Below are 72,089 nucleotides of genomic sequence, written 5' to 3'. Positions count from 1 at the left end.
GATGGCTTGTTTTTTGCGGGACAAGTTGACATTTTTATTGGTACCATTTTCAGGCATGTGACATTTTTTGATCACTTTCTTCTGATTTTTGGGAGGCAGAATAAACAAAAACCAACAATTCAGGAATTGTTTTTTTTTATGCCGTTCCGCGTGTGGTAAAATTGATAACGCAGTGTTATTCTTCGGGTCAGTACGTTTACAGCAGTACCGCATTTATATAGTTTTTTTTATGTTTTCTGGTTTTACACAATAAAAACGATTTTCTAGAAAAAATTTTTTTTTGTATAGCTTTATTCTGAGAGCTATAACTTTTTTATTTTTTGGATGATGAAGCTGGGTGGCGGCTTGTTTATTGTGGGACAAGATGACGTTTTCAGCGGTACCATTTTATTTACATTTGTCTTTTTGATCGCGTGTTATTCCATTTTTTGTTTGGCGGTATGATGATAAAGCATTGTTTTTTGCTTAGTTCTTTTTTGTTTTTTTTTACCGTGCTCCCTAGTGGGACAGTTTTATAGGTCAGGTCGTTCCGGATGCGACGATACCAAATATGCGTACTTTTATTGGTTTATTTTTTTTTTTCATAATAACTAAATATTATGGGTTCAATATATTTTTATTTTTTGGGGATTGTTTTTATCATTTTTTTTTTTTATATTTTTACAATTTTTTTTTTTTTTCACTTTTCTACTTTTTTTTTTTTACTTTTACACATTGTCCCACTATGGGACTTTCACTTTTTGCAGCCTGATCGGCTGCATGGCATAGAGAGCAGCAGCGCACAGGGGAGACATTACTCTGGTCGCGCACTGCGCATGACCAAAGTAACGTCCTGCCTCCTGGTGACCCGGATGTTGCCATGATGACATCGGGTCATCATGGCAACATCCGGAAGCCGCCGCAGACATCGTTGGACGCCGGCAGGAGAGGTGAGTATAGCGATCACCTCCCCCCTTGCCACCACAATGCTGCGATCGACTTCGATCGCAGCATTGCGGTGGTTAATGTAACGGGACCGCTCCCTGCACATAGCACCGGGTGTCAGCTGTGACAATCAGCTGACACCCGGCGGCGATCGCCCCACACCGCTTTTGTGCGGGCGCGATCGCATTATGCGTAATAATACATAGCTGGTCCATAAGTCCCAGGGCACAGCTACGTACTATTACTGACAAGGTCGGTAAGGGGTTAAACATCTTTTCAGGTCTCCCATCTAGAGTTGCCAGCAGAATACTGTAGCATTTTTCTGTTTCTGTCAGTCCCATAAATATTGAGTTGAAAATAGCAATATGCATGTTTTACCACCACTCTATTAAATCCGCTCATCGCTGTTCAACTGCAGGTGTCCTGTTTTAGTAATCATGAGGGTGTCAGAATAAGATAGGTGATAAGAAAAAGTTGGGAGAATTTATTCCAGTGAAGTTGAATTTTACAAAAATCAGTATTCTTTTCCATATTTTTTGTAGTTTGCGCCGAAGAAATTTAGCAAAATGGTCGCCACCATCTTTTTGAACTGCACAGGTCTGACAAAAGGTTAAAAACGAATGTCTCTGCTGCTCGTTCTCTCCCATACGGTCCTCAACAGATCTACTTACCATCACCGTACACTGAAACCTCAGGCATCTTCACGCTTGGCTGGCAGTAGACCCTGGATGTCTGGAAGCCCGGGTCTAGAGTGCTCATTGTAAGGTTGTCGTGCACATCGTAACATCATGACTTGCTTCTTGACTCTAGACCAGGACTTCCAGCTGCGATTAGGCTCGGGATATTCCTGTGCATATGCAGGGACATCCCAGGCCTAGTCACAGCCGTAAGTCCTGGCCTAGTGTGAAGATGACCAGATTCCATCAGCGCACGCTGGCAGTAAGGAGCAGGGCCTAAGACCTTGTGGGTGACAGAAAGCAGAAAAGGTGAGAAGTGAGGTGAGTATAACTTTTTTGGGTCTTTTTTTTTCTACATCTTACCTTTACTATGCTTTGGGAGTCTTTCCATACCGCAGAGCTTAATAAAGAACATTGAATTTGCTGAGAATAAATTCACAGTAAACCAAATGTCCAGGTAAAATCCATGTGATTTGTCTCTAGTGAAAAGTGTCATTATGGAAAAACCCTCTAAATATTCATATTGTTGAACCTCATGACAGCCAAGTGTATAATGGAAATATCTTCATTTTATGAATTCTCCTTTTTAACAGACAACATGTCAGATTGATCACATGAATACTAAGTTTCTTATTAATAAAATCCATTAACACAAATTATAAAATGAAGTACAGGCTTTACTTAGAACAGAAGATTTCCACAGTCTCAATAATGTCCTGTAAATGTTAGATTTATTGTGATATTTTACATTTTTCTGCCCTGATAGGATGCAGTGGTGTTCGGCCATCCAGCTCCAGCACAATCTCTCATTCCATCAAGGAGAGATTATTATTCCACCATGTGCTCGGCTTTGGAAGCTTTGGAAAGGTCCTGATGGCGGAAGATACTTTAACCCGCCAAGAATTTGCTGTTAAGATCATCAGCAAAATAACCCTGCTAGCTGGAGGTGATAGGCTGGATGTGATGGTGGAGAAGCGCGTTCTTCAGCTGGCATCTGGAAGCCCCTTCCTTGTCTACACAGAGTTTGCATTCCAGACCAAGGTAGAATTGTGACTACTTAGTGCTAAAAGGTTTTGCCTCTTTGATGTTGATGACCTATTCGTCTGAATAGGAGCTGTCCTGCAGTACCAGGAGCGACCACTAAACCTTGTTTTCTCCGTACATTGTTTACATCCGGCGGATTTGGCGGAGATGGTAACAGCTGATTGGACCCCACTAATATGATATTAATGACCTCTTCTAAGGATAGGTACTAGTGATGAGCGAGCACTAAAATGCTTGGGTAGTCGTTGTTCGAGTCTAGCAAATTGGAATGCTCGAGTGCTCGGACCGAGTAACGAGCCCAATGTAAGTCTACGGGAAACTCAAGCATTTTTCCGGCGGTCTGCAGAGGGCCTAAAAATTGCCAAAATAGATGGGAACAGTGCTCAAATGACATGGGAACAGCATGGGGGAGACCCCTGGAAGCATTTCTGACTCCCATCTCACTGCTGTCAACAACGTTGTCAGATGTATTACGCCACTTTTACGGACTCACAATAAAACATACAAAAACGAAACCAAAATGGATTTTCCCGGGAAATATGTTAAGGAACATCCTTTCCAGGGTAATGACTTCTATATAAGGCAAAATAAATAACCAAAAACAAAAATGCTTCTCCACACCCTGGGCTATGTTCACATGTAGCGTTTTTGATGCATTTTTGCACTTTTGCATTGCTTTCAACGATGAAAAACATTTACCAGGAAATGTCATTTTAACATTTTACTACCTTATCTGGTCATGTGGTGTGTGACATATCATCAGACACATCCTGTTTTATTTATGATGGAGGGAATCTGAAAGTCACAAAGCCATCAGGTGGCCCTTACTATTCTTAAAGGGCCAGCTGTCGGCTATGCTTTGTTGTTCTCATTATTAACGAGTAGGTCTCCTATACTGTTTTTGCGCATGCAGTGACTGCAATGGCTGCCAAAAATATGGAGGTACTCCAATGCCCCTTACAAGAGATATAGAGGTCGGAGGGCCTCCTGCAAAAAATGCTCCCATTATTAGGAAGTGTGTCTCCCATACTGTTTGCTTATGCAGTGAAGCAACGGCTGCCCAAAATTTTGAGGAATTCCAATGCCCCTTGCAAGAGACGTAGATATGTTGATATGGTACATATGGTGGTGATATGGTGGTTGAGAATGCGGAGAAGGAGGAGGACAAGAGCAAATAGACAAAATCAGGAAGCACATACCCGTGTCTGGGTGTGAAGACAGAGGTGCATAGGAATAGTTAGATCTCCCAAAAAAAGACACTGTATTTGAGTTTATGTTACGCTGCTATCATTTGGTGGTGTTGAGAAGTCTGGCCCAATCCAGCCCTTGTTCATTTTTATAAGAGTCAGCCTGTCAGCATTTTCAGTTGATAGGCAGATGCGCCTATTGGTTATAATTCCACCGGCGGCACTAAAAACCCGCTCTGACAAAACGCTAGCAGCAGGGCAAGCCAGGCCACGACCTCCAAGGCGTAGAGAGCCAGTTCATGCCACGTGTCCAGCTTGGATATCCAATAATTATAAGACACAGAGGACATTGGTACGGTCGACAAGGTACTCCGTCACCATCTTTAGAAACTTTTCATTCCTTGAGAGAGTACCCCACGCATCAGGGCTTGTGCGATGGGAGGGTCTGAGACAACTGTCCCAGAACAGTGTTCCTCTGCCTCTGCTCGATTGCATCTGTGTCTCTCTCGCCTGTACTCCTTGGTTGTCCAACGAACTGTGACCTCTACCGCCAGCGTTTTCAGATGGGAATTTTTTAAATAATTCTGCAACAAGGGCCTTCTTGTACTGCACCATTTTATTAGGCCTGTCCTGCGCGGGAATAAGAGACAGAAGGTTCTCCTTGTAGCTTGGGTCTAGAAGTGTCACCAACCAATAATGACAGTCACCCAAAATTTGGACAACGCGAGGGTCAAGGGAAAGGCAGCGTAACATAAACTCATCCATGTGTGCCTCACTGAAAAGAGGCAAGACTTCCGTGTCCTCACCAAGAGGACAAATGACCATGCTCTCTTCCTCCTCCTCTTCCTCCTCTTCCTCCCTGTCCTCAGGCCATCCACGCTGAACAGACGGTATGACAGTTGTGCAGGTAGTACCATCTATAGTGAGGAAAGTAGCTCCTGTTCTTCCTCCTCCTCCTCATCCTCATTGTCACGCAATCCACGTTGTGTGGAATCACCCAGTATGGCTCCTTGCTCCATCTCATCGTGCTCCGCCTGCAATGCATCCTCTTTAATTGTGAGCAGAGAGCATTTCAGAAGACAGAGAAGCAGGATGGTGACACTAGTTATGGTGTCATCGCCGCTCACCATCTTGGTGGAGTCCTCAAAATTTTGGAGGATGGTACATATGTCTGACATCCATGTCCACTCCTGAGGTCTTATGTGTGGAGTCTGACCTCAATACCGATGGCCTTGTTGATGCTGGTAGTCAACAACTGCCCTCTTCTGCTCACAAATCCTTCCCAACATCTGCAATGTAGAGTTCCAATGCGTGGGGACATCGCAGATCAGTCGGTAAGCTGGAAGCTGCAAATGCTGCTGAAGCACGGCAAGGGCGGCGGAAGCTGTAGCTGACTTTCTAAAATGGGCTCACAGGCGTCGTACTTTGACAAGCAGATCGGACAGATCCGGGTACGTTTTGAGAAACCGCTCAACCACAAGGTTAAGCACATGGGCCAGACATAGTATTTGTGTGTGAGCTCGCCTCGCCTCAGAGCTGCCACCAGGTTCCGGCCATTGTCACACACAACCGTGCCTGGCTGTAGGTTCAGCTGTGTCAGCCATAGATCTGCCTGCTGTTTCAGAGCTGTCCACAACTCTTCAGCATTGTGCGGTTTGTCACCTAAGCAAATTAGCTTCAGCACAGCCTGTTGCCGCTTGGCCGAGGCAGTGCTGTAGTGCTTCCAGCCTGCGACTGATGTGGTCATTTCGGAGATGGAGGCTGAAGAAGATGAGGAGGAGGTGCAGGAGCTGTAGAATGTGGGGGCAACCCTGATTGACCCAGGGCCCGCAATCCTTTGCGTCAGGAGGACGTGTTCCGTCCCAAGGTCCTACTGGGTCCCGCCTTCCACTATATTAACCCAGTGTGCTGTCAGTGAGATGTACCGTCCCTGCCCAAAAGCACTTGTCCATGTGTCCGTGGTTAGGTGGACTTTCCCAGCAACTGCGTTGTTGAGGGCACGTCTAATGTTGTGGGACACGTGCTCATGTAATGCGGGGATGGCACCCCGGGAAAAATAGTGGCGGCTGGGGACCGAGTACCGAGGGATGGCCGCCTCCATCAGGTTGCGGAAAGCTTCCGTCTCCACAAGCTTAAAAGGCAACATTTCTAGCGCAAGCATTCGCAAAATGTGTGAATTTAGTAGTGTGGCCTGTGGGGCGTTGGCTGTGTATTTGCACTTGCATTCCAAGGACTAGGGTAGGGACAACTGAACGCTGTGCTGGGACAAGGACGTGGCCGTGCTTGTTTATGGGGTTAGTTGAGAGTGTGCAATGACAGGTGCTGGGCGGAAGGCATCTTGGCATGCAACATGGACAGGGGATTGGCGTGCATGCACAACATCGGAACTAGCAGTGGTGTCACCCACAGACACTGTTGCTGGACAATGGGGTTCGGCCCACTTAGTCGGGTGCTTTGTTACCATGTGCCTAATCATGCTGGTGGTGGTCAGGCTGCTAGTTTTGCTACCCCTGCTGATGCTGGCCTGGCAGATGGTGCAAATGGCCTTTTTGGGGTTATCTGCAGAGTCTTTAAAAAATAACCAGACTCGGGAAGACCTAACAGTTGTTCTGGCAACTTCCATTGTGTTGGCGTTACGAGGAACGCTTTCTCGCCTTGTGTCTGCGGCCACCATGCTGCTTCTTCCCGCCTAATGTGGTGCTACGCCTCCCTCCCCCTGTGTGCTGCTGTCCTCACTCTGTATGTCCCCCTGCCAGGTTGGGTCAGTTACTATATCATCCACCACCTCGTCTTCCACTTCCGCACCCTGGTCCTCCTCCTGACTTTCTGGAAATTGTGTCTCATCATCATCATCATCACCCACCTCTTGCGACAGTAATTGCACTTTCCCACCATTGCCTTCATGTGACCGTGGCTGCTCCAATATTTGGGCATCGCTACACGCGTTCTCCTCTTGACTCGCTTGAAGCTGGCCGGGCAAGAGGCCCGAATCTACAAATGGAAAATTGAACAGCTCTTCTGAGTGTCCAAGTGTGGGATCAGTTGTCTCTGGGCACTCGGCATGGTGGGAGGAAGGAGGATCAGGGTGAGGAATATGTGGTCCATACTCACAGCTACTGAGACTTGACCGTGTGGAAGACAGGGTGGTGGTGGTGGTGGCTAAGTTACTGGAAGCATTATCTGCTATCCAACCAATAACCTTTTGACACTGCTTCTGTGTTCAATAGTGGTGCTCTGCGGTCCCCTATTAATTGGAACAGGAAGGTCGAGCGACAAGATGTGGGTGTTTGTTGTGGCACAATTTCAGCTTGCCCATGGCCACGTCCTCGGCCTCTGCATGCACCATCACCATCACGTCCACTTCACCGTCCCTTGCCACGCACCTTGCCCATTTTTAATGGAGGACAATATTCTCCACGTTCTCGAGAAATGGCTGATTTTGGAACGTAGTTATATGTGATATGTCTGACAGAGAACCACAATTTTAAATAGCAGGCTTTTAATTTGCTAATATTATTCTACACAGAGACTTATTGCGGATAGCTTGACCGCCACACTGCAACGGTATGAAAATGGAAGAAATGTATGATTTTTGAACAGTCTTATAGGTGATACGTCTGACAGAGAACTACAATTTTAAATAGCAGGCCTTTAATTTGCTAATATTATTCTACACATAGACCTAGCGTGAATAGCTTCACTGACACACTGCAACAGAATGGAAAACGAGGTCAATATTTTCCACATTCAGTTCAAATTTCTGGATTTTTATCGCTGAAATATGGAACAGATCTGGCTTCATTCTGCAGTGAGAACAATCAAATGGAGCAGAAAAATTGTGTACTCTGGATTTCTTTTTAAACAAATAACCAAGATTAAGATCCCAAAAAAATTTGCCTTTCTATGTCTAGAAATATCTGTAATTATTACAGCAGCAGCAGACAGGACGTTCAATGGACCCTCTTGTGTTGTATCATACACTGCAGTCTGCCACATACACTGCCTGCCTAGCACTGATTATATGCAGCTGGATTAGTCCTCAGAAGGACTGTTAGTTCAGATGGATATATATATATGTTGTGGAATGCCTATACTAACTACAAACAACCAAATCTCTCCCTGACACAGCAGCAACCCTCCCTTCTCTGCCTGATTCTGGGGTAGACTGTGACGAGCATGGCGGCTCCCTGTCTTATACAGACCTAATGATTCTGTGCGGCCAGCCAATCACTGTAATGCCCACAACCATCATGGCTACGGCATTACAGTGCTATCCCTGCATGTACATTAGCTCTCCAAAGAGTGCGAAATATACAGGGAGGGGACCTGAGTTCCCGCCCGACCATCCCGGAAATACACAGTGATGCTCGGGCGAGTACCGAACAGTGGCGAGCACGTTCCCTCATTACTAATAGGTACATAATAAGAGTGGAAAACCCCTTTAACAAATCACTGCATGCACTTCAAGCTTCACTGCTCAATGGAAAATACCTCTGCCAGGGACAAGATGGCTCTGTTGTCTTGAATTTGGCTGAGCTGAAATACCAGGCACAGCTCATGGGCAGCAACAATTTTTTCCTAACCTGAATGACCCCTTTAACCTAATAAAGAAGCAGCAGAGGCTGTCAGAGAACAGCAATTTTAATTTTGTTTTTTCATCTCCGCAGTCTAAAAGCTGTGACTTTTCTATTCTTCTGTCACTATAGCTGTTTGAAGGTCTAGATTCAATTTTGTATAAAGAGCTGTATTTTTTTAATTGCACCATTTTAGAATGCACATATTGTAATGTTTATTACCCCTTAAGACCCGGAGCATTTTTCGTTTTTGCATTTTCGTTTTTGCTCCCCTTGTTCCCAGAGCCATAGCGTTTTTATTTTTTGGTCAATATGGCCATGTGAGGGCTTATTTTTTGTGGAATGAGTTGTACTTTTCAACGCCATTACTAGTTTTATTATATCCTGTACGGGAAAACGGGAAAAAAATTCCAAGTGCGGTAAAATTGCAAAAAAAGTGCAATACCACAGTGGTTTTTTATTTTTATTTTTTACCATGTTCACTGAATGCTAAAACTGACCTGCCCTTCTTATTCTACAGGTCATTACGAGTTCATAGACACCAAACATGTATAGGTTCTTTTATATTTAAGTGGTGAAAAAAAATTCCAAAATTTGGTAAAAAAAAAAAAAAAAAAATAGCGCCATTTTCTAAGACCCGTAGCGTCTCCATTTTTTGTGATCTGGGGCTGGTTGATGGCTTATTTTTTGCGCACCGGGCTGACATTTTTATTGATAACATTTAGGGTAGATCCGATGTTTTGATCGCCCGTTATTGCATTTTATTGCAATTTTGCGGTAACCAAAAAACGTAATTCTGGCGTTTAGAATTTTTTTCTCGCTACGCCGTTTACCGATTGGAATAATTCTTTTTTTATATTGATAGATCGGGCGATTCTGAACGTGGCGATACCAAATATGTGTATGTGGTTTTTTTTTTTATATATTTTATTTTGAATGGGGCGAAAGGGGGGTGATTTAAACTTTTATATTTTTTTATTTTTTTTTATATTTTTAAAAACTTTTTTTTTTTACTTTTTGCATGCTTCTATATTCTCCATAGGAGACTAGAAGCAGCAACTATCCGATCGCCTCTGCTACATACAGGGGACGAGCAGGTCCCCTGCATGCAGCAGAAATGGTCCTGTGCTATGAGCGCCGACCACTAGGTGGCGCTCATAGCGACAAGATCATGACAACCACAGGCGTCTGCTGCAGACCCTGGGTTGTCATGCACGCCCATCGGCGACCCGCGATCACGTGACGGGGTCGCCGGTGGGCGGGGCTTATGACGCGCTACCCGGAAGCGCGCGTTAAATGCTGCTGTCGGAGATTGACAGCAGCATTTAACTGGTTAACAGCCGCGGGTGGATCGCGATTCCACCCGCGGCTGTTGCGGGCACATGTCAGCTGTAAGAATCAGCTGACATGTGCTCCGTTCAGTGAGGGCTCAGCGCAGCAGCCCTCACTGAACGGGGGGTACGCAAATATGCGTACTAATACGTCCCCGGTAAGTAAGGGGTTAATTTTTTGGGTTGGATTGAAAAAAAATAGCAAATTTGCTGTTGTTTAGGAGGATTTATGGCACTTACATAATAAGTTAACTTTATTCTAGAGGTCTTTATGATTATGGCAAAACCAGATTTATATGACTTTTATGTTTTGCTACTTTAGCATTTTTGTATTGATGGTTTCAAGACTCATTACTTTTTTCTTGTTATCATTAACATAGCTGTTTTTTCTGCATAGCCTGCACTTTTCATTGGTATTATTTGGGAGAACACAAGACTTACAAGAACTATCTCTTATTCCACTTTTTGGGAAGTGGGATGCACAGAAAACAGCTACTCTATAGCAGCCCTATAAAAACAGAAAAATAACATCATCATCATTTTTTTGTTTGCACCCAATTCATTATTCTATTTGCATCTTTTTTTAAGTCTCTTATATATGAGCTCATCTGCTTTTTTTCACTTTTTGGGCAGAGTTTAGTGATTCCAGATGTTTTCATGTGATTCATCAATTGTGATTCTTTTAAAAGTTGCAAATATGACGCAATCTTGATTCCAGTCCCCTTTTGTGTACATTGTCTGAAACAAGAATTTCTAAATTTATTAATATATGATATATCATTGTTTAGAATTTTAGGGGTCACAGAAGTTAAACCACCTTTTTTATTGAGTGATTACATATCTTATCAATATGCTTTAACTTTCTTGGATGGAAAATCCCTTCAAGTACTGAAATGTGTATTTGTCTTTACTGTAAAACAAATGCAAATGTTCCATGTTACAGATGAATGTTTTTCTTGGCATGGAATACATGAGCTGCGGGGACTTTTACCAACTTCTACGTAGGAAGGGGCCGCTTGACATCACCAGTGCCATGTAATGTTGTCCGGTATCAGAAGACAAGTCAGCAGTCATTCTACATGACAATGCACAAACGGTCATGATTTCCCTGTATTCCCCATTCAGGTGGGCGATTCTGTGATCACGTATACAATTTGTATACTTGTGGTCACGTGCCGACTAGTCTCATCCGGCTTCTCTCAATAGGAGAGAATTGAGTGACGTGCAGGAGAATAGTCGGCAAATAATCATGAGTATGTACTTTTCATACATGTATTCTCGAGGGTACAATATTGACAGTGTGCGCTTTTTACATCATGACGATTTGGCAGTCACATAGAGTGACTGCAGACTTTTCTTCTAAGACTGGATAACCCCTTTAAAAAAACCCTCTAAGCTACATTGTATATAAAAGGGCAGTTAGATACTGAAGGTCACAGTGTTAGTTCTACTCCTGTCATGTCAGGACCTGAGATTCTCTCTATTTCTGAAGGTGGAAATACTTTATAACAGTCTCTTCAGGAGCTCAGATTCATTCTGATTGTTGTGTAAATTAACTGAAATGAAAATGCTTAGAGTAATTGGGCCCGCTTCTTTTTAACATATTTATTAATGACCTTGTAGGGGGCATACAGAGTACTGTTTCAAAATTTGCAGATGACACTAAACTTGGCAGGGTAATCAATACAGAGGAGGACAATTTTATATTACAGGAGGATCTATGCAAACTAGAAGCTTGGGCTGATAAATGGCAAATGAGCTTTAATGGGGATAAATGTAAGATAATGCACTTGGGCAGAGGAAATAAAATGTATAATTATATGCTTAATTGTAAAACACTGGGCAAAACTGTAACTGAAAAAGACCTGGGTGTATTGGTGGACGACAAGCTCACGTTTGGTGGCCAGTGTCAGGCAGCTGCTGCAAATGCAAATAAAATAATGGAATGCATTATAAGAGGCATAGATGCTCATGAGGAGAACATAATTTTACCTCTATACTAGTCACTAGTGCGACCACACTTAGAATTCTGTGTACAGTACTGGTCTCCGGTGTATCAGAAAGACATAGTTGAACTGTGCAGAGAAGAGCGACCAAGGTTATTAGAGGACTGGGGATCTGAAAAAACCAAGACAGGTTATTACACTTGGGGTTATTTCGTTTGGAAAAACGAAGGCTTAGGGGTGATCTTATTACTATGTACCAGTATATGAGGGGACAGTACAAAGACCTTTCTACTGATCTTTTTACTCTGAGGCCTGAGACTGGGACAAGGGGGCATCTTCTACGACTGGAGGAAAGAAGGTTTAATCATAATCACAGTCGGGGATTCTTTACTGTAAGAGCAGTGAGACTATGGAACTCTCTGCCGCATGATGTTGTAATGAGTGATTCACTACTAAAATTTAAGAAGGGCATGGATGCCTTTCTTGAAAAGTATAACATTACAGGTTATATATACTAGATGCGTTGATCCAGGGGAATAGTGTTGCCACATGTTTTTTTTTGCCTCCTCTGGATCAACATGTTAGGCTATGGGTTGAACTAAATGGACTTAGTCTTCCTTCAACCTTAAAAACTATGTTACTATGTAATGATAGAAAATGGTCCTATGACAGAATAATATGGAATAATGCTTGTATTGACTAATATGAATTCCCAGGTTTGCTATCTATGGCATCTGATTCTTATTCATTTTCTCTTTGTCAGATTCTATGCCGCCGAACTAGTGTGTGGGATCCAGTTCCTCCATTCTAAGGGCATCATCCACAGGTAATGTAGTCAGTGTGAGGCTGGGTCACACCAGCGTATATTCTCTCACCTAATAGAATCCTGACAACTATGCATATCACACTTTGATTAAACTATGAACAGAATTTGATTAGAGTGTTATCATAGTGTGATCACATTTTTTCGGGTGAGGAGAAGATGGATAAAAGAATTTCTCCATCAGTCCTCTCTTGTATCACTGTCAGGAAGCTGCAGCTGAGCGGCTGTCACATGTAATACAGTGATCCCTACAGTGGGTCAGTTAGGGCATCTAGTAAAGGAGTTATCTCAAATGAGGAAAGTACCGCTGTAAGAGAAAATATGTTTATTCACATATGTTGTCATTTCACCACAGATATAGGAAGAACACTTACTTTATACTCAGGTTACTTTTCTTTTTCTTACAGAGACCTGAAGCCCCAGAACATCCTGGTGACTGATAAGGGCCACATTAAGATCACAGAGTAAGGTCTTGCACTTGAAAACATGCATGGAGACCGAACAGCCACCAGTTTCACTGGGACCATGGGTTACATGGCTCTTGAGGTGAGAATAGAATGTTTTTATTTTTTTATTTAAAAGTTTTTTTGGGTACTTTCACATTAGTGATCTTTATTTATACTATTTCATCAATATGAAATCATTGAGGGTCCGATCACACAGATTAGCTGTTCTTACCTCTGGCTGCAACCTGATGTAATCAGAGCAGAACATCGCACCTCTGTACTGTTCAGTGGTCAGTGCCGAGATCTGCAGATCAGCCTGTGTTCATTTCAATAGGGGCTAATCTGTAGTACCAGCAGCCGCCACTAACCAGTGAGTGGAGCTGTGACATCTGTTTATTGGTTATATCCAACCACCGGCAGAGAAGATAACAGCTAATCAGTGGGACTGCCGGGTGATGGCCCCCACCAATCTTATATTGATGACATGTTCTAGTCATCAATATAAAAGTACTGGAAAACCCCTTTAAAGGATTTTCAATATATCACCAATCCCCAGAACAGGTGAAAAATGTGTGACTTCTGGATGCTTCACTGCTTTGCACCCCACAATCCCCAAATGGGAGGACCAGCATCTCCTATTCCTCTATTTATTACATCTATTAGATAACAAGAATCTGAAGTATCAAGTGCATCAGATTAAGCTGCTCTGAGTATAATAATAATGTCACAGATAGCTGCTTAACCCCTTCATGACATATGATGTACATGTCGGTCATATGTCATGTCCCTGCCTTGGATGTGGGTTCGCACGCTAGCCATCATGGGCCTTTAACAGCTGAGGGTGTAACACTGCTCCTCTGCCTGCGTCCATTAACCTGTTAAATCTCGCTGTCAATCTCTGAAAGTGGCATCTAACATGCGCCGGCAGGGGGGCATCTTTTTCCACATAGGCGCGCCCGTGACATGATCATGAGGCGCCGATGGGTTACCATGGCAGTCGGAGGTCTGCTGAAGACCTCCATTTTAGTCATGACAGTACTTCTGTGAAATCCAGCGTTTAGCTGCCTTTCATAGCAGATTGTGATTTTAGCTATACATAGCAGTTCATCAGCGATCAGACAGTTACAGCTTCAATTCCCCTGAGGAGACTAATACAGTAAAAAGTTAAAAAAATGTTTTTAATAATATGAGGAACGTAAAAAAACAAAAGTTCAAATCACTCCCCTTTTTCCCCATTAAAAATAAAACAATTAAAAAAAATACACATATTTGGTATCACTGTGTTCATAAAAGGCCAATCAATCAAAATATAACATAAATTAATCTAATCAGTAAATGACAATGAGAAAAAAAATTAAAACGCCTGAATTACATTGTTTTGGCCACAGCAATATTGTAATAAAATGCAATAAGAGGTGATCAAAACATTGTATCTACCCCAAAATGGTATCAATAAAAAAGTGAACTCCGAACGCAAAAAATAATCCATCACAGCACAATATCCTGAAAGTGTTCCAGGTCTCAGAAAATGACGATAGAAGCAAATGGGTTTCTTTTTACAAATTTCCCCCCAAAATTTCACCATTTAAATAATAAAAACACTATACATGTTTGGTATCTGCGTAATTGTACTGACCTGGATAATCATATTGCCAGGTCAGTTTTACCGCATAGTGAAATTGATAAATAAACAAAAATTGTGAAATTGCACTTTTTTTGGAATTTTTTTCACCCAGTGCATCATTTGATAAAATGAACAGTGTCATTCAAAAGTACAACTTGTCGTGCAAACAGTAAGCCCTCATACGGTTATGTGGATGGAAAAATAAAAAAGTTATGGCTCTTGGAAGGAGGAGAGGAAAAATTGAAAACAAAAAAAATGAAAATTGTCCGGGAGTGAAGGGGTTAAAGTCTGAACCAGTAGTACACTGAGCTGAGCGTATTCTTTATTAATTTAATTTATGGAGCGTAATTATGAAAGATCCTTTTTATCTCCTGATTAAGTAGTAAGATGTACTGTCATTTACTATATAATCACATAACAATATGAGTGACATATAAGTACGATATAAGTACGGTGACATACAAGACGTAGCACTACTAATAATGCTTCTCTATTGCAGATCCTGGACATGAAGGAGTATAACGCCAGAGTAGACTGGTATTCGTTTGGAGTCATCTTAAACGAAATGCTGACCAGCGGGTGTGGCTACCATCCCACACTCTTTGATTATTTTTGCTCCGGCGCCAAGGACATCATTGATCAGCTCCTCCAGGAAGATCCTGTCCAGCGATTAGGAGTCAATGGGATCATTCGAGAACACCACTTCTTCCAGCGAATTAATTGGGTCTCAGTGGAAGCCCTTAGGATGGTCCCACCATACATCCCTGTAATAAGTAAATGTACAGAATTGTCACATGGATCGGAATAAGATATTTTCCCACAATCTTCTACGCTTTGGACTCCGTGATACATTATGTTTAATGTCAGGATTGGAAAATAATTTGGATGGCGTTAATCTTTACATTACTATTATAGACGATCAGGCTGGTTGGAAAATTTAATTTATTACCGGTGAATGTCTAGTCCATAGTATTGCACTTCTTTCAGACTCTTTTGCCGGATATATGCAAATAATTAACTAGTTCAAAGTTCTGTCAGGTGCAAGCCTTTTAATCTGGCAAAGCATTGCATAAGCATCTGTCTGTAACTGGAGCTAGAGAAGATGACCCTTGGCTAAAAATAAAGGTAAATGAGCTCTCCATAAGGACAAGTTCACAACATTTTGATAATTTTTCAGGCAGAAGTTTACATTTTTTTAGTTTACATTTTTCAATAATAATTCTCATTTTAATAGTCTCCAATGCTGATTTTGACCAGAAGAAAAATAAAACAAAAAATATGAATCAAGTTTGTCAAAACACAGAACTGTTGGATCTAGCCCAATTCGGAAAGAGTCTTTTAACAGGTCGAAGTGTTCAGAGTTGAAGTGATAAGTACAGATTGTACTTATTTCTCATAGCCAATCGTGAGAATTCTATTATAATTAATTCTATTAAAAAGTGTGCAAAAGACAAGAACAAACAAATAGAAAAACACAATTGGACCGTGCTAGATACAATATGCACTGTTCCTTTAGAAAATAGACATTCACCTAGACTGTCCAATTATCTACAGTATGAGGCACAGCTGAAAATAATATAAATTGAGACCTTCTGTGATCAAATGGATTGTCTACGCTATTATACTACTACCATTATTTAACATACATCCCTTTAATAAATCACTGGGTCCCCAACAGCATCATATGTGACCCACAGATCTACAAGCGTAGGAATATGTCAATTCACACATTAAAGGTCTGTGTATTTAGCGTCCTCTTCTTAACTTATTAGTATGGATATACCCTAAACACAAAAAATGTGCTGAAAAACTCGGCTTATACTTGAGTACATACGGTATTTGAAAACTTTTAGTTCTATTCATACTTGAGCTATTGCATGTTACCTGCACATAATTTTGCATTCTATGCATGATGAGACAGAAGTATGATTGGCCATAGAGATATTTAGTGGCACTGCAGCTCATTGAAGTGACTAAACTTGAGCTTCAATGCTCGTGGTGCTGGTTTTGTCTCTAAGAAATTATATTTACATTTGAAAATGTTCTTCTAATATTAAGCAATTTTTTTTTACATACTTGAAGTCTGTTTTGATTAGTCACCAAATTCACCATGACTTTTTCCTGCATCTTTTTCTATAGCCAACTAAGCCTAAACCCAGTTTCCGTGCTCATAGGCTTGACAAGATCCAAGCGGCAGAGGCTGCATTATCGATAACAACAGAGGACCAGGCCATGTTCAGAGGGTTTTCACTTGTCAACTAGAAAACCCTCAACAAGACACCAGCTCAATAATATCAGAGCAAGTTATATACCTGAGCTTCTAGAAGATCGAAGACTAGAAGATCGGATGTCCAACATCATCAGGGACCTCCATATGGATAACTATAAGTGATAAGTATAGGTAAAAATAGGTAGAAAAGGATAATTGTAGGTAAAAAAGTATAAATATAGGTAAGAAAGTATAAGTAAAGGTAAGAAAGGATAAATATAGGTAGAAAAGGATAAATATAGATGAGAAAGTATAAATATAGGTAAATATAAGTAAGAAAGCATAAGTATAGATAAGTAAGGATATGTATAGGAAAAAAATATAAGTAAAAAAAGATAAGTATAGGTAGGAAAGGATAAATATAGGTAAAAAGGATAAGCATAGGTAAATAAGGATAAGCGTAGGTAAAAAAGGATAAATAGAGGTAGAAAAGGATAAGTATATGTATGAAACAATAAGTATAGCTAAGTATAGGTAAAAAGGATAAGACTAGGTAAGAAAGGAGAAGTATCTTTAAAATTCAATAAAAAAAAGATAAATATACTTCTTTTTTTAACTATACTTAACATTCAATAAAAAGGACAAACATAGGTAAGTAAGGATACATGTAGGTAAGAAAGCATAAGTAAAGGTAAATATAGGTAAGAAAGGATAAGAATAGGTAAGAAAGAATAAGTATAAGAAAGTATAGGTAAATATAGGCAAGAAAAGATAAGTATAGGAAAGAAGAAATTATAAGTATAGATCAGAAAGGATAAGTATAGTTAAATATAGGTAAGAAAGGCTAAGTATTGGTATAAAACGATAACTATAGGTAAGGAGGGGTAGGGTAGATCTAAGCTAAATAGGAAATGGATTTGTCTAAAATAAGTAACTGATAGAAAGAAAAAGTGCAAAAATATGATATATAGAAGATATCACTTCTGGCTAGAGCGGTCCGTTCCTGATGTACCCACCTCCTATGTTCATAAAAGTAATTCACCAAAGAAGGTGCGTGTGTGTGTCTGTGTGTGCACATGTGCATGATGTTTCCGAGTGTGTCTCTGTGTGTGTGTGCAAATATGTAATTATATATTTATATATATACATACATACATACATATAATTACTATATACAGTACAGACCAAAAGTTTGGACACACCTTCTCATTGAAAGATTTTTCTGTATTTTCATGACTATGAAAATTAAAATTGTACATTCACACTGAAGGCATCAAAACTATGAAATAACACATGTGGAATTATATACTTAACAAAAAAGTGTGAAACAACTGAAAATATGTCTTATAGTCTAGGTTCTTCAAAGTAGCCACCTTTTGCTTTGATGACTTCTTTGCACACTCTTGGCATTCTCTTGATGAGCTTCAAGAGGTAGTCACCGGAAATGGTCTTCCAACAATTTTGAAGGAGTTCCCAGAGATGCTTAGCATTTGTTGGCCCTTTTGCTTTCACTCTGCGGTCCAGCTCACCCCAAACCATCTTGATTGGGTTCAGGTCTGGTGACTGTGGAGGCCAGATCTTCTGGTGTAGCACCCCATCACTCTCCTTCTTGGTCAAATAGCCCTTACACAGCCTGGAGGTGTGTTCGGGGTCATTGTCCTGTTGAAAAATAAATGATGGTCCAACTAAGCGCAAACCGGATGGAATAGCATGCCGCTACAAGAAGCTGTGGTAGCCATGCTGGTTCAGTATGCCTTCAATTTTGAATAAATTCCCCACAGTGTCACGAGCAAAGCACCCCCACAGCATCACACGTCCTCCTCCATGCTTCACGGTGGGAACCAGGCATGTAGAGTCCATCCGTTCACCTTTTCTGCGTCGTACAAAGACGCGGTGGTTGGAACCAAAGATCTCAAATTTGGACTCATCAGACCAAAGCACAGATTTCCACTGGTCTAATGTCCATTCCTTGTGTTCTTTAGCCCAAACAAGTCTCTTCTGCTTGTTGCCTGTCCTTAACAGTGGTTTCCTAGCAGCTATTTTACCATGAAGGCCTGCTGCACAAAGTCTCCTCTTAACAGTTGTTGAAGAGATGTGTCTGCTGCTAGAACTCTGCGTGGCATTGACCTGGTCTCTAATCTGAGCTGCTGTTAACCTGAGATTTCTGAGGCTGGTGACTCAGATAAACTTATCCTCAGAAGCAGAGGTGACTCTTGGTCTTCCTTTCCTGGGGCGGTCCTCATGTGAGACAATTTCTTTGTAGCGCTTGATGGTTTTTGCAACTGCACTTGGAGACACTTTCAAAGTTTTCACAATTTTTCAGACTGACTGACCTTCATTTCTTAAAGTAATGATGGCCACTCGTTTTTCTTTACTTAGCTGCTTTTTTCATGCCATAATACAAATTCTAACAGTCTGTGTATCCATCAGACTTCTGCACAACACAACTGATGGTCCCAACCCCATTTATAAGGCAAGAAATTCCACTTATTAAACCTGACAGGGCACACCTGTGAAGTGAAAACCATTTCCGGTGACTACCTCTTGAAGCTAATCAAGAGAATGCCAAGAGTGTGCAAAGCAGTCATCAAAGCAAAAGGTGGCTACTTTGAAGAACCTAGAATATGACATATTTTCAGTTGTTTCACACTTTTTTGTTAAGTATATAATTCCACATGTGTTAATTCAAAGTTTTGATGGCTTCAGTGTGAATGTACAATTTTCATAGTCATGGAAATACAGACAAATCTTTAAATGAGAAGGTGCGTCCAAAGTTTTGGTCTGTACTGAATATGTGTGTGTGCTATATGTGGCTATCTGCACATTTAACCACACCTTCAAAATACATGCATGTGTACCTTGTAGCACATAGACACAGACTTAATGGCCCATTTACACACATTAACATGCATTGATAAAAACAGACATGTACAGTGCCTACAAGTAGTATTCAACCCCCTGCAGATTTAGCTGGTTTGATAAGATGCAAATAAGTTAGAGCCTTCAAACTGCAAACGAGAGTAGGTTTTATGAACAGAAGCATAAATCTTACAAACCAAAAAGTTATGTTGCTCAGTTGAATTTTATTACATTTTAAACATAAAAGTGTGGGTCAATTATTATACAACCTCTATGTTTAATATTTTGTGGAATAACCGTTGTTTGCAATTATTGCTAATAATCGTCTGTTATAAGACCTGATCAGGCCGGCACAGGTCTGTGGAGTTATCTTGGCACACTCCTCCATGCAGATCTTCTCCAAGTTATCTAGGTTCTTTGGGTGTCTCATGTGGACTTTATTCTTGAGCTCCTTCCACAAGTTTTCAATTGGGTTAAGGTCAGGAGACTGACTAGGCCACTACAACACCTTGACTTTTTCCCTCTTGAACCAGGCCTTGGTTTTCTTGGCTGTGTGCTTTGGGTCGTTGTCTTGTTGGAAGATGAAATTACGACCCATCTTAAGATCCTTGATGGAGGAGCGGAGGTTCTTGGCCAAAATCTCCAGGTAGGCCGTGCTATCCATCTTCCCATGGATGCGGACCAGATGGCCAGGCCCCTGGTCAGAGAAACAGCCCCACAGCATGATGCTGCCACCACCATGCTTGACTGTAGGGATGGTATTCTTGGGGTCGTATGCAGTGCCATCCAGTCTCCAAACGTCATGTGTGTGGTTGGCACCAAAGATCTCGATCTTGGTCTCATCAGACCGTAGAACCTTGAACCAGTCTGTCTCAGAGTCCTCCAAGTGATCATGAGCAAACTGTAGACGAGCCTTGACATGACGCTTTGAAAGTAAAGGTACCTTACGGGCTCGTCTGGAATGGAGACCATTGCGGTGGAGTACGTTACTTATGGTATTGACTGAAACCAATGTCCCCACTGCCATGAGATCTTCCCGGAGCTCCTTGCTTGTTGTCCTTGGGTTAGCCTTGACTCTTCGGACAAGCCTGGCCTCGGCACGGGAGGACACTTTCAAAGGCTGTCCTGGCCGTGGAAGGCTAACAGTAGTTCCATAAGCCTTCCACTTACGGATGATGCTCCCAACAGTGGAGACAGGTAGGCCCAACTCCTTGGAAAGGGTTTTGTACCCCTTGCCAGCCTTGTGACCCTCCACGATCTTGTCTCTGATGGCCTTGGAATGCTCCTTTGTCTTTCCCATGTTGACCATGTCTGAGTGCTGTTCACAAGTTTGGGGAGGGTCTTAAATAGTCAGAAAAGGCTGGCAAAAGAGATCTTTAATCCACACATGTGAAGCTCATTATTCTTGGTACCTGAACTACTTCTTAATACTTTAGGGGGACCAAACAGAATTCTTGTGGTTTGAGGGGTTGAATAATAAATGACACTCTGAATTAACTTTAAATGTTTTAAAAAAAAAAAATAAATAAAAACCAAAACAAATTTTGCTGCAGTGCATTTCCCACTTCCAGGCTGATCTACAGTACAAATGTCACAATGCCAAGTTAATTCCGCATGTGTCAACCAGCTAAATCTGCAGGGGGTTGAATACTACTTGTAGGCACTGTATGTTTCACATTCATGTAAATACACACATATATATATATATATATATAAATATGGATATGTATATATCTATATACAGTACAGACCAAAAGTTTGGACACAAAAGTTTCTTTGTAGCGCTTGATGGTTTTTGCAACTGCACTTGGGGACACTTTCAAAGTTTTCCCAATTTTTCAGACTGACTGACCTTCATTTCTTAAAATAACGATGGCCACTCATTTTTCTTTACTTAGCTGCTTTTTTCTTGCCATAATACAAATTCTAACAGTCTATTCAGTAGGACTATCAGCTGTTTATCCACCAGACTTCTGCACAACACAGCTGATGGTCCCAACCCCATTTATAAAGCAAGAAATCCTGCTTATTAAACCTCACAGGGCACACCTGTGAAGTGAAAACCATTTCCGGTGACTATCTCTTGAAGCTCATCAAGAGAATGCTAAGAGTGTGCAAAGCAGTCATCAAAGCAAAAGGTGGCTACTTTGAAGAACCTTGAATATAAGACATATTTTCCGTTGTTTCCCACTTTTTTGTTAAGTATATAATTCCACATGTGTTAATTCATAGTTTTGATGCCTTCAATGCGAATGTACAATTTTCATAGTCATGAAAATACAGAAAAATCTTTCAATGAGAAGGTGTGTCCAAACTTTTGGTCTGTACTGTATATATATATATATACACACATATGTACGGATATTAATATATATATATATACATACACACAGTAATCGGCATTAATGAGTACAACCCCTTTGATAAGTTAGATTTTAATTAATATATCACTGAATACAAAAACAATTTAAAATTTTTTGACAAGACTGAGTTTCATAGAACATTTTTTAACCCATAGCATGAAAGTGAGGTTAATAATATAACTTTTATTGCGAAATCTTCAGTTTTATTCAAATTAGTTTATGCTAAAATGAATACATCCCACATCAAAAACTACTACATCTAGTATTTTGTATGACCTCCATGATTTTTAAGAATCACACCAACTCATCTATGCATGGAATAAACAAGATGGCGACATATTCCAAAATCTCTCTTTTTTTATTCTTCAACAATGACCTCTTTTAGTGCCTGGATACTGGTTATAGCGTAATACTCAACTTGTCCCTTCAGAATTCCCTGTAGGTCTTTGGTTGGGTTCAGATCAGGAGACATACTTGGCCACTGAATCACGTTCACCCTGTTGTCTACAGAGATGCAACAATGGCCTTTGATGTGTGTTTTGGATCATTAGCATGTTGGAAAAGTACACATCTACCAAAGGCACCGGGTGATGGTAGCATCTTCTCTATCAATATAAAGCAGTACATCTGTAAATTTATGATACCTTCAATGAAATGTAGCTCCCCGACACCAGCAGCACTCATGTAATCACCATCACTCCGTGCCCTTGTAGACATGCTCTTTTCCAGTATGACAATGATCCAAAACACACATCTGTTGCATTTTTGAAGAAGAACAGGGTGAACGTGATTCAGTGGCCAAGTATGTCTCCTGATCTGAACAAAATCAAACACGCATGGGTAATTCTAAAGAGACAAGTTGAGCATCACTCTCCATTCAGCATCCAGGCTCTAAAAGAGGTCATTTTTGAAAAATGGAAAAAGAATGATGTTGCAATATGTCACCAACTTGTTCATTTCATGCATAGAAGACTTGATGTTGTTCTTAAAAATCATGGAGGTCATACAAAATACTAGATGTAGTATTTTGTGATGTGGTGTGTATTCATTTTTACATGAACTAATTTGAATGAAAACTGAAGATTTAGTAATGAAAGTTATATTATTAATCGTACTTTCATGTCATGGGATAATAAAATGTTCTATGAAACTTGTAAAAATGTGGAGATTGTTCTTGTATTCAATGATTGATTAAAATCTCACTTTTCAAAAGGGGTGTACTCATTTATGCTGAGCACTGTATATATGTATGTATATATATATATATATACAGTATGTATATGTGTGTGTGTATATATGTATTTACATGAAACAATATGAAACATGTGTGTCCGTTTGTATCAATCTATGCTAATGTGTGTAAATGAGACATTATTTGTGTGTGTATATATGTGCTATAGTCCACATGTATGTATTTTGTGGGTGTGATTAAATGTATATATTTGTATGAATTTAAGTATGTATTTGTTTCAGTGTGTATATATAAGTGAATGTATGTTTGCGAGTGTCACCATGTGTATCTGCAAATGTATCTATATACTTGTATGTGTCACAGCGTACATATGTGTCACGCTGTCTCTGTATACTGGAAGTAGGGGGCCTAAGCTGACCCTAAGCTGGGGCCCTGACTAATCCCTCAACCTGGAGGTACTGTTAAAGGTACAGAGGTCCAGGCCGCCAGCGTAACCCCTACCTCCTGAGGATCCCTGCACCTAAGTAATCTAGTCCTGAGAAGGACCCCGATCACAACAAAAGGGGACAAATAATAATATGCCCACACACAGTACTTAGACGAACGAGACAGTACAAGGGAAAAACCAAAACCACCTTGCATACAAAAACTACACAACTACAACAGAGGGAACACCAACGGGAAAGGAGATAAATGATAAAGCGAGGAAGGGAAAAAACTCTCCGAATACACTTATCTCTGAAACTCCAAATACCACGATCCGCTCTGTTAGTCTGCATGAAATGCTTTCACCGACACTTCCCTAACAGACCAGCAGGCATTTGAAGGAGTCTCACTACAGCAGCATTGATTGCAGCTGGGCGAGGCTGGACCTCGTCTAGCACAGAGAGAGAGAGAATTAACTCCCTCACTGCCGAAAAACACAAACCACCAAAAAGTCAGCTGCGAGAAGTCAGGCTGTGTAATCGTGACGATCTTCGTGGCGACACACCCGTGACAGTACCCCCCCTTCTACGAGGGGCCTCCGGACCCTCAGGGCCAGGTTTATCCGGGTGAGTCGTGTGGAAGGCCCGAACTAATCGGTCTGCGTTAATATCCGACGCAGGAACCCACATCCTCTCCTCAGGACCATACCCTTTCCAATGAACCAGGTACTGAAGGGACCGGCGATTAAAGCGTGAATCGATGACCCTCGATACCTGGAACTCCAAGTTACCATTGACCACCACTGGAGGGGGAGGTAAAGGTGACGGTACCACCAGCGCCACATACCTCTTAAGCAACGATCTGTGGAACACGTTGTGAATTTTAAACGTAGGGGGGAGGTCAAGACGGAATGCCACCGGATTAATTATAGAACTGATTCTGTACGGCCCGATGAACCTGGGACCCAGTTTCCAGGAGGGAACCTTAAGTTTTATATTCCTGGTAGACAACCATACCCGATCGTTCACACTTAGGTCCGGACCAGACACTCTCCTCCTATCAGCCATACGTTTGTATCGGTTCCCCATAGTATTCAGATTCTTCAGCACCCCTCTCCATACTGAAGCGAGTGATGAGGAAAATCATTCCTCCTCAGGAACCCCCGAAGAGCCCCCCCTACTGAAAGTACAAAACTGGGGGTGAAAACCATATGCCCCAAAAAACGGGGACTTACCAGTGGACTCGCTCCGCCTATTATTAAGAGCAAACTCTGCCAGAGGTAAGAAAGAAGCCCAGTCCTCCTGGTTCTCTGACACAAAACACCGGAGATATGTCTCCAAGCTCTGGTTCATTCGTTCCGTCTGACCATTGGTCTGAGGATGAAAAGCCGATGAGAACGACAAATGCATCCCCCGCTGTGCACAAAACGCCTTCCAGAACTTGGACACAAACTGAGACCCCCGATCAGACACCACCTCGGAGGGTACCCCGTGAAGCCTCACAATCTCCCCAATGAACACCTGCGCAAGAGTTTTAGCATTAGGGAGAGCAGGAAGAGCGATAAAATGTGCCATCTTGCTGAACCTGTCCACTACAACGAGTATGACCGTTTTACCCGAAGACGGAGGGAGGTCCGTAATAAAGTCCATAGACAGATGAGTCCAAGGACGCTCCGGGATCTTCAAAGGTAAGAGGGCCCCAGACGGACGGGTATGTGAGGTCTTAGAGCGCGCACAAACCCCACAGGACGCGACAAAAGTTACCACCTCCTTATGTAAGTTAGGCCACCAAAACCGACGCGAGAGGAGATCCACAGTTGCTTTACTCCCCGGGTGTCCTGCAAAAACTGAGTTATGGTGTGCCTCGATCACCTTTTGTCGCAACTGATCTGGAACAAACAGTCTTCCCGGAGGTCCAACAGGGGCGTCCCCCTGAGCCTCCAATACCTCCTCCTCCAGCTCAGAGCATACTGCCGAAACCACCACCCCCTCCTGAAGGATAGGAATCGGGTCGTCCGTATTCCTGGCCCCAGGGAAACTACGAGATAAGGCATCCGCCTTTACATTTTTTGACCCAGGACGATATGTAACGACAAAATTAAACCTAGTAAAAAACAATGACCACCTAGCTTGTCTGGGATTCAGACGTTTCGCGGACTCCAGATATAGCAGGTTCTTGTGATCGGTGATGACGGTGACCGGATGGACTGCCCCCTCCAAAAAATGGCGCCACTCCTCAAAAGCTAACTTAATGGCCAAGAGTTCCCTATTGCCGACATCGTAATTCCTCTCAGCGGACGACAATTTTTTAGAGAAAAAGGCGCACGGATGCCACTTACCAGGGGACGAACCTTGTGACAATACTGCTCCCACCCCTACCTCGGAAGCGTCTACCTCTACAATGAATGGCTGTGACGCATCAGGTTGAATGAGTATGGGTGCCGAGGCAAAACATTTTTTCAAGGAGGAGAATGCTTGACAAGCCTTGTCAGACCACCTAGAAAAATCCGTCCCCTTTTTAGTCATGTCTGTGAGAGGCTTAACCATGGATGAGAAATTACGAATGAACTTCCGGTAATAATTAGCAAACCCCAGGAAACGTTGTAGTGCCTTAAGATTCTCTGGCCGATCCCACTCAAGAACTGCCCGCACTTTCCCAGGGTCCATACGAAAACCGGACGCTGAAACCAGGAAGCCTAAAAACTGGAGTTCCTGTACGGCGAACACACACTTTTCCCATTTGGCATACAGTTTATTATCCCGCAAGATCTGTAACACCTGCCTAACGTGCTCCTGATGAGACACCAGATCCGGCGAGTTAATTAAGATGTCATCCAGATATATGACAACAAACTGTCCCACCAGGCGGCGAAAAATGTCATTAACAAAGTGTTGGAACACCGCCGGGGCATTAGTCAGACCGAATGGCATGACAAGGTTCTCATAATGCCCCTCCGGAGTGTTAAACGCCGTCTTCCACTCATCCCCCTCCTTCATCCTAATCAGATTGTACGCCCCCCTGAGATCCAACTTAGAGAACCATTTGGCGCCCACGATCTGATTAAAGAGATCGGGAATAAGTGGGAGCGGATACGGATCTCGGACCGTAATCCGATTAAGTTCACGGAAATCCAGGCAAGGGCGTAGGCCTCCATCTTTCTTTTTCACAAAGAAGAACCCCACGGCCACCGGTGAAGATGAAGGTCTAATATGCCCCTTAGCCAGACTTTCTGAAATATAATCCTTCATGGCCTGCCTCTCAGGACCAGAAAGGTTATACAACCTAGCTTTAGGTAACTTGGCCTCAGGGAGCAGTTTTACAGAACAGTCATACTCGCGATGAGGAGGTAGTTCCTGACACCCTTTCTCCGAGAATACATCCTCAAAGTCCGCCAGAAATGGAGGTAAGACCCAAGGAGTAACCACACCGATGACCGTGCTCATGCAGTTTTTATTACAGAATTTACTCCATTGGCTTATCTCTCTGGTTTGCCAATTAATAACCGGGTTATGCTTAGTTAACCAAGGAAGGCCCAACACTATAGGAGTGGGAAGACCCTCCAACACGTAGCAAGACAACAGTTCTTTATGTATCGCCCCACTTGAAGTTTTACGTCATGCACAGCTTGCAAAAAACTTCCCTGACCGAGAGGCCTGGCATCGATCGAGAATATGGGGATGGGTTTAGCCAACTCACTCAATCGCATACCTTGAACCCGGGCAAACCGAGCATCAACCAGATTAGCCCCGGCCCCACTATCCAGAAGAACAGATATCCTCTCAGTTCTCGTACCCACCACCACCTCCGCCGGTACGAGAAACTGAGACGAACCTAGGGACGAAATACCTACTCCCAGATTGCCGTCCACCACACAACCTGGGATCAACAGTTTTCCGACGACTCTTCACTCTGCAAGGGACGGGATGGACACCCCCCAATAAAATGTCCCTTTCTCCCGCAGAAGAAACACCTTCCTGTCTTATGGCGCACCACCGGTCCCCTCCCCCGAAATGATGTCCCTCCTAATTGCATAGGCTCCTCTGGACTGACCAGGGGAACCACCATATGAGGGGACTTTGTAGGAGGTGGAGTCATCACAGGGGGTAGAGTTATCCCGCACCTCTCCCGAAGCCGTCTGTCAACGCGAATAGCAAGGGCCATAGCGGCTTCCAGTGACGCGGGAGAGTCATACTGTGCCAACACATCCTGTAATTTGTCGGATAAACCTTGACAAAACTGGCTCCTAAGAGCCGGGTCATTCCACTGGGTGTCCGTGGCCCACCTACGGAACTCCGAACAGAATTCCTCCGCCGGACGATCTCCCTGCTGAATCCTACGTAACTTAGACTCAGCAAGGGAGATCCGATCTGGGTCATCATATACGAGTCCCAGAGCAGCGAAAAACCTATCCACTGACTGGAGAGCCGGGGAGCCCGGGGGAAGAGAGAACGCCCAAGATTGTGGGTCCCCTTGTAGGAGCGAGATGACAATTCCTACCCTTTGTTCTTCACTCCCCGATGACCGAGGCCGCAGCCGAAAGTACAACTTGCATGTCTACCGGAAAACAAAAAACTTGTCCCGCCCCCCAGTGAACCTGTCAGGGAGATCTACTTTAGGTTCTGGTCCGGCTTGCTCCTGAGGATACAAAACCTTGGACCTAACGTCCGCCAGCTCCATGGACAAACTCTGCAACTGCCGAGCTAGACCGGCTACTGGATCCATGGTAGCTGGAGAAAAACTAAGTGGTCGGTGAAAATGTCACGCTGTCTCTGTATACTGGAGTTAGGGGGCCTAAGCTGACCCTAAGCTGGGGCCCTGACTAATCCCTCAACCTGGAGGTACTGTTAAAGGTACAGAGGTCCAGGCCGCCAGCGTAACCCCTACCTCCTGAGGATCCCTGCACCTAAGTAATCTAGTCCTGAGAAGGACCCTGATCACAACAAAAGGGGACAAGTAATAATATGCCCACACACAGTACTTAGACGAACGAGACAGTACAAGGGAAAAACCAAAACCACCTTGCATACAAAAACTACACAACTACAACAGAGGGAACACCAACGGGAAAGGAGATAAATGATAAAGCGAGGAAGGTAAAAAACTCTCCGAATACACTTATCTCTGAAACTCCAAATATCACGATCCGCTCTGTTAGTCTGCATGAAATGCTTTCACCGACACTTCCCTAACAGACCAGCAGGCATTTGAAGGAGTCTCACTACAGCAGCATTGATTGCAGCTGGGCGAGGCTGGACCTCGTCTAGCACAGAGAGAGAGAGAATTAACTCCCTCACTGCCGAAAAACACAAAGCACCAAAAAGTCAGCTGCGAGAAGTCAGGCTGTGTAATCGTGACGATCTTCGTGGCGACACACCCGTGACAATATGTGTGTGAATGTATGTGTAACTGTGTGTCACATTGTATAATGTATGCATATATGTGTATGTGTCACAGTGTGCATATGTGTGTGAATGTATGTGTAACTGTGTGTCACATTGTATAATGTATGCATATACGTGTATGTGTCAAAGTGTGCATATGTGTGTGAATGTATGTGTAACTGTGTGTCACAGTGTATTAATGTATGCATTTATGTGAGTAAATATATGTACATTCAATATATGTGTTTGATTGTAGTAACTTACAGTGTATGGTTGTGAGTGTATGTATATATGTGTGAATGAGTTAGTTTGTGCTTGTGTATATATGCATGTACATGTCAATATGTAGTCACAGGTTCTTAGATACTGTATACGCCGTCTCCCTGCATCTTTTGAAATACCGACACATAATTAGAGCATATGGATGGGATAACAAAATAACATGTACAGATATTTTTACAATTTCTTCTGAATCAGATTGATATCAGTCTCGGGGTACGGCCCCACGGTGCGGCTGCAGACCATATACACACGTGGGGCAGAACGAGCGCATAATTATTAAGCAGCCAACTTTTTGTTTGTTGATTGGGTGATCCCCTGCCTGTTTACACTGCACAAAATGACGGTTTCTAAGAATGCTCATTCCCCATAATCGACCAGTGTAAGTGGCCCCTTAGTTAGACATATGCTTTAAATAGTCTAGATATAAAGATAAGATAGAAATCTAAGTATTATATATGTATAAAAGGTGTGACAGGGCCCCATCCAGAGCTGACACTGCAATGAACCAGGGATTAGCTGATCGCCAGGACTTGGGGTCAGGAAGGAATTTTTCCCCACACATGGGGTTGTTTTGCCTTCCTCTGGTTCACATCCTTTTTATGCAGTAAATCCTATAAATGGCACTGGATGATTATATTCAACTAAATTTGATAATAGATAAGAATAAAAATGAATAAACTCTATTCATGGTGTCTGTGTCTTCTTTATATTCTGTTCTCTCTTCTGAGACTATTATTTTAATTCTGGACTTCTGTAGAGAAAATTACAAGTTGCAAGAAATTAAGAGTTAATCCGATTTTTCTTTTTGCGGGGAGTTTGGTCATGTGATCTCGCTGCCGATACTTTCCCATCAAAACAGTGATATTCTGGCTATCTGTCATATGGCTTTCCCAGACTAATGTCACTGTGCACCATATCATCAATCAAATGTTGTACATGGGATAGGGAAAACATCATCAGCTACTGCTCTGTAACCCAAGTATAGTCTCCTCCACTAAAGTCCCCACATATCACAGATCATGTAGAGGACGGTCATATTCCATAGTCAGTGTACTTACCCCACAATAGTTCCAAACTCTGCACCATTTCAGTAGCTTCCAGACTATCACATATGGAAAGGTACCTAGTGCAAGGCGGTGTAATGGGAATAGAATATATTAGTGCAGCAAGAGATGTATTCAGTGGGTAGAGATGGAAAAAGGAGGTGTCGTTGGTAGTGATAAGTGAATATGTTTGAAATCTGATCTCCAAACTTAAATTCGACACAAATGTCGCACATTCGGATTTGTGATTGGAAATGCGAGCAAAATTTGTTACATTCGGGAAAATTGGTAACGTTTGGTGAATTTCCGTGGTTACGTGATTGCGCGGCAACTACAGCGTTTTTAACAGTTTTGCTAGCATAGTGCTTGTGTATGATGAGTGGGGAGACGTGGCAGATGAGTGGGGGAGCTGGTGATAGCTCAGAACAGGTCAGACCAGCGGCGTGCTGTTTTTTTTTTCTTCCTGTAGGTGGTAACTTTAAGTCAGGAAAGCGCGGCTAGCCAATCAGAGCACCGGAAGCATCCACAGTGTTCCAGACGCAAGGACTTCTGCAATTGGCTGCTGAAATCACATGTCCTCTCCATATAAAAACCGGCCATGTTCCCTCAGCGCCATTTTATGCATATATCACTGCTGGAGACAGACGCTGCTCCTGCGTAATGAGAGATATTAGGTAGATAGATGGGCGCTTCTGTGGAAGTCAGATCGTGTAGATTAATCCTGTGCTGTGTACCTGTTCAATCGACCTTGCAGTCCTTTTTTTTATTTTTGTGCAATTACTGAGATTCTGACAGAAAGAGCAGGGCCTATGGCATAGAACAGTGTTGTGCACCGGTTGTACTTTCTGTGCTCCATGCAGACCTTCAATCTATTTTTGCACTTGCTAATGTGATAAAGCAAGCAAGCAAGCCCTTGTAGGCCACTTTTTGATTTTTTGGGGTTCAAATTCAGCTATCTGCAGAGCTTGTCAGTGCAGAGCTTCTGAATGCAGAGCACAAAAAACATTTTTTTTTCATTTGCTAATGTGATAGTGCAAGCTGTGTTAGCCCAGTTTGTAATTTTTTTGGTGAGTGAACTTCAACTGTATGCACAGTAAAACAAATATATTTTTTCTTTTGGCAGGCACAGTCCACAAAAGATTTTTTTGTGTCGCAAACATGATACACTCTGCTAAAAGCCACCTACTATCTTAGTGGCGGTGAACCTCAGCTCTTTTCAGAGTAAAAAAAATGATTTTTTTGTCTTGCTAGTCAGAGTTCACAAAAGATTTTTTTTGTGTGGCAAACATGAAACACTCTGCTATAAGTGCTATAAGCTACCTAGTGCTTTTTGTGGCTGTGAAATTCAGCTATTTTCAGAGTAAAAAGTCTTAGTTACTTACTGGTAACATGATTTTTTGGAGCCCATGACAGCATCACGAGAGAGGGGATCCGCCCACCAAGGACAGGAAACCTTCAGGCTTAAAAGGGGGCGGTCCTCCCTCTCACCTCAGTTTGGTTAACAGAGCATGAGAGAACTGCCAAGGTTAGTAAGAACAAAACATCATAAGGTATACAGAACAAAACAACACCTACTCTCTTTTTTTATTTTTATATTTTACTTATTTATTCAAGAAAAAAGAGGCAACAACCAAATACCTATATATCCAAACAATCACCCACTCCAAAACATCTTACAAGAGTGAGTGAATATCCAACTAAAAGGGAGTGCTCTCACAAATGTGAAGGGAGGGAATATAAGGGTGCTGTCATGGGCTCCGAAAAATCACGTTACCGGTAAGTAACTAAGACTTTATTCGTTCTCCCATGACAGCATCACAAGAGAAATACAGAGAATGGAGATTCTGGGGGGGACCACAGCCTGGAGCACCCTTCTCCCAAAGGTGAGGTCGGAAGAGTCACCCATGGGCAACCTATAGTGTTTGAAAAAGGTATTTGGAGAGGGCCAGGTAGCGGCTTTACATATCTCCTCTATGGAGACTCCCGTTTTCTCCGCCCAGGAGGTCGCCATGGCCCGAGTAGAATGGGCCCTCCGACCCTCTGGTACTTCTTTCCCACTTGACGAATAAATGGCGCCCCTAATCCAATGAGCAATGGTGGGTTTCGAGGCCCTACAATCTTTCTTAACCCCCTGATGACAAACAATGAGGGATCTCTCCTTCCTAAAACTTTCAGTGACAGACAGGTATTTGATTATGCACCTTCTAACATCTAGGGTGTGTAGCTTGTTCTCTACAGGATTTTGGGCATTGGGGTAAAAGGATAGTAGAATAATTTCCTGTGTTCTTTAGAAGCGGGTAGCTACCTTAGGGAGGTACGCCGGATCTGGTTTGAACACTACCCTATCCTCCAGAATCCAGTATAGGGTGGAACCGAGGAGAGGCTCTGGATATCACTTACTCTCCTAGCCGAAGTCAGTGCGACCAGAAGAGCTGTTTTAAATGAAATGTCTTTTAGGGAGGCCAAATCTAAGGGCTCGAAGGTAGGGCCAATTAATGCTGTTAAGACCAAATTTAGATCCCAAGGCATCAAGTTGGAACCTGAGATGGGTCTAGACCTAAAAGATGCCCTAATAAACTGAGAAACCCCCAAAATTTTCGTTAGATCACAGCTAAATAAGGGCCCCAGTGCTGATACCTGTACCTTTAGGTTACTTGTAGACAAACCCAGCTCTAGCCCCTTCTGAAGGAATTCCAGAATATCCACCACATTGGCCCCCGAGAAGGTTAAGAATTTTTTCCAGGTTCTCGCATAAATGTGCGTGGTGATAGCTTTCCTCCTACGTAAGAGGGTGTCCACTAAATTTGATGAGAAACCTCTTCTCTTCAATAATGCCTTCTCAAATTCCATGCCGTCAGATGTAAATTCAGAGCTTGAGGATGGAAAACCGGCCCCTGTGAGAGGAGATCCGGAATCTTTGGAAGGACCCAAGTATCTGAAATTTACATCTCCCTCAGGCAGGAGAACCAAGGCTTCTTGGGCCAGAAGAGGTCTATCAATACCTCTCTGGCTTTGTCGGCCCTGATTTTCCTGATGACAGCCGGAAGAAGGGATAACGGAGGGAAGGCATAACCCAGGCTGAAGTTCCAGGGTATTAGGAGGGAGTCTACTACTAGAGGATCTTCCCTCGGGTTCAAGGAACAGAAAACTTCCAGTTTTCGATTCTGTCTTGTGGCGAACAGATCCACCACAGGGAGTCCCCAATTCTGAGCAATCCGAAAAAAGACCCTTTGATTGAGAACCCATTCTCCTCCTTTAGCATGTTTCGACTCAGAAAGTCAGCCTTGGCATTCTCTTTTCCCTTTATATGCAAGGCGGTAAGGGAGAGGAGATGTTTTTCTGCCAACTGTAGCAACCGGTCTGAAACCTTCATTAAAGTTTTTGATCTGGTGCCCCCTTGGTGGTTTAAGTATGCCACAGCAGCCCACTTGTCCGACAAAACCTTGACATCCTGGCCCTGCAAGGACACAAGGAAGCCATTTACAGCTCGTTCCACAGCTAACAACTCTTTAAGGCTGTGTGCCCATTATGCGTTATTTAAGTATTTCCGCAGCGGCAATTTCGCTGCAGAAACGCTTAAAAAATGCTTGGTAGAAGGTCTGCTATGTTCCCCAATGATAATCCGCATGTTCTGTGCACATGCTGCGGAAATTTCCGCTGTGGATTATCATTGCGGAAAAATCCGCAACACTACCAATTATTTTGCGTAATCGCGGTGTTTTCGCCGCCATTGACTTGCATAGAATCGCATAATATTCGCATTGCTACATGTGCACATGTGGATATTAAGCAACTCAATGTGTGGATAATACCCGGGTTTGGAGAAGAGGAGACTCTCCTCCAGACCCGGGTACCATAGTACCTGTAAAAAAAACGAATTAAAATAAAAAATATACATTATACTTACCTTCTGATGGCCCCCGGTCTCCATCGCGATCCATCCTGGCTTCCTGGCAGCTCGCGATGGTCTAAAAGGACCTGCCATGACGTCATTTAGTCATGTGACGGGTCGCGCGACCGCTGACGTCGGCGGTCGCGTGACCTGTCACTTGACTAAATGACGTCATGGAAGGTCCTTTTAGACCACCGTGAGACCGGGGAGACCGGACGCATCGGATAAGGACACCGGGGGCCATCAGAAGGTAAGTATCATTTTTCTTTTTTTATCACTCTTTTACAGTCACACTATATAAATCCATGTGACCAAGTTGTCTAGCACTTTCCAAGTGATGCTAAAATTGCTTGGAAAGCCCTTGACAACCCGCACGCGGAAATGCATGTGAAAATCGCTTCACTTACGCTAGTCCCTGGCAGGAAAAAAGCATGTAAAATCCACATGCGTTTTTTCTGCCAGGGAGATGCAGAAACACTCAGGAAAAATCTGGAGCATTTCTGCACCGTGGGCACTTAGCCTAACATTAGAGGAAAGATTTCTTTTATCCCTTGACCAGACACCCTGGATTATATCTTCCCCTAGATGGGCTCCCCAACCTGTGGGACTTGCATTCATGGTGACTACACATGATGGATATGTCACCCATGGGACACCTCTGGACAGGTTCTGGACATCCATCCACCACTGAGAGATAAAATTGATCGGGGGGATAAGGTCAAAATACCCGCCAGATGCCCCCTGAGGACAAACTCATTGTGCAGAACCTCCCACTGCACTGGAATAGTACTTTGCCCATAAAACCACTGGGAAACATGAGGTTAAAGTTCCTAACAGGGACATTGCCCTTCTGAGAGACATGGAGGGGTTCTGAATAGCCGCCTCCACCTGGAGCTGTATCTTCCTAATCATTGATTCTGAAAGTCCAGCACAACACCCAAATATTGCTGGGTCTTCATGGGCATAAGTCTATATTTTTCTAAGTTTAGTAACCAACCAAGGTCTTTCAGAGCGACCATTACTTGCTCCAAATGTGTACTACAATGAAGGAAGGAATTTCTCACCACTAGGAGATCGTCCAAAAAGAAGGAGTGCAAAGCACCAAACAACGATAGTAGCCCAATGGTTAGAAAAATAGAAAAAACTTTATTAAATGTCAAACAACAGAGAGTTTGGGGAGACAATAGATACATGTGTAAACACATATAACAACAAAAATCAATGTACAGTAGCGTAAAAAGATATTAAAAAACAAGCAAAAACATGACACGGAGTGTGACTACACAGGTGTGTGTATAAACATTGTTTAATCAGACAGAAGAGCAGCATAATCACCATGGGCAAATAGTCACATGTCCTCTTCCTACTATGTATCCATAACAATGTAAGTCAGATATCATTTTTACCTCTATGAGGGGGAGAGAAGAAAACAAGACACCATCAGTGTGTGTATCCCCGACGCGCGTTTCGGCGCTACGTGCCTTCCTCAAGGGGACTGCTCAGGCATCACCACAGGTCATTTAAATAGTAATTATGTGCATCACAGGGGGCGGGTACTGCCAGTCACGTGACCGGTCACCATGCGAACTAAGACGCTACCCAGAATACCTCACAGGTTAAGTCACGTGACCGGTCGCCATATGAACCACATCGCTACCCAGAGATGCCTTGCGACAGACCGGATGTGACGCGGAGAGCGTCGCCGTTACCCAGACACCAGACTCCGACGGCATCGCGGCAGATAGCTCATGGATGCCGAGGGGAATGCAGCGTGTGAGGACAACGACGCCCCCGCGTGCATGGTCAAGGTACATTTAATACAAAAAGAGCACATCGTCACCAATCAAAGAAAAAAGACAAAAGACAAGACCATCCATATATGACTCAGGACTAAAAACAATACCTACAGATATACACTGCCTAAAGTTATAAACATCTTATACACTCATAATAAAAGTGATGGAGCCCAAGGGGAATATGAAATGAAGACAAAGTAGTGTACATATATCAGAACAGATCTGCACTACAACAATGCATGTATATAGATCCACAACGACATTGTCACATATACTCCCTAGATTGCATGTACCTAATGTTGGTCTATATAATATTTATGTAAACAGTTACAAAAGTAGAACACTTTTAAGCATCATAAGAAAATGCGAAAAAAACAGAAGAAAGCAGTATCTGTTTCATGGGATGGATGGTTTCTTGTTGATTTCCCCTCAGCAAAGTTGACGTCGCACATAGAATATCCATTAGACCATATGTTCGACCTGAGCAGAGACAATGATTGCCTGCTAAAAAATATAAACCATTAAAAATCAATGCATAAAAATACACCTTAAAAATAATATGCAACTGTGTATATCTCATAAATGACTACACAATACATATAGCAGCAGGAAAAACCCTACAGGAAAGGTGCAAAGCTATTGCCCTCATTCAACCCATCCGGATATAGCGTTTTTAAGGTCCAGATCCACCTTGTCTCAGTTTGGGCCAGTCTTTGAGAGACTGGACCACCACGTATACCTGCGGTTACTATATCGATTCCTTTCACTTTTAGCAATTTGGCGTCACAGTGGTGATGTAATTTAAAATGTCTCGGAAGAGTTTTTAACAATGTGACATCATTTTGCTCTGCTGCGGCAATAATTCCAAGGACATGTTCGCGCACCCGTGTCTTTAAACACCGTGTAGTCATCCCCACGTAGATAAGGCCACAGGGACATGTAGCGTGATAAATCATATTCCGTGATGTACATGTAATGTGGTTTTTTATCTCAAAGGACTGTGTGCCCGTGGAATCAATGAATGTATTGCTTCTGACCACATTCGGACAGGCAACACACCTACCACAGGGAACGCAGCCAACCCTAGGTGGAACTTGATCGAGAAATGTGTGTGTTCCTCCATCTACGTAATGACTCCGAACCAAATGGTCCCTGAGATTTCTTGCACGGCGAAATACAATGGTGGGCTTAACTGAGATATATTTTGCAAGTATTGGATCGGCTCGCAGGATAGGCCATGCTTTAGCCAAAGCATGTCTGACCGCAGGTATACGTGTGTGAAAGGTGGTAATGAACCGCACCAAATCACTTTGTGGCTTCTCATGTGTTTTATACAATAAATCGTGACGCTGAGAATGTTTAGCACGATTATAGGCCCTTTTGACCATTCTACGGCTATATCCGCGCTGATAAAACCGCTCTTTTAGGTCTAGTGATTGTGCTTCAAAATCATGGTCCGTGGAGCAGATTCTGCGAAGACGCAGAAACTGCCCCACCGGAACAGACTGTACCACATGCTGTGGATGGGCTGAGGAAGCATGAAGGACAGTGTTGGTAGCTGTCGGCTTCCTAAAAATGTTGGTTTGGATGGCACTGTGTATATCCCTAGTGAGACACACATCAAGAAAATCTATTTGGTCTGGATCACATACGTAGGTCACCCTTATATTCAAGGGGTTAATGTTCAAACCTTGCATAAATTCGTCAAGAACATTACATGGTCCCTGCCAGATCAGGAAATCGTCCAAGTAGGGAATGATAAGCACATCTTTCTCCCGAAGATGAGCCATAACCTTGGTAAAAATTCTAGGAGCAACCGACAGACAAAAAGGAAGGGCCGCATACTGGAAGTGTCTTACCACCCCCTGTAATCTAACTCCTACCCTGAGGTATTTCTAAAATCCCTCATGAATGGGTATGTGATAATACGCATCCTTAAGGTCCAGGACCACCATGTAACACTCAGGAAAAATAAGTTTTATTGTGGAATTTAAAGACTCCATTTTAAACGAAGGCACTCTCAAATACTTATTTAGGGTTTTCAAGTTTATAATCGTTCTAAAGGAACCATTGGGCTTTGGGATCAGAAAGAGAGGGGAGTAGAACCTTTTCTCCTTTTCAGGACCCGGAACCTCCTGCAAGACAGACTTCTGTATGAGTTCCTGTACTTCCGATTCCAATGCTAACTGCTGCACGTGGGAGGAACGAGAGGGGGTTACCATAAATCTCTGTGGGGGTGCATATTCGAAATCCAATTTTAACCCCGAATTGACCAGACCTAGGATCCAACTACTGTTGGAAATACGTTCCCAGGTGGGAAAAAAGGATGACAGCCTTCCCCCCACCTGGGGAACGAGTCATTGTCCTTTCTTCTGGGGTCCCTGGGAGGAGGAACCAAATAATAGCCCTCTACCTTTCCCCCTGCGGGGCTCGTATCTATCCTGTTCTTTAGCTGACTTTCTCTGGACGAACTTTTTCTTCCGGAAAGAATGCTTATATGATGGCATGGAAACTGATGGAAAGACTTTTTTTAGTGTCCCCTGCCTCCAGTATCTCGTCGATTGATGAACCAAAAAGATAACCCCCCTCACAAGGGATGGAGCAAAGTCTTGCTTTAGCTTGGAGATCCCCCGGCCAACATTTCAGCCATAAGGCCCTGCGAGCTGCATTGGACAAGGTCGCTGACCTGGCCACTAACCTCACCGCATCTGCAGAGGCATCTGCCAAGAAGGACGCTGCGCTCTGGATTAACGGGAAATTAGATACGATGTCTTTCCTAGAAACCTTAAACTTTAGCTGGGACTCAAGCTGCTGCAGCCAGACCATAAGAGATCTGGAGGTACATGTTAATGATACCGCCGCCCTAGGGTTCCTGCTGCTGTCTCCCAAGCCCCCTTGAGGAAGGCATCCGCCTTTCTATCAAGCGGGTCCTTTAGAGCCTCTACAGTATATCATAGAATGGTAAAGAGGATGACTTAGAGGCCTTGGCAATGGCAGCATCCAGTTTTGGGGCTTTATCCCACAAAGAGTAAGATGATTAGTAGAAGGGATACTTCCTTTTAAGCGAAGGTGGAAGGGAACCCTTTTTCTCTGGCCTTTTCCACTCCCTCTGCACTAACCCCTGGACTTTATCAACCTATGGAAAGCATCTCCTCTTTCTTTGGTCCAGACCCCTAAACATCAGGTCCTGTACTGATCTCTCCGCCCTCGTATCCACAATGCCCATTGTAGAGCGGACTGGTTTCACTAAGGCGTCCACCTCATTCAGGGGAAAGCAATGGCGACTTGAGCCTTTGTCTGAAGAGGACACTGACTCAGATGAGGCCCCTGAGCTAACCTCACCCTCCAAAGCCGGGGAACTGTCTGAAGGGGAGTCCACCAAACTTTTTCTGCTTGCGAGGGCTTTGGAGATTTCTGATTTAACAAGGGATTTTAACTCCGCTGAGAGGTTGGGGGTCTCTTCAGTCATCATTTCTTTAATACATGACTGACAGAGCCTCTTGGGGTAGGCGTCTGGTAATGGGGCTCTACATAAAACGCACTCCTTGTGTTTTACTTTTGAGACACACTTCTTCCCCTGAAAGATAGGAAAAGAAGGGGACACTATTACCCTAGTGAACTTTCACAAAGATCACTTACCCCACCAACAGGTTAGTACCGGGATGGACGAAGGATCTCTCGCAGCCGAGGGTTCTTCCCTAGAGGCTGCCGAATCATCCTGCCTGCTGGAGCTCCGCTGGCTGCCCCCAAGCATGATTCCCCAGACTGGTCACTCTGACTACCAGAGCGAGGGCGACGGTTTGCTGATTTAACAAGGGATTTTACCGAGCGCTCATGGTGCTTCCCAGAAAGAAGCTGATGCCGAAGCTTCTCTTGTTGCTCGTGCTCCTGCTGCATGTGCTCTGCCTGCACAGCCATCATGGCAGACAAACAGGAAGCATTCTGACAGTGGAGTCGGCTAATCATATACCGTGCACTGAAGATTTCCGGGCCACCACGTCTCAAGCCCCGCCCCTCTGCCCCTGCCGATGCGCTCAAGGAGCTCTCCCCCGCTGGTATACTGCCGCAGACAGGCACAGCTGTCACATGTGAGGGCTTTGGAGGACGCTGACCCGGAAGTGCGTCAGCTGAGGCCACGCCCCCGGACCTGCGTCCCGTGATACCGGCCTGTAAGCCACGCCCCCAACGCCAGAGTTTCTCCTCCCAGGCAGGTAGAGCTGCTCCCAGGCGTGCGCACATGGTGCCGACCCCCTTGAGTCCACCGTGGCACTAAATGCCTGAGCCAGCCGGAATGGAGAAGGCATCCCCACTAGAACCCGGCCAGCCAGGAAAGGCACCACGATTTTCAGGTGAGCCTGAAAGGTTATTCCCATCAAGGAAAGGAAAGCAAACTGAAGTGAGAGGGAGGACCGCCCCATTTTAAGCCTGTAGGTTTCCTGTCCTTGGTGGGCGGATCCCCTCTCTCGTGGTGCTGTCATGGGAGAACGAATAAAAATAGATTTTTTTCTGTTGCTAGCCACAGTCCACCAAAGATTTTTTTGTGTGGCAAACATCATATAGTCTGCTATACATTAGCTACTAAGTTAGTGGCGGTGAACCTCAGCTGTTTTCAGAGTAAAAAAAAGATTTTTTCTGTTGCAAGCCACAGTCCACCAAAGATTTTTTTGTGTGGAAAATGTGATAGAGTCTGCTAAATCCACCTACTATTTTAGTGGCGGTGAACCTCAGCTGTTTTCAAAGTAAAAAAAATTATTTTTTTTTCTTGCTAGGCAGAGTCCACAAACAATTTTTTTATGTGGCAAACATCATACACTCTACTATACGTCAGCTATAACGTTAGTGGTGGTGAACTTCAGCTGTTTTCAGAGTAAAAAAATGTATTTTTTCTGTTGCTAGGCAGAGTCCACAAAATATTTTTTGGTGTCACAAAAGCGATATACTTTGCTAAAAGCCACATACTATTTTAGTGGCAGTGAAATTCAGCTGTATGCAGAGCTTATGCAGAGTAAATAAATCTATTTCTTACTGTGACTAACATGATACAGCAGGCTAGAACTGAGTTTGAAATATCTTGGAGCATATATTCTGTTATACAGAACTCATCTACAGTCAAAAAATACTTTCTTCGATTCCTAACGTTATACAGCAGGGGATATCTCAGTTTGAATTAGTTTGGAGAATATACAGGTCTCATCCACAATAAAAAAATATTTTCTTCTGTTACTAATGTGATGCAGTAGGGGACATCTCAGTTTGAAATTGTTCGTAGCATCTCCTATGTTAGTGCTGGCGAACCTATGGCACGCAGAGCCCTCCCGGTGGGCACGCGCGCCATCGTCGCAGCACTAGCTCTACTGGATTGGGCCTGGCGGGTGAGAACTCTGAGCCCGCCGAGTGCCGACGCCAGCCCGCTACTTCAACTAAATGTGCGTTCTCGGACGCACATCTAGCTGAAGTGTATTGCAGCGCATGAACTTGCCAGGCCCGTGCGCCGCAATACACGCTGCTGGCCAATCAGCAGCTGAAGTCAGCGTACATGCGACAGGGCGCATGGCAGTGACGTCATGCACCCCGTCGCTAGGACGCTGAAGTTAGCTGCCGGCTACAGGAGAGGACGCAGCGCGGGAGAAGAAGGAAGGTGAGTAGGAGTGTTTATTATGTTGTTTTTTTGTTTTTTCCTAATATGCGATGAACAGCGACGCCAGCAGACTGGAGGAGAGCATATATACATGAACTGGGGCTGGAGTATATATACATGGACTGGGGAGGGAGCATATATACACGGACTAGGGTGGGAGAATATATACATGGACTGGGGGGAAGCATATATACATGGACTGGGGAGGGAGCATATATACATGGACTGGGGAGGGAGCATATATACATGGACTGGGGGGAGGGCATATATACATGGAATGGGAAGGGAGCATATATACATGGAATGGGGAGGGAGCATATATACATGGAATGGGGAGGGAGCATATATACATGGACTGGGGAGGGAGCATATATACATGGACTGGGGGAGGGAGCATATATACATGGACTGTGGGGAGCATATATACAAGGATTGGGGGAGGGCAGCATATATACAAGCATTGGGGGAAGGAAGCATATATACAAGGATTGGGGGAGGGCAGCATATATACAAAGATTGGGGGAAGGCAGCATATATACAAGGATGAGGGGAGGGCAGCATATATACAAGTATGAGGGGAGGGCAACATATATACAAGGATGGGGCAGCATATATACAAGGATAGGGGGAGGGAAGCATATATACAAGGATGAGGGGAGGGCAGCATATATACAAGGATGAGGGGAGGGCAGCATATATACAAGGATGGGGGGATATATATACAAGGATGGAGGGAGGGCAGCATGTATACAAATATGGGGGAGTGCAGCATATATACAAGAATTTGGGAAGCATATATACAAGGATAGGGGGAGGGCAGCATGTATACAAGGATGGAGGGAGGGCAGCATATATACAAGGATGGGGGCAGCATGTATACAAGGATGGTGGGGCATATATGCAAGGATGGGGGAGGACAGCATATATACAAGGATTGGGGCAACATATATACAAGGATGGGGGAGGGCAGCATATATACAAGGATGGGGGCAGCATATATACAAGGATTGGTGCAGCATATATACAAGGATGGGGGGAGGGCAGCATATATACAAGGATGGAGGGAGGGCGGCATATATACAAGGATGGTGGGGCATATATGCAAGGATGGGGGAGGCCAGCATATAAACAAGGATTGGGACAGCATATATACAAGGATGGGGTAGGGCAGCATATATACAAGGATGGGGGCAGCATATACACAAGGATTGGGGCAGCATATATACAAGGATGGGGGGAGGGCAGCATATATGCAAGGATGGGGGCAGCATATATACAAGGATGGGGGCAGCATATATGCAAGGATGGGGGGAGGGCAGCATATACAGTGCAGACCAAAAGTTTGGACACACCTTCTCATTTAAAGATTTTTCTGTATTTTCATGACTATGAAAATTGTGCATTCACACTGAAGGCATCAAAACTATGAATTAACACATGTGGAATTATATACTTAACAAAAAAGTGTGAAACAACTGAAAATATGTCTCTAGGTTCTAGGTTCTTCAAAGTAGCCACCTTTTGCTTTGATGACTGCTTTGCACACTCTTGGCATTCTCTTGATGAGCTTCAAGAGGTAGTCACCGGAAATGGTCTTCCAACAATCTTGAAGGAGTTCCCAGAGATGCTTAGCACTTGTTGGCCCTTTTGCCTTCACTCTGCGGTCCAGCTCACTCCAAACCATCTTGATTGGGTTCAGGTCTGGTGACTGTGGAGGCCAGGTCATCTGGCGTAACACCCCATCACTCTCCTTCTTTGTGAAATAGCCCTTACACAGCCTGGAGGTGTGTTTGGGGTCATTGTCTTGTTGAAAAATAAATGATGGTCCAACTAAACGCAAACCGGATGGAATAGCATGCCGCTGCAAGATGCTGTGGTAGCCATGCTGGTTCAGTATGCCTTCAATTTTGAATTAATACTCAACAGTGTCACCAGCAAAGCACCCCCACACCATCGCACCTCCTCCTCCATGCTTCACGGTGGGAACCAGGCATGTAGAGTCCATCAATTCACCTTTTCTGCGTCGTACAAAGACACGATGGTTGGACCCAAAGATCTCAAATTTGGACTCATCAGACCAAAGCACAGATTTCCACTGGTCTAATGTCCATTCCTTGTGTTCTTTAGCCCAAACAAGTCTCTTCTGCTTGTTGCTTGTCCTTAGCAGTGGTTTCCTAGCAGCTTTTTTACCATGAACGCCTGCTGCACAAAATCTCCTCCTAACAGTTCTTGTAGAGATGTGTCTGCTGCTAGAACTCTGTGTGGCATTGACCTGGTCTCTAATCTGAGCTGCTGTTAACCTGCGATTTCTGAGGCTGGTGACTTGGATAAACTTATCCTCAGAAGCAGAGGTGACTCTTGGTCTTCCTTTCCTGGGGCGGTCCACATGTGAGCCACTTTCTTTGTAGCACTTGATGGTTGTTGCAACTGCACTTGGGGACACTTTCAAAGTTTTCCCAATTTTTATCGGACTGACTGACCTTCATTTCTTAAAGTAATGATGGCCACTCATTTTTCTTTACTTAGCTGCTTTTTTCTTGCCATAATACAAATTCTAACAGTCTATTCAGTAGGACTATCAGCTGTGTATCCACCTGACTTCTGCACAACACAACTGATGGTCCCAACCCCATTTATAAGGCAAGAAATCCCACTTATTAAACCTGACAGGGCACACCTGTGAAGTGAAAACCATTTCCGGTGACTACCTCTTGAAGCTCATCAAGAGAATGCCAAGAGTGTGCAAAGCAGTCATCAAAGCAAAAGGTGGCTACTTTGAAGAACCTAGAATATAAGACATATTTTCAGTTGTTTCACACTTTTTTGTTAAGTATATAATTCCACATGTGTTAATTCATAGTTTTGATGCCTTCAGTGTGAATGTACAAGTTTCAAAGTCATGAAAATACAGAAAAATCTTTAAATGAGAAGGTGTGTCCAAACTTTTGGTCTGCACTGTATACAAGGATGGGGGCAGCATATATACAAGGATTGGGGCAGCATATATACAAGGATGGGGGCAGCATATATACAAGGATGGGGGCAGCATATATACAAGGATGGTGGGGCATATATGCAAGGATGGGGAGGGCAGCATATATACAAGGATTGGGGCAGCATATATACAAGGATGGGGGAGGGCAGCATATATACAAGGATTGGGGCAGCATATATACAAGGATGGGGGAGGGCAGCATATATACAAGGATGGGGGAAGGGCAGAATATATACAAAGATGTGGGGGGGCAGCATATATACAAGGATGGGGGAGGGCAGCATATATACAAGGATGGGGGCATATATCAAGATGGGGGTGAGCACATTCTTTATTTCTGCAGTCTCATACCCCTGCTCCTTTCTGTGGCTGCTCTATGCTGCTCTCCTCTGCCCTATTAACGCCCTCACCTGCTTTTTGCATCAGTTGTTTTTTCTAAACTAAAACCTCAATATTTAGGTTAAATTGCTGTGTTGGCACTTGGCGATAAATAAGTGGGTTTTGGATTGCAGTTTGGGCACTTGGTCTCTAAAAGGTTCGCCATCACTGTGCTATGTTATACAGGCCTCATCCACACTAAAAAAATACTTTCTTCTGTTACTAACGTCATACACTAGGGGACATCTCAGAGTGCCAAGGGTGGGTGGTTCACTGCGATCGAGGGGGGAAAAAAACAGAAAAACTGTTAGTGAAGGTGTTGGTGAAGGCGAGGAACAAATGGAAGAGGAAGAGGTGATGGGTGAGCAACAGTCAGAGCATGAAAAGGATAATCACCCCCTCTATGTTTGTTTTTGGCGGAAGGGGACGGAGGAAACAAGCATCAGAATCACCCAGCCACCAACACAGCATGGGCTTGAACCTCAGGAAAGAGGCCGACATATGAGTGCAATCTTGCCGCACTATCTGCAACATGATCCCCATATAGTTATGATTCAAAATAGTGCTGGCGACTGGGTTGCCACTCTGTTGGATCCACGTTATAAGAGTAAATTTTGCCAGATCCTTCCCGCCCTGGAAAGGGACCCGCTAATGCTTGAGTATCGAAACTTGCTTTTATACAACCTTAACCCCTTTACTCCCCAAGGTGGTTTGCACGTTAATGACCAGGCCAATTTTTACAATTCTGACCACTGTCATTTTATGAGGTAATTACTCTGGAACACTTCAATGGATTCTCCTGATTCTGAGATTGTTTTTCCGTGACATATTGGACTTCATAGTAGTGGTAAAATTTCTTCGATATCGCTTGCTTTTATTTGTGAAAAAACTAAAATTTGGTGAAAATTTCGCAATTTTCAAAATTTGAATTTTTATGCCCTTAAATCAGAGAGATATGTCACACAAAATAGTTAATAAATAAAATTTTCCACATGTCTACTTTACATCTGAACCAAAATTTTTTTTTATTAGTGAGCTATAAGGTTAAAAGTTGACCAGCGATTTCTCATTTTTGCAACAAAATTTGCAAAACCACTTTTTAGGGACCACATCACATTTGAAGTGACTTTGAGGGGTCTATATGACAGAAAATACCCAAAAGTGAAAACATTCTAAAAACTGCACCCCTCAAGGTGCTCAAAACCACATTCAAGAAGTTTACTAACCCTTCACATGCTTCACAGGAATTAGTTGAACGTGAAAGGAAAAAATTAACATTTAACATTTTTTTCACTAAAATTTTATTTTAGACCCAATTTTTTTTATTTTCACGAGGGTAACAGGAGAAATTGGACCCTTACAGCTGTTGTGCTATTTCCCCTGAGTACGCTGATACCTTATATGTGGGGGAAAGCCATTGTTTGGGCGCATGGCAGGTCTTGGAAGGGAAGGAGCTCCTTTTGACGTTTTCAATGCAAAACTCGCAGGAATTGACAGCGGACCCCATGTCGCGTTTGGGGAGCCCCTGATGTGCCTAAAAAGTAGAAACCCCCCACAAGTAACCCCATTTTGGAAACTAGACCCCTCAGGGAACTTATTTAGATTTGTGGTGAGCACTTTGAACCCCCAAGTGTTTTGCAAAAGTTTACAATGTAGAGGCGTAAAAAAAACAAACATTTTTTTCCACAAAAACTCTCTTTTAGCCGCTAGTTGTTGTGCTATTTCTCCTGAGTACGCCGATACATCATATGTGGGGGAAAGCCATTGTTTGAGTGCACTGCAGGGCTTGGAAGGAAAGGAGTAGAGATGAGCGGTGTTCGACTAGAACTGTTCGCCAATCTCAAATTCGAGCTGTTTTGGGCGGTGTTCGAGTTGTTCGACGAACCCGAACGATTTGCAAAAAATTCGGCTGTTCGAGGTTATGTTCGATAACTGTTCGTGCACCAAAAGCGTGTCCTGCATGTCTGGCGCTATTTAGAGCACCAATCATGCAGGGATTGTCTGCCACTCACTGTAATGCCACAGCCATGGTGGTTGTGGCATTACAGTGATTGCCCAAATCGATGGGAACAGTGCCAACAGTGAAACATGAAAAGCCGGCAATTCATCAGCGGCATACACCGGTACCCGACAATTTAGAACAGAAAGAATAGAGCTTCACACATAGATTAGATAGATAGAAACATGTCAGTCACATATATATGAAGTACAGTGACAGTGTTGCTTACTGTACTTGTCATTTAGTGTAAAGGATTTATCAAAAAAAATAATAGTGTTTTCATGCACCGTCTCTTTAAAAAAGCCGGCCGGCAATTCAGCAGCGGTACCCGACAATTTATAACAGACAGAATAGAGCTTCACACATAGATTAGATAGATAGAAACATGTCAGTCACATATATATGAAGTACAGTGACAGTGTTGATTACTGTACTTGTCATTTAGTGTAAAGGATTTATTAAAAAAAATAATAGTGTTTTCATGCACCGTCTCTTTAAAAAAGCCGGCCGGCAATTCAGCATCTGTACCCAACAATTTAGAATAGAAGAAATAGAGAATCACACATAGATTAGGTAGATAGAAACATGTCAGTCACATATATATGAAGTACAGTGACAGTGTTGCTTACTGTACTTGTCATTTAGTATAAAGGATTTATTAAAAAAAATAATAGTGTTTTCATGCACCGTCTCTTTAAAAAAGCCGGCCGGCAATTCAGCATCTGTACCCAACAATTTAGAATAGAAGAAATAGAGAATCACACATAGATTAGGTAGATAGAAACATGTCAGTCACATATATATGAAGTACAGTGACAGTGTTGCTTACTGTACTTGTCATTTAGTATAAAGGATTTATTAAAAAAAATAATAGTGTTTTCATGCACTGTCTCTTTAAAAAAGCCGGCCGGCAATTCAGCATCTGTACCCGACAATTTAGAATAGAAGGAATAGAGAATCACACATAGATTAGATAGATAGAAACAGGTCAGTCACATATATATGAAGTACAGTGACAGTGTTGATTACTGTACTTGTCATTTAGTGTTAAAATAAAGGATTTATTTAAAAAAAAATTGGCGTGGGGTTCCCCTTAATTTTAGTCTCTAGCGGAGGTTAAGCAGACTGCTGGGGCAGATGTTTGAAGCCTGGGAAGGGGGTAATACCCATGGAGCTTCCCAGGCTACTAATATCAGCCCCCAGCGGAATACCTAGCCTTTACTAGCTATTAAAATGGGGGACCCCCCAAAAAAATGACGTGGGGTCCCCCCTATTTTAATAGCTAGCAAAGGCTAGGCAGACAGCTGGGGGCTGATATTAATAGCTCAGGAAGGGTGCCATGAATATTGGCCCCCTCCCAGGCTAGAAACACCAGCCGTCAGCCGCCCCAGAAATGGCGCATCCTTAGAATGCGCCAATTCTGGCACTTAGCCTCGCTCTTCCCACTGCCCTGTAGCGGTGGCAGTGGGGTAATAGGGTTGGGGTTGATGTCAGCTTATAATGCCAGCTGACATCAAGCCCAGGTTAGTAATGGAGAGGCGTCTATAAGACACCCCCATTACTAACCCCATAGTCAAAGTTAAAAGAAAACACAAACACCCAGAATAAAGTCCTTTAATTGAAATAAAGACACATTCCTTTATTGTTCTAAATTAAACCATACTTACCGTCACGCCCATTCCAGCTGAAGCCAACGATCTCCTGCAATAAAAGAAAAATAATAAAGCAACCTCATCCTTACCTTTCCATGGTTCCCAGGACAGCTTCAGCTCTGCTACATCGAGATGACAGGCTGGACCGCAGCAGAACGCCGCCATCCAGCCTGTCATCCCGCAGACACTGAGAAGCGCAGGCATTCTTGCGCTCTGCAGTGTCTGGCTGTGACGGCATCCAGATGAGCCGAGGTCATGTCCAATGAACTCGGCGCACCTCATGCACGTCACTGACAGCGTGGGAGAATTCTCCTGCACTCAGCACTTCAGCGTGAGAATTCTCCCACGCTGTCAGTGACGTACATGAGGTCAGCTGAGTTCATTGGACATGAATGAGCTCACCTCATGCACGTCACTGACAGCGTGGGAAAATTCTCCTGCACTCAGCGCTTCAGCGTGAGAATTTTCCCATGCTGTCAGTGACGTGCATGAGGTGAGCTCATTCATGTCCAATGAACTCAGCTGACCTCATGTACGTCACTGACAGCGTGGGAGAATTCTCACGCTGAAGTGCTGAGTGCAGGAGAATTCTCCCACGCTGTCAGTGACGTGCATGAGGTGAGCCGAGTTCATTGGACATGAACTTGTCTCATCTTTATGCCGTCACAGCCAGACACTGCAGAGCGCAAGCAAGCCTGCGCTTCTCAGTGTCCGCGGGATGACAGGCTGGATGGCAGCTTTCTGCTGCGGTCCAGCCTGTCATCTCGATGTAGCAGAGCTGAAGCTGTCCTGGGAACCATGGAAAGGTAAGGATGAGGTTGGTTTATTATTTTACTTTTATTGCAGAAGACATTGGCTTCAGCTGGAATGGGCGTGATGGTAAGTATGGTTTAATTTAGAACAATAAAGAATTGTGTGTTTATTTCAATTAAAGGACTTTATTCTGGGTGTTTGTGTTTTTTTAAATACTTTACTAGAAATTCATGGTGATCATGTCTAATATTGGCGTGACCCCATCAATTTCGGGCTTAGGTGCCAGCTGATAATGCCAAGCTGGCCTTAACCCCTTTATTACCCAGTGAGCCACCGCACCAGGAGTACACTATCACTGTACTTATTATATATGTGACTGACATGTTTCTATCTATCTAATCTATGTGTGAAGCTCTATTCTGTCTGTTATAAATTGTCGGGTACAGATGCTGAATTGCCGGCCGGCTTTCTTAAAGAGACGGTGCATGAAAACACTATTATTTTTTTTGATAAATCCTTTACACTAAATGACAATTACAGTAAGCAACACTGTCACTGTACTTCATATATATGTGACTGACATGTTTCTATCTATCTAATCTATGTGTGATTCTCTATTCCTTCTATTCTAAATTGTCGGGTAAAGATGCTGAATTGCCGGCCGGCTTTTTTAAAGAGACGGTGCATGAAAACACTATTATTTTTTTTAATAAATCCTTTGCAGTAAATGACAAGTACAGTAAGCAACACTGTCACTGTACTTCATATATATGTGACTGACATGTTTCTATCTATCTAATCTATGTGTGAAGCTCTATTCTGTCTGTTATAAATTGTCGGGTACCGCTGCTGAATTGCCGGCCGGCTTTTTTAAAGAGACGGTGCATGAAAACACTATTATATTTTTTAATAAATCCTTTACACTAAATGACAAGTACAGTAAGCAACACTGTCACTGTACTTCATATATATGTGACTGACATGTTTCTATCTATCTAATCTATGTGTGCCGGCCGGCTTTTTTAAAGAAAGCGTCTTCTGAGCAGTTTGTCAGCTTTTGGACACCTTTGAAGGTGTTTTCTATGTGTTCCTATGTGTTTTTGTTTGCCTGCCATTGGTTTTAACGGTGTTCGACGGTGTTCTAAGGTGTTCGACGAACAGTTCGACGAACAGTTCCTCGAACATCCCGGTGTTCGACGAACCGAACCGAACCCGAACACTACGGGGGTGGCTCAACACTAAAAAGGAGCTCCATTTGATGTTTTCAATGCAAAACTCACTGGAATTAACAGCGGACCCCAATATGGAAATTAGACCCCCATTGAATTTATCTAGATGTATTGTGAGCACCTTGAACCTCCAGGTGCCTCATAGAAAATTATAACGTTGACTTGTGAAAATAAAAAAATCACATTTTTCCACAAAAATGTAAAAAAAAAATATTTTCACAAGGTTAAGAGGAGAAAGTGGACCGCAAAATCTGTTGTCCAATTCCTCTTGAGTACACTGATACCCCATGTGTTGGAGAAAACTACTGTTTTGGCGCATGTCAGGGCTCGGAAGGGAAGGAGTGACGCTTTGGAATGCAGACTTTGATGGAATGGTCTGCGGGCATCTTGTCATGTTCTCAGAGCCCCAGATGTGCCTAAACAGTGGAAATGCCCAACAAGTGCCCTCTTTTTGGAATTGATACCCAATTTGTGAAATCTTATAATGTAGTGTCATACATCAGTTGTGTAGGACAACCTGACGAACGCTACACAACTGACGTATGACAACCTGACGAACACTAAGTCAGTTGTGTAGGGTTCGTCAAGTTGTCATATGTCAGAAATTAATTTAGTAGTGCATTGAAGTATGGTACCTTCTGAAGCATTTTTTCATGCACAGGCCAGGTGTCGCATTGGTAAGTGGTGTCCTTGCGTATTCCCCTTTTGGAACACACACGGCACCTCTTTTGTGAGTTACCTTTTTTTCCTGTTTGAGGGACCTCTCCCGGGAAATGCTAACCTGGTACAATTCGAGGTCATTCAGTTCCAGAAGTACTGGGGCCCGCTCCCTCATCACTGCCAAGTATCAGGGCATTGATAACTGCCTCCTGGAAGTGAAGGTGAAGGTATGACGTAGAAGTATGGCCTGCACATTGTGACAAAAGGAAAGCGTTGTGCATTGCCATCTGTACGATGTGCACGGCCAACTTCTTGTACCACACCTTGGCCTTTCTCAAAGCACTGTAAGGCTGGAGGACTTGATCTGAGAGATCAACTCCCCCCATGTACTTGTTGTACCCCACTACACAGTCTAGTTTGATGACCTGTCTAGTGGAACCTCGTACAGTGCTGAGGGTGCTGCCATCACCATGTATGTTGGTCAAAAAAAGGACATTCCTCTTGTCCTTGTACTTGACCACCAGAAGGTGTTCACTACATTGGGCTCTGCTCTCACCCCTTCTGAGCAGCAGCCCAATTAGCGTCTTTGGGAGGCCATTGTGCAGAGAGGGACTTGAAGAGCGGGGCGCTTGTATAAAAGTTATCCACGTAAAGGTGATAACCTTTATCAAGCAGTGGGAGCACCAAATCCCACCCAATTTTGCCACTCACTCCCAAGACAGGGGGCATTCAGGGGGTTCAATCCGTGAGTCCTTCATTTTGTAAACTCTAAACTTGTGAGTGTACCCTGAGGTGCTCTCACTCAGTTTATACAGCTTGATTCCGTACCTGGCCCTCTTACTGGGCAGGTACTGCTGGAATCTAAGCCGCCCCTTAAAATGGATTAAGGACTCATCCATGCAGAAGTCCCTTTGGGGCACGTACACTTCAGCAAACTTGTTGATCGGCTGAACTTTGAAAAGACGATCAAAGTTCGGGTCATCATGTGCAGGAAACCTTGCATTATCATTGTAATGCAAGAACTTGTGGATGGCCTCAAAACGTTTCCGAGTCATGATCATTCGGAAAACTGGAGTGTTATACAAAATGTCAACACCCCAGTATTGCCGAAGTTCTGGCTTCTTCAGGATCCCCATATGAAGGACCAGGCCGCAAAACTTCATAATTTCTTCTACGTCTACAGAAGACCAGTTAGAAAATGATGAAGAGAGGTTTTGTTCCAAAAATTGATGAACATACAAATTAGTTTGGCCCACCATGAGGTTTACAAAATCTTCAGAGAAAAATTTGTTTCTGTGAGGCCGGTGGAGCACCGATCCTAGGCTGCACATCACTCTTTCCGGCAATGTGATTACCGGAAACCGTGAGAAATTCTGTGATTGGCTGTTCAGAATTGAATAGCCAATCACAGCCATCGTGGTAGCGGAGGGGGCAGCGACACCCCCCGGGATGATGGCGCCATCTAACCTGAGATAAGATGGCACCGGAAATTTAATGCGATCACCGCGACTTTGGTCGCAGGACCGCATTAAAGATCGTGCGTAATAGTAGGCCTAGGGCGCAGCTATGTACTATTACTGACAAGGTCGGAAAGGGGTTAAGATAAGTTTACCCCAAGCCAGCAGTGAGGCACACAGAGTTCATCGCAGCTCTACACTTCCAACCTCTGGCACGTCAATTCGTCAACAACAAAATATTGGCAGCAGCAGTAGTGTAAGTGGCAGAAGCAATTTCTGTCAGTCCTTTCACACATTTTTTTAGACCAGCTTGTGCACCTGCACAATAGAGTACAAGTCTGACAAGTGGTGAATGACTGGAGAGAATGGTGGACTCCTGATTGAGTCTCCATCTGCTAGGTTGGCTGTAGTGGAAGAGGTTTTGGTTCCTAATTCTACAATTTCTACTGTAGTGAAATTAATGCCACTTTGCTGGTGTCTGTCACTATTTTTTGGAAATGTGGAGAATTCTGATTGGGTCTCCATCTATTGGGTTTGGCTGTAGTGGAATTGGTTTCTGTCTCCATTAAATTACTTCTACTCTAGTGAAATTGATGCCACTTTGGTGGTGTTAGGCCCTAATTTAGGGAAATGTAAACACTGCTGATTGAGTCTCCATCTACTTGGTTGGCTTTAGGGGAAGACGTGTCATTCCTAATTCTACAATTTGTACTGTACTGAAATTGATGCCACTTTGCTGGTGTCTGCCACTTATTTTTGGAAATGTGGGGAATCCTGATTGGGTCTCCATCTATTGGGTTGGCTGAGGTGGAAGCGGTGTCAGTCCCCATTATACTACTTAAACTCTAGTGAAATTGATGCCACTTTGGTGGTTTTAGGAACTCAATTTTTTAAATGTGAACTGTTATGGATCCGGGTGGTGGAACCTCTGTGCTGCGGTGCAAGGAGGGACCAGAGGGGCGTAACTAGGTATCAACTCGGACCGACCAAGGCCATACGGCGGCTCAATCGACTCTGTGACCAGGGAAGGACCGAGCAGAGGGACCAGGTGGTACTCTGGGGACCGACCTTGTATGAGAGTAGGTGACTACCACGGATCAGAAGGCAGGCTGACGGGTGATCTGAGCAGACGGACTGGCAGGCACGGCAGGTAACAAGCAGGAGCCTCCAGGTAGGCTGGCTGGTAGGCACGGCGGGTAACAGGCAGGTGCTTCTAGGTAAGCGGGCTGGCAGGCACGGCAGGTAACAGGCAGGAGCCTCCAGGTAGGCTGGCTGGTAGGCATGGCAGGTAACAGGCAGGTGCTTCTAGGTAAGCGGGCTGGCAGGCACGGCAGGTAACAGTCAGGAGCCTCCAGGTAGGCTGGCAGGTAGGCACGGCAGGTAACAGGCAGGTGCTTCCAGGTAAGCAGGCGGACAGAGCCCATAGACAGACTGGTGGACTGGACTGTAGACAGACTGTCGGGCTGGAGAGTAGACAAGCAGACTGACTGGACTTGTAGTCAGGCTGGTGGGCTGGACTTGAAGTCAGGCTGGCGGGCTAGACTAGTAGCAGAAGAATGAGGGGTCGCTCACTGTTTTGTAGTGGGTGCTCAGAAGTAAAAATTATGTATACTCTGTATCAAGAAAACTTCGGCACTCCAGTAATTATGCTTGAAAAAGTTTTAAATTTTATTCACATGTGCCCCTTGTTACACAAGACAGGGCGTGAGCCCAAAGTAATGAAAAACAGACCAACGTTTCGACCTTTAGGACGGTTTTTCTCAGGGTCATCACTAGGTATAAACAAACGAATAATTAATGCAAAAATCCATATACAATGAATTCCATTATATAGTATGTGAACAGCAGGAGAGCGAAAATACATGGATATAATGGAGTCTAAATATAGTGTATGCACCAAAATTTGGGTCTATTTTTCCATAAAATATAAAATAGAAGAAGCTATGCTTTATAGGAAAAACTCCACATGGGTCAAATTATATGCTTATGGATCTATACCTCATGGGAGGCCAAAGAGTCTACCAATACATTAACTGGAACTAGTTGTACATAAAATGAGGTTCATATTACCAGTTTGAGAATGCTGTCTCACTCAGAGTTTAGAGAGCTGGAAGTATCCTATGTAATATAAGAATAGGGATTATACTTTCAAGACAGCATAACAGGTCAGCAATGGCTAGTATATAGATATAAAAGACACCAATGGTCCCATTCACTCATTAGCGGTATCTTACCTGTGCCTGGGGTGAGGGTGGATAAGGCTGCACGTGATGTGGGGAAGTATGGAATACTAATTACTTTTATATCAAGTGCCGCAGTCTCATTGGTGGTTCTGGTGGAGGCGCGTTCTGCACGAGCAGAGCGTGCTGTGCTAGTGGCTTGAGGACCTACAGGTCCTTCGAGTCACATGTATCGCGACTTCCTGTCACATGACTCGTGACTTCCGGGAGCAGTGGAACGCATATGCGTTCCATAGCCTCCGCTACTACGTAGCGTATTACTGCAAGGTGGAGGAACTGAGTCACCAATGTAGTGTGGGAGAGTGTGCACGGTGGTTGAAGGGGAGGGAACCCACCAACAAGGTGCCTAGGAAATGGTCGTAACACATTAATAAACGGAGAGAGTGCGGTCCTTTATGGATGAGGGAGTGAAAATCCGTTACTGATCGGGCATCCTGGAGTGCAGTGGGATGGGACACTGGTGAGATTAATGAGTGACCTAAACATGAAAGAAAGGAGAAAACAGATGAAAGATATAGCTTATAAACCTTGAATATGACAAATTATATACAGTATGGACAAATAAACGATATAGGGAAGAGATCTTTAGAACCTACTTATTATAGATTACATGCATATTAATACTGATGATCAAAACAGTGTTTCATATTCCCTATTGAGACCTTTGGGATATAAGGTCTGAAGGGTGTGAATCCAGAAGGATTCACGCTCCTTCAACCTTTTAATCCGATTGCCACCTCTACGGGCCAGAGGTACATGATCTATCACTTGATATCTCAATTGAGATATATTATGAGATTTATCCAGAAAATGTGCAGGTATGGGTAGCATAGTACGTTTGCATCTGATTGTTGATTTGTGCTGGGATATGCGATCTCGGATATGCTGGGTAGTTTCCCCAACATACCCGAGACCGCAAGGGCATTTGATAAGGTATATAACGTATGTAGATTCACATGTGTAGTATCCCTGAATAGAAAATCTCTTGCCTGAAAGGGGGTGTGTAAAGGAACCACCTTTTATGATATTCGAGCATTGGAGGCACCCCAGACATGGGAAAGTGCCCCGGCGGGGTGTCAACAGAGTGCGTTGTATTGGTCCGCTTTTTAAGGGACCTACATCTGCTTTAACCAGATGGTCGCGTATATTGCGTGGGCGTTTGTGACATATCAGTGGTTGGTTGGCAAATTCAGGTATTGTTGGGTATGACTTAGTCAATAGGGACCAATGCCGTGATATACACCGTTGTACCGCATTTCCAAAGGGGTGATATGTATCAACAAAGACAATCCTCTGGATTTTCTCATGTGTAGAGGGACGGGAATTGTCTTGTTTTAAAATTCGTTCTGGATAACCCCGTTGTAGAAATTTTCGGTTCATTTCCATATGTCTGATGTCTCTGAGTCCATTGTTTGAGACGATACGTTCGACTCTATGGTGTTGGGACCGGGGTAGAGACCTTTTTATGTGCCGTGGATGGCAACTGGAATATAAGAGTAGGCTATTTTTGTCGGTGGGTTTGACATACAGGTCACTCTCTAAAGAGCCGGTCTCAGTTAAAGTAATTAAAGTATCCAAAAAATGGATTGAATGAAAATCAGAATGCATTGTGAAAGTCAAATCAGGAATGCATGTATTAAGATATGTAAAAAAAGAATGTAGTTCATTGTTAGTCCCTGTCCAAATGAAAAAAATGTCATCAATGAATCGTTTCCAATATAGTATATATCTTGGAAAACAGTCATGGGTATATACGAAAACGTCCTCGAAGTGTGCCATAAAGATGTTAGCATACGGGGGTGCCACATTGGACCCCATTGCAGTCCCCCTTTTTTGGAAGTAAAAAGTGTCCTCAAAAAGAAAATAATTTTTAGTGAGGATTAGTGTGAGCAAATCCTCACAAAAAAGGATTTGTTGTGGGGTTAACGGGGTCAATGTATTAAGAAAGTTAGTGGTGGCTGCGATACCCTCCTTATGGCCAATGCTTGTATAAAGGCTATTGACATCCATTGTCACAAGTATGCTATTTGGAGGAATAGCATTGATGTCTCGCAAGGTGGTGAGAAAATGGTCGGTATCCTTACATTGGTGACTCAGTTCCTCCCCCTTGCAGTAATACGCTACGTAGTAGCGGAGGCTATGGAACGCATATGCGTTCCACTGCTCCCGGAAGTCACGAGTCATGTGACAGGAAGTCGCGATACATGTGACTCGAAGGACCTGTAGGTCCTCAAGCCACTAGCACAGCACGCTCTGCTCGCGCAGAACGCGCCTCCACCAGAACCACCAATGAGACTGCGGCACTTGATATAAAAGTAATTAGTATTCCATACTTCCCCACATCACGTGCAGCCTTATCCACCCTCACCCCAGGCACAGGTAAGATACCGCTAATGAGTGAATGGGACCATTGGTGTCTTTTATATCTATATACTAGCCATTGCTGACCTGTTATGCTGTCTTGAAAGTATAATCCCTATTCTTATATTACATAGGATACTTCCAGCTCTCTAAACTCTGAGTGAGACAGCATTCTCAAACTGGTAATATGAACCTCATTTTATGTACAACTAGTTCCAGTTAATGTATTGGTAGACTCTTTGGCCTCCCATGAGGTATAGATCCATAAGCATATAATTTGACCCATGTGGAGTTTTTCCTATAAAGCATAGCTTCTTCTATTTTCTATTTTATGGAAAAATAGACCCAAATTTTGGTGCATACACTATATTTAGACTCCATTATATCCATGTATTTTCGCTCTCCTGCTGTTCACATACTATATAATGGAATTCATTGTATATGGATTTTTGCATTAATTATTCGTTTGTTTATACCTAGTGATGACCCTGAGAAAGACCGTCCTAAAGGTCGAAACGTTGGTCTGTTTTTCATTACTTTGGGCTCACGCCCTGTCTTGTGTAACAAGGGGCACATGTGAATAAAATTTAAAACTTTTTCAAGCATAATTACTGGAGTGCCGAAGTTTTCTTGATACAGGGCTAGACTAGTAGTCAGGCTAGCAGCGGGACCTGAGGGCTGAAGCTGAGTATCACACACAAAGCTACAACCCTACACGGGCACCTCCATATTGGAGGAGGTGACTTTTATAGGGGAAGTCCTCCGGCCATTGGCCCCTTTAAGAGGGAGGGAGCGCGTGCGCGCGCCATAAGCACAGAGCCGGGGAGGCTGCATGCACCAGCAGCAGCTGCACGGAGGCCAGAAGATGCCGGAGCAGGACCGCGGCGGTAAGGGGGACGGCGTCTCTGCCGGCCAGGAGGCAGAGACGCCGATGCTACAGTACCCCCCCCATTACGCCCCCTCTTTTTCAGGCCAGCAAGAATTTTTTTAAGGAGAAGCGGGGCATGGATGTTCTCCCTGGGTTACCAAGTTCTCTCCTCTGGGCCAAACCCCTTCCAATCCACCAGAAAAAAGGTTTTTCCTCTTACCCTCTTGGTGGCCAGAATGTTCTCTACCTCATAGACGTCCTCAGCGGAGACCGGAGCTGGGGAGGTACCTGGATTGTCGGAAAAAGAATTAAGCACAACTGGTTTGAGGAGAGATACGTGGAAGCCGTTGGACATCCGTAAGGTGGCCGGGAGATTTAACTTGTAGGCTACTGGGTTGATTTGCTTGAGGACTTCAAACGGACCAATGAGCCGTGGACACAACTTATAGGAGGGTATTTTGAGACGAACATGTTTGGAGGAGAGCCAAGCCTTGTCTCCCGGACGGAATCGAGGTGGATCCAGACGTCTCTTATCAGCATGCTTCTTCATCCGCTCGGAGGATTGAAGAAGTGCGGATCTAGTGTCCTCCCAAATAGTGGAAAATTCGCTGACCAGAAACTCCGCGGCCGGGTTGTCCACTGAAGCGGAGACGGTAAACGGAATCCGTGGATGTTGACCGTAGACCACAAAGAACGGGGACTTGGAAGAAGATTCGCTCTCATGGTTGTTGTAGGAGAACTCGGCCCATGGTAAGAGCTCCACCCAATTGGAATGATGAGTGTTGACAATGTGCTGGAGGTAGCTGGTAAGGATCTGGTTGATACGCTCCACTTGGCCATTGGACTGTGGATGGTAAGTGGAGGATAAATCCAGGGTGACATCCAGCAGCTTCCACGTAGCTCTCCAGAAGCGCGAAGTGAACTGGACCCCTCGATCAGACACAATGTGGAGGGGTAGGCCGTGGAGACGAAAGATGTGATGGATGAAGTCCTTAGCCAGCACAGATGCAGACGGGAGACCAGGCAGAGGAATGAAGTGGGCCATTTTAGAAAAGCGGTCAGCGACCACCCAAATGATCGTACAACCGGCAGAAACAGGGAGATCCGTAATAAAGTCCATAGCAATGTGTTGCCACTAGAGATGAGCGTTGTTCTACTCGAACTGTTCACCAATCTCAAATTCGAGCTGTTTTGGGCGGTGTTCGAGCCGTTCGGCGAACACGAACAATTTGAGAAAAATTCGGCTGTTCGAGGTTATGTTCGATAACTGTTCGTGCACCAAAATCATAACTGGATTTTTTCTCAGTAATGATGAAAATTAATGTTAATACGCAATTTGAGTGTACAGCGGGGTGGGGGGAGGGGCAGGGGATGGATCTCTGCAGGAACAATGAAGATCTCCATTTTTTTTTTCTCTTTCCCGCATTTACAGTGGGGAGGTGCAATCTGTCAGCCTATCAGCAGCGCACACACGGAGCGAAGTGCTTTTTTTCACACAAGCAAGGGCATGTGTCATTGGCAGTGTATGTCACATGTCCTTGCCCTATAAGACCAAGCCATTTTCCCCGTCGCCACCATTTTCTCACTGCTGCAGCTGCGTGTTAGACGGCACCGCTGTTGCTGTGTGCGCTATACCTTGTTAATTTCAAGCCAATTTTCGCACAAATCTACAGATAGCTTGGGAGTAGGGAATAGTTGTGATTGCAGTCCTTTTAAGGACTAGGTTACAGCATTTCCTACGACTTTTATCAGGCAGGTCTGTGCTCTTAAATAGATAGATTGTGGGAGTAAAGACTAATTGTAATTGGAGTCCTTTTCAGGACTAGGTTACATCAGTTCCTATCAGTTTTTGCCAGGCAGGTCTGTGCCAGTGCTGTGCAAGTTTTTTTCACAGCATTTGGCTGAATCTAGCAAAGCTAATCCTTTTTGGCCTATTGCAGAGTGTGTTAGTCAGTGGAGTAGCCTATCTGTGTTGCAAGATATACCACCTGTGTATAGAATACCAATTTTTTTAACTGCACCTAGTGAAGTAAAATCTTTTGGGCATAGCATCATTCTATTAGTCCATCTATACTGACCTCCATCAGGTTGCAAATTGAATATAATTTTTTTCTGCATCTACCTCTGAAAAAATATTGGGCTTCTAGCTGTGTGTGGGACTTGTTGTATTAGTCCATCTATACTGACCTCCATCAGGTTGCAAACTGAATATATTTTTTTCTGCATCTACCTCTGAAAAAATATTGGGCTTCTAGCTGTGTGTGGGACTTGTTCTATTAATCCATCTATACAGACCTCCATCAGGTTGCAAACTGAATATATTTTTTTCTGCATCTACCTCTGAAAAAATATTGGGCTTCTAGCTGTGTGTGGGACTTGTTGTATTAGTCCATCTATACTGACCTCCATCAGGTTGCAAACTGAATATATTTTTTTCTGGATCTACCTCTGAAAAAATATTGGGCTTTTAGCTGTGTGTGGGACTTGTTCTATTAATCCATCTATACAGACCTCCATCAGGTTGCAAACTGAATATATTTTTTTCTGCATCTACCTCTGAAAAAATATGTGGCCTTCTAGCAGTGTGTGGGACTTTCTCTATTAGTCCATCTATACTGACCTCCATCAGGTTGCAAACTGAATATAATTTTTTTCTGCATCTAGCTCTGAAAAAATATTTGGCCTTCTAGCAGTGTGTGGGACTTTCTCTATTAGTCCATCTATACTGACCTCCATCAGGTTGCAAATTAAAAATAATTTTTATCTGCATCTACAGTACCTCTGAAAAAATATTTGGGCTTCTAGCTGTGTGTGGGACTTGTTCTATTAGTCCATCTATACTGACCTCCATCAGGTTGCAAATTGAATATAATTTTTATCTGCATCTAGCTCTGAAAAAATATTTGGCCTTCTAGCAGTGTGTGGGACTTTCTCTATTAGTCCATCTATACTGACCTCCATCAGGTTGCAAATTGAATATAATTTTTATCTGCATCTAGCTCTGAAAAAATATTTGGCCTTCTAGCAGTGTGTGGGACTTTCTCTATTAGCCCATCTATACTGACCTCCATCAGGTTGCAAATTAAAAATAATTTTTATCTGCATCTACCTTTGAAAAAATATTTGGGCTTCTAGCTGTGTGTGGGACTTGTTCTATTACTCCATCTATACTGACCTCCATCAGGTTGCAAACTGAATATATTTTTTTCTGCATCTACCTCTGAAAAAATATTGGGCTTCTAGCTGTGTGTGGGACTTGTTGTATTAGTCCATCTATACTGACCTCCATCAGGTTGCAAATTTAAAATAATTTTTATCTGCATCTACAGTACCTCTGAAAAAATATTTGGGCTTCTAGCTGTGTGTAGGACTTGTTCTATTAGTCCATCTATACTGACCTCCATCAGGTTGCAAATTGAATATAATTTTTATCTGCATCTAGCTCTGAAAAAATATTTGGCCTTCTAGCAGTGTGTGGGACTTTCTCTATTAGTCCATCTATACTGACCTCCATCAGGTTGCAAATTAAAAATAATTTTTATCTGCATCTAGCTCTGAAAAAATATTTGGCCTTCTAGCAGTGTGTGGGACTTTCTCTATTAGTCCATCTATACTGACCTCCATTAGGTTGCAAATTAAAAATAATTTTTATCTGCATCTACCTCTGAAAAAATATTTGGGCTTCTAGCTGTGTGTGGGACTTGTTCTATTAATCCATCTATACAGACCTCCATCAGGTTGCAAATTCAAAATAATTTTTTGTCTGCATCTAGCTCTGAAAAAATATTTGGCCTTCTAGCAGTGTGTGGGACTTTCTCTATTAGTCCATCTATACTGACCTCCATCAGGTTGCAAACTGAATATATTTTTTTTCTGCATCTACCTCTGAAAAAATATTGGGCTTGTAGCTGTGTGTGGGACTTGTTCTATTAATCCATCTATACAGACCTCCATCAGGTTGCAAACTGAATAAAATTTTTTTCTGCATCTACCTCTGAAAAAATATTTGGGCTTCTAGCTGTGTGTGGGACTTGTTCTATTAGTCCATCTATACTGACCTCCATCAGGTTGCAAATTGAATATAATTTTTTTCTGCATCTATCCCAGCCAATAGTTTTGGCCTAATACCACCGTTTGGCCACTCAGCTCTGCTCGGTTCCCATCCATTGTTTTTTTGTGCAAACAACTCCAGAGTTGTGAATTAGTTAACCACCAAAATGAGTGGAAAAAGGCCTGCTGCTGGTGGAAAGGGGAATAGGCGTGTTGGGAAGGGGAAAAAAGGTTGTGTCCGTGGGGTAGGTGTTAAAGCAACAGTAACATCTGCAGAAGAAAGACCATCTTCCAGCCAAACTAAAATGTCTACTTCTTTTAGCGGACAATGTGATAAGATCCCTTTCTTACGGCCACGCCAATCGCTACAAATTCCAGATGAGGCACAAAAACAGCAGGTGCTTCAACGGATATCAAGTGCTCCTTTAAGTGGGCTCTCCTCCACATCAACTTCAACATCACAAATACTCCAGTCCTCAAAGGTGTCACCCCAATCGCACTTGCTTCCTCACAGCTCCCAAATCTCCAGCTGCCCGTCTGAGTATGAGGTAGAACAGATGGTTGAGTCTGCACAGCTGTTTACTCATACTATAGCCTGGGAATCAGAGGTCGACTCCAGCGCTTCTGTGAATCCAGACGAGGAAATGATCTGCACTGATGCCCAGAATCTTTATGAGTCGGATCCAGGACCAGACGCAGAAGGTTCTGACCATAATTTAGACCCTCATTCCCAAACTGTAACTCTTGTTGGTGGAGACAATGAGGAAGACGATGATAAGACTCAAATACCTGATTGGAGCGACAACTTTAGTTTTTTGTCAGGGCTCTGAGGACGACGGGTGTGATAACGCACAGGGTGATGATGATGAGGTTGGAGATCCCACTTACTGTCAACCCACAGTCAGCCATGAGATGAGGTCAGCAGAGGAGGTGGAGGAAGATGCTAGTGACGACGAGGTCAGGTTGCGCATTCCTGGACAGAGACGTAGTACTGGAAGCACGTCAACAACTGCATCCTCAAACACAACTCTGCCTCTCACCACAAGTCGTGGTGGCTCTTCAGGTCGCATGGGTGCTAAGCCTTGCATAGCCTGGGCATTTTTTTCAGATCGATAAAGATGACCCAACTCGTGTTATCTGTAACATTTGTCAGCAAAAGCTAAGTAGAGGCCAAAAAATACATAGTTTGAGTATTTCATGCATGAACCGGCACATGGACATGAAGCATAAGTTTCAGTGGGAAGCTCAGTGTGCTACAATGCGGCCGGCCGGGCCAACCACCGTCTGCCATATCTTGTGCATCCGCGGCCTCTTCATCCTCTGTGACTGGGGGGACAGCAGTCACACCTGTTTTGGGGCGCAGACCTGCCACCTCTTTACCCGCAACAGCCAGCGTGATTGGCAGGTCATCATTTTCTTTGGAGGTGGTAACACCAGCTGGTGTTGAGCGCTGTCCGACATCGATAGCACCACCTTTGGATCAAGGCAACCTAACATGTCCACCTGCATCTTCCTCACAGACCGGCAGTTTGCCGGGGACACCCTTATCAACCCCGTCTAAGCACAATAGCCAGCCCTCGGTCCCTCAGATGTGGACAAGTAAAAGACCATTTCCTCCTAGCCATGAGAAAGCTAAGAGGTTGAATTTCACCATATGCAAGCTCTTGGCTACAGAAATGCTGCCTTTCCGCCTGGTGGACACAGAGGATTTTCGAGACCTTATGTCCGTCGCAGTGCCCCAGTACCAGATGCCCAGTCGGCACTACTTCTCAAAGAAAGGTGTGCCTGCGCTCCACCAGCATGTCGCACACAACATCACCGCTTCTTTGAGAAACTCTGTGTGTGACAGGGTGCATTTCACCACAGACACTTGGACGAGTAGGCATGGACAGGGGCGTTACATGTCGCTGACTGGGCACTGGGTAACTATGGTGACAGCAGAACAAGGGGCTGCTGTCCAAGTCTTGCCGTCCCCACGAGTTGTGCGTCAATCCTCTTTATGTCAAAGTTCCTCCACTGCTTCTGCCTCCTCAACCTCCTCTCGGTCTTCCACCTGCACCCAAAGCCTGTCTGGTCATGCCACAAGCTTTCTAACTGCGCAGAAGGGATCCTGCACACCTCCTTACTATGCTGGCAGTAGGGCTCAACGTCATCGGGCGGTTTTTACATTGAAATGTCTGGGAAATGTGAGTCACACAGCTGAGGAGTTGTGGTCAGCTCTGGAGAACCAATTTCATGAATGGTTGTCTCCACTGGACCTGAAACCAGGGAAGGCCGTGTGCGACAATGCTGCAAACCTGGGTGCGGCCCTTCGCCGGGGCAATGTCACACACGTGCCTTGTATGGCTCACGTGTTGAGCCTGGTTGTCCAGCAATTTTTAGCCCACTATCCCAGACTAGATGGCCTTCTGCAGAGGGCACGGTCGCTGTGTGCTCACTTCCGCCGTTCGCATCCCGCAGCTCAGCGACTTACATCTCTACAGAAGTCGTTGGGCCTGCCACTTCACCGGCTAAAATGCGATGTGCCTACCCGGTGGAATTCAACTCTGCACATGTTGCAGCGACTGTGGCAGCACCGACAAGCCCTGGTGCAATACGTTCTGACGTATAGCCTGGGCCAACGAGATCCAGAGGTGGGGCAAATCACGCTGGAGGAGTGGTCTCAGATCAGGGACCTATGGACCCTTCTGCACAGTTTTGAAATGGCGACGAAGATGTTTAGTGCTGACGATGCCATTATCAGCATGACTATTCCGGTGATTTACATGCTGGAGCACATGTTAAACAGAATTCGGAGTCAGGTGGTGGCACAAGAGGAGGTGGAGGAAGTAGAGGAGGAGGAGTTGTATGCGGAAGGGCTAACATCTGCAAGGTCCAGACGGTCGGCAGCACCAAGGCGGCAGGCATGTGACGGTGGGGGAGATGGTTTTACCAGGGTGCATGGTAGCAGCCAAACTAGTGAGGAAGGTGCAGGAGCCCAGGAAGAAGTGGAGGACGAACTGATGGAAGACTCATCAGATGAGAGAGACCTTGATCACATTTCTGTTGTGCGAGGTTGGGGGGAGAGGACAGAGGAAGGAAGCATGATTGTTACTTCACCACCAACACAACAGGGACTTGGTGCTCCTGGATGCGCAACACACATGAGTGCCTTCTTGCTGCACTACCTGCAACATGACCCTCGAATTGTGAGAATTAGAAATAATCCTGACTACTGGGTTGCCACACTGTTAGATCCCCGGTACAAAAGTAAATTTGCAGAAATTATTCCTGCCATAGAAAGGGATGCACGCATGCAGGAGTATCAGCAGAGACTGTTGCAGAATCTTACATGTGCTTTTCCACAAAATACCAGTGGTGCACGTAGTGAATCTCACAGTTCCAACTTGCCAACCGTGGGACCGTCAAGTGTTCAGCACTCAAACCGTAACAGAACCACAGTATCTGCTGGTAACATCAATTTTGCGGAATCATTTCACCACTTTTTTAGCCCATCCTTTGCAAGGCCACAGGAGACAAGAAGTCTGACACAAAGTCAACGCCTAGAGACGATGGTACAGGAGTATCTCCAAGTAAACATTGAAGCCATGACTGTGTCACTGGACCCTTGCTCTTTTTGGGCTTCCAATCTGGATAAATGGCCGGAGCTAGCCACTTACGCCTTGGAGATCTTGTCATGCCCCGCAGCCAGCGTTCTGTCTGAACGTGTGTTCAGCGAAGCTGGTGGTGTGCTGACAGATAAGCGCACGCGGCTCTCCACTGATAATGTAGACAGACTCACGTTCATAAAGATGAACAAATCATGGATCCGAATCGACTTTTCTACCCCTGTGTCATCCTGGGGAGAGTAAAAGCTTGATGATTGGTTAAAATCACCCTACCAACCGTTTTAAGCTTTCAAATTACTAATCATGTTTATCTGTATCTTGGCTGGAAAATAATTTGGGCTTTGTAGCAGTGTGCAGCACTGATTCTATTAGGCCATCTATAATAAGCTCCACCAGATTTAAAATTACTAATCATGTTTATCTGTATCTTGACTGGAAAATAATTTGGGCTTTGTAGCAGTGTGCAGCACTGATCCTATTAGGCCATCTATACTAAAGCTTCACCAGATTTAAAATTAATAATAATTTTTAGCTGCATCTAGCTCGGAAAATAATTTTGGGGCTCCGAGATGCGCAAGACACATAAGTGCCTTCTTGCTGCACTACCTGCAGCATGACCCTCATATTGTCAGAATTCGAAGTAATCATGACTACTGGGTTGCCACACTCTTAGATCCCCCAAACTTTTCGATCAACCTTTTCATTTTAATAAAGACCAAAAAAATGGTAATTTTTGAAATTATAAGCATTAGCAGGTTGTTAGAAACTGAAATCAAACAGTTTTTAACTCAAAACTTTATTCTAGGTGATGTTACATTTTCACATAGGACCCCTTGTTCGAAAGGAGCTTCTGAACTCTCTCGTCCATTGAATTTGTCAGGTTTTGGATGGTTTCTGCTTCAATTGTTTTGCATGAGGACAGAATACCCTCCCAGAGCTGTTGCTTAGATGTGAACTGCCTCCCGCCATCATAGACACTCCTTTTAATGATGCTCCAAAGGTTCTGAATGGGGTAGAGGTCAGGGGAGCATGGGGGTCACACCATAAGTTTGTCCCCTTTTATGCCCATATCAGCCAGAGATGCAGATGTTTTATGTGCAGCATGAGATGGTGCATTATCATGCAAAAAAATGATCTTGCTGTGAAATACACGGTTCTTCTTCTTGAACCATGGCAGGAAGTGCTGTTTGAGAAAATCCACATACATTATGGAGTTCATCTTTAGCGCCTTCAGGGATCCTAAAGGGGCAGACAATCTCTCTCCCCATGATCCCAGCCCAAAACATTACTCCACCTCCTCCTTGTTGGCGCTGTAGCCTTGTTTGCGTGGGGTCTCCATCAACCAGCCATCCTCCACTCCATCCATCTGGACCATCGAGCGCTGCACGGCACTCATCCGTGAACAAAACAGTTTTGAAATCAGTCTTCATGTAATGTTTGGCCCACTGGAGCCGTTTCTGCTTGTGTGAAGTGGATAGAGGAGGTCGACAGGATGGCGTATGCACAGCTGCAAACCTCTGAAGGACCCTGCATCTTGTTGTTCGGGGGACGTTGGAGGCACCAGCAGCTTCAAAAACTTGTCTGCTGCTATGACAAGGCTTTTTTGCTGCTGCTCTTTCAACCTGACGTAATTGCCTGTAGGAAAGAGTCCTCAATTTGCCCTTATCAGCACGCACACGTGTGTACTGTGAATCAGCTACATACTTCTTGATTGCCAAGACACTTCATCCTGATCATCGCACAATGTTGATTGTAGTCATGCCTTGACCTAAACACTCCACAATTTGTTGCTTCTCAGCAGCCGACACATCCTTTTTCTTTCCCATTTTGGCAGAAAATGTAGGCTGCTTAATAATGTGAGACAGCCTTCTTAAGTAGTCTTGCCTTTCATTGGACACACCTGCCAAACTAATTAGCACAGGTGTCTGCAATTGCTTACAGTGATATAAAGAGCCCTGACACACATCACCATCAATGAGTTTAACTGACAAACAAACAAATTCTTCCCTTATCACTCCTAAACACTTTTTGCATAATAATTTGGAACACAGTGTACATGTGCTTTTCCACAAAACACCAGTGGTTCACGTAGTGAATCTTACAGTTCTAACTTGCCAACCGTGGTCTGTATGGAGTTGTTCAATAAAGGGCCCAAAATTAAGATAACATAGATGGGAGAGGTCTCTATGAATAGGAATTCCTAAGTATTTGATACCCTGTGAGGGCCAGGCAAAGGGAAAGTTGGACTGGATGGAATCCTATATGGATTTGGGGAGGGAGACATCGAGGGCCTCAGACTTCGCTGCATTGATTTTAAAATTTGACCATGTAAGAAAGTGATCTATTTCAGCCATAACAGCATGGATGGATATATGTGATTGAGTGATATATACTAGGACATCATCAGCAAATAGAGAGCACTTGTACTCGGTGCCTCCCACCTCAATCCACCTAATATTGGGGTTATGGCGAATTGATGAGAGCAGGTGCTCCGTCACTAGGATGTATAAGAGAGGGGACAGAGAACATCCCTGCCTTGTCCCATTGGTGATTGTGAAAGGTGATGAAAATGTTCTGACGCGCCCCCTGGGCCTTGGGACACCCGGAGCCGGACCCTTTTTGGTGGATGCTGGTGGCTGTAGTCTCCGTGGCGGCGACCCGGTTCCGTGGCTCAGGGCGGTCAAACCAGTGGCGGAACTATTTATGTGGTTTTGATGTTTAAATGTCCGACTATGCCACCCGTGGATTGCGGTCAGAGTGAACCGCCGCTCCAGGGCAGACCGCTGAGGCTGGTGTTGTGGGTGCAGCAGAGCGTAGCATAACTCCCCACGGGAGGAGTATAGCCTCAGGGCAGTGTATGCGGAGGATGGGGGTGATGGTGCAGGGCAGCAGCAGTAATGACACGGAGTCAGTGATGCAGTCCAGGGCCTTTACTCACAGTTCTTATTATCCAGACCACGTCTGCAGGTAACGGCTGCCCACGTCGTACTGTGCTCACCAGGTGAGGGGCTCAGACAACTCCCAGATAACTTCGGAGCGCTTCACAGGACCCCCTTTGTGTGTCCTTTGTCTGGCCACATAAAATGTCACAGCTTCCTGTTTCTAGCTGAGGGTCGTTTCCTGCCTCCACTAGTTTCGGGGACCGGTCTCCCCCTTTGGCCTGACCCCTCCACGCAGGTGGATTCGGGCGTGCGGTGGCGACTCGCCCGTCCGCACCCCTGGGATCCCTTCGTTCCTCGTTCCTGGAGCCTTCTCCGCTCCTCTTCCTTCCTTCTCCCTCTTCCAGGCCTGGGCCTCTGTTACTAGGCCTGCCTCCGGAGCAGAGCTCATGCAGAGCCCCTGCTCCCTGCCACTTCTGCTCAGACTTCTCTGCACTGAACTAAGATGGTGCCCACCTTTTATACTCCCTTCTCAATGCACCCAGAAACTGCTTCCTCCCTGCTCCTGCACTACAGGGTTCCCCTTCCTCAGTGTTCCCTCCCCCCACTCCAGCCAGGGACAGGGACTGTCATGCCCATCTCAGGGGCATATTGATCGCCCTGTCCCACCGCAATGTGGTGTAATGCATGCAGGTGTCGGGTCCTGATCCACACTACATCCTTACCTGAGAGTGAGATATCACACCTCTGGGTGAGGTGCAATACCTCTGTAGCAACCGAGCCCTCAGGGTGCTACAGTTCCATTTATCTTCAGCCTAGGTGACGTATTGCGATACAGGGCCGTGATTTTGGCTATAAAAGGGTCCCCTAGACCCCTACCCCAAGCTTTTTAAGAGAATCATATATGGCGTGCCAGGAGACTCTATGGAATGCTTTCTCAGCATCCAACGAGAGTATCTAATTACAAATTTTTAACTGCATCTAGCCCAGGAAATACTTTGTGCCTAGTAGCAGTGTCTGCTAGTCAGCGGATTATCCCGGCTGTTAAGCAAGCTACACCACCCGTAGTTTGGACACTTAATTTTTTCAAAGGAAATGCTTCGGGACCACGGGATACTCAGTGAATAGCATCACTAGGCACCCCAAGGCATAGGGGCTGGGACTGGCAGTAGGATGCCTTGCGGTGGACAGCCGAGCTCGATCCTTATAAAAGCTTTTTAACTGCAGCAGCTTTAGTGGACGCTACTGGAGCTGGAATTACGCGGCTGCTGGCATGAGACTTGCCCTCCAATAGATCCTTGTAAATGGATTTAAAGTGTATTCATTCAAATTAGAGAGACAATTTAAATTAAAAAGCTTAGAGCTGCCTACACCACAGGAGGGCTCGCTCGACCCACCAGCGGACAGGCACCAGTATTGGGAGAGGGGGGCTGGCCGTCAGGGTTCACCGCGGCTCTGGCACAAACCCGGCGACGCGGAGGTGGCACGGGCAGGAGCGGACTGAACGTGTCGGCTTCTCACTTTTTGGATTTTAGAAGGGCATGACATGCCTATATCTGTGTCTCCCCCTTCTTTTACTCCTCCACCTCTTTTCTTTTCGCATGACTATATGTACTTGTCACTTTTCCATGTGTTAGTTGTGTCTTCTGAGCAGTTTGTCAGCTTTTGGACACCTTTGAAGGTGTTTTCTATGTGTTTCTATGTGTTTTTGTTTGCCTGCCATTGGTTTTAACGGTGTTCGAAGGTGTTCGACGAACAGTTCGACGAACAGTTCGGCGAACACACGGGTGTTCGACGAACTGAACCGAACTCGAACACTACGGGGGTGGCTCAACACTAGTTTCCACTGGACAGCAGGTACAGGAAGAGGCAGGAGACGGCCGGCAGGAAGATCTCTGGGAACCTTGTTGCGAGAACAGGATGAACAGGCCGTGACGAAGTCTACCACATCCTGGTGCAGGGTAGGCCACCAGTAATGCCGAGTAATGAGCAGGAATGTCTTCTTCTGGCCAGCATGGCTGGCTAATTTGGATGAATGAGCCCAGTAAAGAAGCTTCTTATGATCCGGAATCGCTGCAAACGTCTTACCGGGTGGGAGACGAGACAGATCCAAGGGGGCCACAATCATCACTTTGGAGGGGTCGATGATATGCATAGTCTTCTCCTCTTGATCGGAAGACAGAAAGATCGGGACAAGGCGTCTGCTTTAACGTTCTTGTCTGCCGGGCGGTAATATAGGGTAAAGTTAAAGCGGCAAAGAACAAAGACCACCGGGTCTGATGCGGATTGAGTCTTTGGGCATTCTGTAGATATGCCCAGTTTTTGTGGTCAGTATAGATGACCACCGGGTGCAGAGTCCCCTCGAGCAGGTAATGACACTCCTCCAGGGCCAATTTGATGGCTAGCAGTTCTCGGTCTCCTATGGAGTAGTTGCGCTCAGACGAGGAGAAGAGCTTGGAGAAGAAGCCGCAGGTTACCATTCTCCCGGATGGAGATTTCTGGGTGAGCACCGCTCCGACTCCGGAAGAGGAAGCATCAACCTCCAGAAAGAACTGTTTGTTGCTATCTGGACGTTGCAGCACTGGGGATGAAGAGAAGGCTTGTTTTAAGGAGAGGAAGGCCTCCTCTGCTTCGGAGTGCCATTCCTTAGGATTTTCTCCCTTTCGGGTGAGCGCAGAGATGGGAGCAGTCCAGGAAGAGAAATGTGGGATGAAGAGACTGTAATAGTTGGCGAAGCCCAGGAATTGCTGAATCACCTTCAACCCCTCCGGATGGGGCCACTTTAAGACGGCAGAGACCTTCTCGGGGTCCATCCGTAGACCTGTCTTAGAGATAATATAGCCCAGGAATGGAAGAGAGGACTGCTCGAAGAGGCATTTCTCAAATTTTGCATATAGGTGATTCTGCCTGAGCCTAAGTTGGACCTGATGAACATTCCTCCGATGTGTGGGAAGATCCGGAGAGAAGACCAAGATGTCGTCCAGGTACACCACCACGCAAGAATATAAGAGGTCACGAAAGATGTCATTAACTAATTATTGGAAGACGGCGGGAGCATTACAGAAACCGAAGGGCATCACATGGTATTCATAGTGACCATCCCGGGTATTGAATGCAGTCTTCCACTCGTCTCCTTGGTGGATCCACACCAGGTTATATGCCCCACGAAGATTGAACTTGGTGAAGATCTTCACGCCTTTAAGGCGGTCGAACAGCTCAGAGATGAGTGGCAGGGGGTATTTGTTTTTGACAGTGATTTGGTTGAGTCCTCTATAATCGATACATGGACGTAGTGAACCGTCT

Source organism: Phyllobates terribilis, unplaced genomic scaffold (assembly GCF_046119375.1).
Source record: "Phyllobates terribilis strain yellow unplaced genomic scaffold, ASM4611937v1 Scaffold_4__5_contigs__length_816908805, whole genome shotgun sequence".
Lineage (NCBI taxonomy): Eukaryota > Metazoa > Chordata > Amphibia > Anura > Dendrobatidae > Phyllobates > Phyllobates terribilis.
Note: the sequence above shows the minus strand (reverse complement) of the source record.